Here is a 60,948-nt window from a genome sequence, read left to right as displayed (position 1 = left end):
GCATTCAGGTCACCTCCTTCACTGGCAACACACAGATCCTGCAAGTCAATCTAGATGAGGCAGAGGCTCATTTTTCCTGGCATTTGTAGCTCTCTTCCAGAGGGAAGTGTCTATCCCTCTGCTAAATGCAGCAGCCACTGAAGGGTTCATTCCAAAAATACAGCCCCCTGAGCACTGGCACGGTTACCGACGCTCCCTCAGCAGCTGTGTCAATCTGGAGAAGGTGGAAGGAAGAAAAATACCCATCACTTGTCAAGGAAGACACAGTGGCCCCAGATCTGATCTCACTGCCAACAAATCCTGCAGGATCATTTTAAACCAGACCAAGGAAGTGCCAAACCCAAGTGTGATTTTTGGAAGGTGCCATTCGTGGCAGAACCCCAGAGAGAAGCAGAGGCAATATTAAAAGCATGAGTTTCTAAATAAGTACAGGGTTGGTTCTGTGCATTGTATAACATCCTGCATCCAGATACATATTCTGGACTGTAATTGGTTCCAAAATTTTTCATTTCAGTTTGAAAAAACCCTGTATGTGTCACCAGACTCCAGGGAGTGAAACTGCAGCTTCTTGGTGACGTGGAAATAAAACACAGAGATGATTTCCCACAACTTCAATACAATTTCTTCTTTGCAAAAGCAGGGAGAGGAACAGATACAGATAAACAACTATTTCACTCTCCTCCAACAGCATTAATTGACCCAGAGAGGTTGTGGACTCCCCAACCCTGGAGCTGTTCAAGGCTGGCTTAGAAAGGGCTTGCAGCCTGGAGGAAGGTGTCCCTGCCCATGGCAGGGGGTGGGATGAGATGGTTTGTAAACCTTCCAACCCAACCCATTCCATAATTCTATGATTAACTCCCCTATTAAAGCAAACCACAAAGACTCCCCACTTCTTCCCAAGAGTTACAACTCTCAGTACTTCCCACCAGCCAGCAGAAGCTTCTCTCTTCCCAACTATTTCACTACAACTTCCTCTAGGTATAAACTAATTACATAAACATGTAACTCGTATTCAAAAATGTTTGTGTTTATTCTTCTTTGTTTCTAGAGTTGTCACAGACCTGCAAGACAGCATTGCACGAGGAAAACAAGCTAAGTCTGCTGCAGATTTTAATACCTACTTGTGTATTAACTAGACTGGATGGAAGTAAATAGCAAGATATTCTGATTTTAAAACAAAGCATTTAATTCCAGAAGGAAACAAGAATATGGTTATCTAAAAAAGTGCAGAAACAGCAAAACACATTTATTTTTCCATTTATTGGCACTTATTTGAAAAATAGCATAAATATTCAACAGAAAAGAGACAAGTTGACCCACACTCAGCTATCAAACCCCCCTATATGATGTGTCTTCTAACAAAGACTGGAAGAGACACCAGGCGGTTCATTCTTAAGAAATAAGCAAGATTAAAAAAAGAGTCTTGCTCTCACCACAGAAGAGTGAATGCACAGCAACTCTTTGGCACAAACCTGAAACTGCAAAGCCAAACTTTGCCTCAGCAGAGAGAGCAAACAGAGCCCGGCGCTCCCGTGTGCATCTGCTCAGGGCAAAGGGCAGCTGCACTGGGGAGGGACTGCAACCAGCAGGGTGATTATTGCAATAATTTAAGAGGAATGATACCAGAAGTAAACCATGTCGTATCTTAACTAGAACAGAGTCGGCTATTAAATACATTCTATTTTCTCTCTACAATAAGGACACACAGAAATGGGTCACTGGCCCTCAGGTCGCCAGGTCTTTGCACTCCAAGTCATCCCTTTCTTGTTTTGATGGCTGCTGTCAGTCAAAACTTCATCCATGTGAATCTTTCACAGCAGAGTTCAGGACAGGTTTTCCTCCTACTTGAGGAAGTTTCCATACTTCCCTCACTTTATGACACACTACAAAGATTTAGCGTTTAAAAATAAAACATATTGCTCCATTCTTAACCTCTCTGGAGAGAAGGTTTGAAACCACACAGCACAGATACACAGACATGAACAAAGAGGGACTCAGCTGGGGGAGTTCAGCTGCACAACCCCAAGGAGGGTGTCACTGCACAATCCCAGACAGCTGTCCATGGGGGGCTGCATATTCTTCCTCCTGGCTGGGGAATTTCTGAGTTGAGATCAGGATGCCTCAACACACTGACTCTTCAAGCATCTCAGATTACCAGATTCCAGGCTTCCAATCAGCATCTGAAGTTTTCAACAGCAGAAATGACTTGATGTCATTGTTTGAGGAAGTAACATCAGGAAATAAAACACAGATTAAATATGTTTAATGGCCTCAGGCTGTAAAAAGGCATTCAAGATTCCTCACCGTATCTGTCATATATGAGGACAAATACTGACTTAAAATAATGCATTTCTGAAGTACTAAATACTAAAATACCAGGATTTAATGTATTGTTCCAAATATTGTCACTATTTTTCCCTATTAAAAGACCTTTAACAGAGCATCTACCACTCCTATACATCATCTAAATGGGGAAGAAAAAGAAACAAACGCCAGATACAAAACTGCAGAAGAATGTTCCACACCTAATTTAGATTTAGTCACAACAGCAGTCATGATCATGAATAGAATCCAACATATAAATTTGACAATTCACCAATTTGTTCTATTCTGACATCCACTGGAACACAGAATTGATTAAGAGCCAATCATAATAGAACACAATAATGTTAATAATAATCCATTTCCCCCCTGCAATATTCTCCCTTTCATATGAAGAAGAAAAAAATATAAATATCTAACACTCTGGGAATAGAAACAATTAGTAAGCTGCTTCATTGGTTTTAGGCTGAGGACAAATGTGAGTTATCTGCTCCTCCACAGGCAGGGAGGACACAGGCTGCTGGCAAGCCAAGTCTTCCACAAGCAGGACACATGTATAGTGTTTGTAAGGAGATCACATCCACTGCAAACTGGCAGCCTGCTGGCTGATGTGAGCACCCAATGTGTCTGCAGCCCAAATGCTTCTGTATTGTAGTAAATGTCATACAAATCACTAGAAAGGTGAATTCCTCCTCAAGGAACTGTTCTGGAAGTTTCCTAGAAGTAATGGCATTGCTGGAAGTTCCTATGAGGAACAGAATGGGTTACACAAACACAGTCTGGGCGATATCTCGCCTGTTTCCCGGCGTCCATCAGCGATTCCTGCTTCAGTTCATCGGTAACTTGGCCATGAGATCCACGGGCAAAAACGGAGATCTGGAGTCGGACAGCGACACTGGAGAGGCTGTGCTGGTGCCAACTTCAGCTGGGGAGTCACAGGAGGAGCCTGCACTGCTCCTGTTGTCATCCAGGGCGTGTGAGGACAGACTGAAAACAGCGACACCGGGGCGTGAGAAACGAGGCACCGGCTCAGGGAAGTGCCCAAAGCCAGCCCAAACCATCCCAAAGCCAGTCTAAACACACAGGTGCATCTCTGAAGGAGCAGCAGGGCCTTTCATCTGAAATACAGCTGCAGCTACACACACAGTCACTCCCAGACTCACACAGGACACTCTGCCCATTTCCTCCTTTGCTCACCCAGAAATGGGGCACAGATAAGAAGTTCCAGACTGAACAACCCACTGCCAGCTTTACTCCATCCTCAAAGCCCTGGGCCAGCACAGCAGCCAGAGGCCTTTTTGCCAAGACAGCCAATAATAAATTGTCTATCCTCCATTGTATTATGTATTTCACAGGACACAAATTCATTACTACAGCTGATCTATCATCAGTGATTGCAGCAAAGGGATTTTTTTAAATTACCATTTCCTACACCAAGAGGTAGCAATTGAACCCACACTACTATTCCCACTGTAAACAGGATGTGAAAAAAAGATGTTTTTAAGTACCTTTAAAACATCTATTTTGCTACTGCTACTCAAAGCTTCTACATGACTTCAGTACATCAGCTGAGAGGCAAAAAGACAGAAGTACATTGAACAACCCTTGACAGTTGTGTAGGCACACCCTAAAAACTAAAACACTAGATCAGAATCCTTTGCTATTACCAATCACTACAATTTTTAACAAAGTGCTTTTTATCTCCCCCCAGCTCCTCTGACCCTCCAGGGAGGATCAGACAGACTCATGCTCCTCTGTGACTAAGAACAAGGAAAAAGAAGAAAAACCTAATTCAAAACCAATTCACCCAAAAAAGCATCAGCATTCACATTTGATTGCATTTTGAATCAGACTCCAAAAGCTCTCATCCATGGTGTGTCTTTTCCTAAAAATGCTCAACACCCTACGTTATCAGTCAGGCCTAGGAAGTGCAGAATTGTAGGGAACATTGCTATTTACTGTGATGATTCCAGTGCTGTAACATTATGAGATATCTCTATTTAAAAAAGGCAAAAACAAGCACAAAAAACTTCAAGCATTATCACTGCTAGGAAAAAAAATATTTGTAATGCTTCTGCTGAAAGGGACAATAAACAGCACAGCATTTACCATGCCCCAAGGTCCGCCTGATGTGCAGCCTCAGGGGTCAGCATGTTGCTGGATCCTTGGAATAATCTTTTTGGGTGATCTTCCATCTCTGTCACACCTTTGGAAAGAGATACTGGTGATAAAAATTATGACTAAGTTAAACTAAAATCTACTTTCATTGTACTTCTACAGAGCAAACAGGATGGAGGTTCAAACTCACAATATTTCTTATGTAGAACATAGAATTTAGATGCTGAAATTTTAAAGACTGTTTCCTGGAACCATTTTGTCCAAGCTTCAGTACAGTTTAGTGAATAATTAACTAAGGCTTAGATATCAGATATTTATTCTTCAGTAGTGAAGAATAATCCTTTTGTTTCGGTTTATCCAGCTATCAGTTCATCAGCTCCACCAGAGCAGAGAAGCTGAAAATAAGAAAAAGGAACAAGCTCCAGGATTATCACAAAACTTTTCTATTGACTTTGATTTCCAAACACTCTAGAAGAGGATAGATATATGCTTAAATAGGCTATGACAGAACTCAATGAAAGTGTTTTAAAAGCTGCCTCAGAGCCAGACATGTTCTGTAACAAAGGTGAAGCTTGAAGATATAAAAATAGGTGCAATAAAATTTCCAGAAGTTAAACTTGAACAAAAATGCAGAAAGACAGAGAAACATTTCCTAATAAAGCTGTAAGGTGCCAACCAGGAATTTGCATCAGTGTTGGGTTTTGAAGAGTTATTTTAAATGTACAGTACCTGTGTGCTTCAGTTAACCAGGACTTTCAAAGTTTTCTGTTTCAGTTAAATTTACCAATAGTTGTATTTATTGTTTTGTTAAGCAGGTAACATCAGATTTTTTATCACATCTATATGACCACAGCAATGGGGAGGAATTAGAACAAAACAATTATTAGCTTTATGGAACTAAAAGCTTTATGGAATAGTAAAATCTAATTTAATGATTTGTCTGTTTCATTACACATAATATGTTCTGTTACTTTTCTGTTTCTCTTCTGTTTCTGTTACTTTTTGAAGCATCAGCCAACTGGATAGAATTATGAAGACAGCTATATGAATTATTATATAACTAACAAGTTGGCCTATTGTATCAGCCAAACCTAAATACTGTACCTTTTCTTTTGATAGATCCAAGAACACTTGGTCGAATGCAGTTAATTGGACTCTGGCTTCTCCTGCTAAAAGAAGACAAATGCTGCACTGAGATCACCATTAAAAGAGAAAGGTTGAAAAAAGAATCAAAAGATATTCAGAAAAGAAACTACTAGGTGGAAAGCAGTAAGTAAAATAGCATTAAAATAGTTTATTCAAAACAAGTAATTTATTTTTTTTCTCCTCCTCTGAAGATGGGCCAGGAAGCACAGACTGAGCAGGAAATGTTCAATTACATTATTTCCCAACTGGGCAGTCTAAAAGCTCTCATCCAGGCACTGACTACTTCTCAGCTGACAGGCTTAACTGTGAGACCTAGTAAAATTTAATTGTGTGCCCACATCACTCAAAGGAGTAACAAACCCTAAATCTGTTTGTGTTTTCTTTCCCTCAGAATTCAATTACTAAAGATATGAATGAGAGCAATATAGAGTCTATGCTGGGAAGACAGATGCCACAATGCAGCCATTTCCCAATGTTATGACATGAGGGTTTTGACAAATGTTTTACAACACTGTAAAATCTGAAGTCTACATGACTATATGAAGTTGTGTCTGTGCTCAGAAATCAATTATGGAAACAACAATTTCTGCTATTTCAAATGCTTACTATGAACATGCTACTTCAACTTTCTATCATTGATATGATCTGGTGACTTACCTTGAAAATCTCCTTGTTGGACTTGGGCTGGGACTTGGAGGCAACCCACTGCTGCTCACCAGACTTTGCAAAGATGGTGAGAAACATTGCTGAGAGGAAAAGAGTTTGTGTTATTATGAATACTGTATCACTCCCATGTGGTAACAATTGATGCTTAACTGCAGAGAAATAAACAACCCAGTATCAAATACAGCAACTAGTCACTTGGTATACTGAGATACCACTTTTTGCTACTGAAAAAATAATTTAAATTGGACAGATTCCATTTTTATGCAGATTTATTTCACTGTACTCTGGTTAAACAGACTTATTTGGTTTTTATTAACCACAGCATAACAGCTGAACACTCCACAGAAATTCACATCCACAAGATGAGCAGCTGGTATTTTCTGGTTTGGGGTTTTAGGGGGTTTTGTTTACTCTCTAGTTTCTTGTTTGCAGCTGAGGTAGGAGGTAGAAAGGAGCAGGTGGCTTAATCTTTTGCTACTAATTTGGTTGAATTTATTTAGCTCTACTTAAGATAAAACCATTATTACTACATTTTGCTCACCTTCCCTATTCCTCGAGTAGGTGAAGGAGCTGGAGAAACTGGAACAAAGTCTACTTGCTTTGGTGATAGTGATTTCTCAAAATCATTGTCACTCTGTAAACAGTACACATAATTAATCTTACAGGCAGGTACCTTAACAAGAAAATGACTGGTGTGAAATCCCAAAGTTATCCTCCATCATATCAACATTTTTTAGGCAGCCATATATGAGCTTATGCTTAACAAAAAAAAACAACAAAACAAAACAAAACAAAACAAAGCCTTAAATATTACATGGAGAGTATCAGAACATGGAAGAAAATTTGAATAGGCAGACATCCATGCAATTTCCTTTTGATACAGCAGCCCAAGGAGCCCACATGTACCTTGAACAATTGATAGCTCTATGCCTCGTTAGTGTGAAAAATTGCTGATCAAAAGCAGTGCTATACTAGCAACTTAACTCTATCAAAGGAAATGTTGACATGAGAGAGTCCATAGTGTCCTGATACTGATGATAGAAACACAAATTAAAGCATGAATGCATTACCAGGCTCAAGCTCTCCTCCCATGAGTGGCTCATCTGCATTGCTACTTGCACTTCTCTACAAAGAAGAAAAGAAATGTATTGTGCTGGGCCCACAGACAGCTGCAGTGACTGTTCTGCTCTGCCTTAGTGCTCACCTTTCACGAACAGTTTCCCTGTTCAGCAAATTCATTCCTTCTTCCTAAAAGATTAGCACATGAAGAAGTAAGGTCAAAAAAAAACAACCCACTTTTTTTCCAGCAAATCAGAAAAGCTGTGGTTTCACTTCACTTTGGCATGTGGAAAATTTAATTCAGCTTGGTTAAGCAACAATAACCTCAAGTTCTCATCCATGGAAAGGAGTGAGGAGGAGAGGATGAGACAGAGATGTAGCAAGAGAGACCATCATGTAAGAAGTGCTTTATGTGAGCTGATTGTTTCCCAAGCAGCTTTATTTTCATTACTAACCAAGAGGTAGCTACAAAACTGAATAATGATAGTATGAACCAGAAATTCTGCACATGCCAGAGCATCTTTATGCAGTCTTGAGTAATAAAATTTTACAAAGGGGACACTAGCAGAGATAAACCTCAAAAACATGGCTGGGTTCTTACCTTACTCTATGGATTAGTGACTAACTAGACACTTGTCAGCATCTCATTTGCAATACACTGCATTGCACACAATGAATTCAGGATTCAGTGAGGTTTTTTTCTAAAAAAAACTCCATAAAATATTATTAAAATGGATCAAATATGTAAAATTAAGCTAAACATTAACACTAAGTACAAACATGATTCAATCTTCTCTTAGGCAGACACCATTCCTTAAAATTAACTGAATGATACCCAGTTTGTTCAGTGAATGAACAGGTTCCCTAATTCAAGAGTAAAAGTTCAACTAAACATCTTCACAATCCTCATCATAAGTAGCAGTAATTTCTTCACCTGTGTGATAATTTGCTCAGATTTGAAAGAGAACAGAAGTGAATCTCACAGGTTCTCAATGAGTATACAGGACATGGAATTAATCCCAACTTGTGAATCTAATGCTCAAATTAGAAAATTACTTTGTTTGCTTTAACAAATGGATGACACAAACATGAATGCAGAAGCATTTTCCAGAAGATTGAATTATCAAATTTTACTTCAGATAATAGAGCAGACCCACAACAGTTAATTCCTCTGCTCTCAGCATATTTCTCATTATATCTCCCTGCTCACTGCAGGAGGGTTGGACCAGATGACCTTTAAAGGTCCCCTTCAACCCAAACTAATTTATGATTCTATGATATTTACATATTAATTCTAAGCTTTTTTATATTGATAAAAAGAGCTGTACAACTGACCCGAGTACTTCAGAGTCTATTTAAGCCAGTAAATTATTTACATAATGAAAGGAAGCAGTTATTTTCTTCAGGATTACTGTACAACTACCTTAAATAACCGAGTCAGGAAGCAGAAGTGCCTTCTACCACTCAGGCACCATACCCTAAAAATGCTGTCTGAGGAATTAAATTGTTTTCTTAACATTTGACCCTGTAAAAATCAAGCCTATCCATTGAAAACTAGCCAACTTAAAAAAAAAATAAAAAAAAAATTTAAAAAGTAAGCATCTTCAAGCCAATTTTATAACCATTCTACTGTCAAAAAGTGGAGATATAAAATGAAGGAGACACAAGAGTTTGAGCTTGTTGATTTTCAAGCTGGAGTCTTCAGCCTGTGGTGTGCTGGCTGGGAGCAGAGCTATTTGAGCCTGCTCAGATATTCCCCACACCACCCCCCTTCCCGAGTGTTTGCTCTGCTGCCCTTCCCCCTCCGTTCCTGCTGTGACAGCACAAGTACAGGGATCTGGATAAGAAAATTATACAGATGAAAAATAGCCCAGCCAGAAGAGTACAGACTATTTTCCAGCCAGAGTGCTTCCTTATCCTGCTCGTTTTCTTGCTGCACAAAAGTCTTGTGCCAACACAAGTTAAGGAACACTTTGTCATTGGCCCCGAATATTTATGCTGGCACTGCTGCCAAAAACTTGGTGAAACTTTACCCTAAGGGTTTACATTAAAGGTTTCCTTTCTAAAATGTCTGTTTTAAGAATCCTCTCTCTGCTCAAATCTTCTCCTTGCTGTAAGATGCATTTTGCTTCATGAAACGTGGAACTGGGCAGGCAGTTTGAAAATAAAATCTACAGCCAGTTGAAGGACATTAAACATTGACTGCAAAAAAACCCAGCCACCTATAAAAAAGTCATTTAGAAGAATCTGTGCTTACTTGTTTGATTTGATGAAGACGGCTGCTAGGAATACGGATAGGAGACGAAGGCACAAACTGCAAAACAAAGTCACATAGAATTAAAGTACAGCAGAAGGGAGGGAAAGGTGCCACAGAAATATTAGTAGTGTTGCTTCAAACTAAAAATAACCTAATAAAAAAAAAATCACTTATAACATGCTCAGTGTATATCTAACCTACATTACTTACTTGCAAGAACATGTTAATATGTATTTCCACATTATACTGCTTTGTAGGCTCACAGATGCTAATTGGTATCAGCCTGGCTTCCATTCCATTTCCAGGCAACTAGAACTGACAGCTTTCCCCACAGAATGGAGCTGCTTTTCACTAGCACACTGTCACCCCTAGTATATATGTTGGCATAAATATTTTCCTTTATGTGATTCAGAATATTTATTTTCATTTAAGTGATCCAGAAAGCTCCCCAATAGATCCTTTAAAAATACAATGCATTGTACAAAAAGGTTCCTGGATTGTTGTCTGCCTATAAATGAGTATTTTGACAGGTGAAAAAAATCAGCTATTAGAAGGCTAACAAAGAGTTAAACGCTTTCTTTATGGTTTCTCAAGAGCTTCACCAATTTGGGTGAAATCAGAGAAGACGTCACTAAAAATGGTCTTCTGTTAATGTTGACAGTTTTGCATCAAGATCTCACTGGAATGCTATGATCTAAAGCTGTACATCCAAAATTTATGAGTAATTTAAAGGGATTATTTTCTCACAATATAATTTTTTCATATATTATATTCATATCCCTCACATTGTCAGCCCTCAGTTGATTTATGCCATAGCCATTCAGGGAACAAAAATTCTAAACCAAAGCTTTGAATAGAGGTTTAACTTCTTAGTAAGATGAAAATCCTTCCAAAAAATAAGGTGTCTTTGCAAAATGGATGTGTTCAGCAAGTAAGGCTTGCATTAATATAGGTGTTTTTATACTTCATTCATTATAAGGCTCCATCTGCTTCACAAAACATTACTAGAGCTCTTCATCATGCTGAAGCTGGAGAACTAACAAATATTCAGTTAACTGTTACTGCACCATCTTCTAAGAAGTGCCACAGAGAACACAAGGATTTTGCAGCCTGACAGGGTAAGCTAACACAGACTATTAATGCTTCATACATCCAGAACCCTCCTTCTAAAAAAACAAACACGAAGACATCACACCCTGCTTCTCACAAAGGAATTCAGCCTATCAGGCTCACACAGAGGATGACTAACGCTTGTGCCAGAATTTAGTCATCCCAATATATAATACTAAAGGCTAACAGCTATAACATCTTGGTTTGCTACTTTTAAAGCCCAGTTCAGATCAGCTTTATTATTATACTGGGTTCCCAAAAATCCTGTGCTCCTAATAAAAATTCCTCCAAGCTGCACCAGCCAATGCAGACCTTGAGTTGACCTTGATTCTCACACAGAGAAAAGGATTTGGACAATAGTGCATTCCTGCCTATTCACTCTGTCATTCCACAGGAGAAATGCATTTGTTCCACTCATTATATTCTAATTTTATGACTGTGATCCACATACTTTAAGGTTTGACATTAATAGAATATGTACAAAAACAGTGGCTTGCAGTATAAAACAAAAAATATAAAAAGACAATTAAGTGTTCCTCTGCAGGGTCTGATGCACTAACACAGCTCAAGGATCCTACATCTTGCTTCCAACAAGTCATCATCATTGCTTTGTCAGTGTGTAAAACTCACTTTTGCTCTGTTTGCATCTTTTGATTTAATTCTTGTGAAAAGAAACCTGCCACTTTCAAAGGATACTTGCTAAACTGAATCCATTTATTAAAGTTTTGCTGCTCAAATCCCCAGTGTTTTAAGAGAGCAAAAATATTAATAAAAACATTAGACTATGACAGGGAAGAGAAACACCTTCCCCCTCTGTGTCAGATACTGTGTTCCAGTGCAGGTGAAGTCTCAGCAGTGCCAGGCTGGCAGGAGCCACTGCCCAGGTGAGCAGGGGCTGCCCCAGTGCCTCTGCCCTGCCCTGCAGTGCCCTCTGCCTCCTGCCAGCACAGCCACCTGTGGGGCCACACTGAACCAGGCAGGGAAACTACCCAGCTTTAAAAAAAAAAAAAAATTTAGAAAAAATTTAACATCAACTTCTGCTGAAATAGCACCTAAACATCTAACCACAGACCCAACTGCTCTGCCTAAGCAACAAAACAAAAACCTCAGCCATGCAAAACAAGCAAAAAACACCAAAACATTTACTCACTGGTATCTCCTGGAAGAAAATAAACTGCAGATACTGAGCCTGGTTAACCCTTCCTTGGCAATTATATGTAGTGTCAGAAAACTGCAGATCAATCCCCAGCCCAAATGGCACCACTGCCCTTGAAGTCATCATTATAAACCAGCTGAAGTCTGAGGCTTGGAGAAGCTAGTCCCAAAAACAAATTGTGGAATTCAGCTGAGCAACTGGGACAGCATTGAAGATGGAGTTGATGTTGTATGATCTCCAGTTAACAGAGATTTTAGCAACTCCCATTGTTCCCCTGGCAGGGAACACCACACAGATTAGACAAACATTAAAATCAACTTTTTTTCCACAAAGTTTAACAAAATGCAAAATTTAAGCTGTGCTTGTAATACTTGTAATAAAGAAGTTTCAGTTGCTTACTGAATCTTTTAACCCTCTTATAGCTTACAACACAGTAAAACTTGGATTAGTTTTCTTAAATACAAAGAAGTGGGTTTTGAAATACACTTTAGCACCTTCTTAAATAAAATTGAATTTACAAAAGTGGATGTGATCTAGCTCCTTAGAATATCTCTAACATCATAAAACTAAATGTAATTCTTTGCTATAGGAAGAATACAGGGGAAGGTTGGTTAGGATCCTTGATACTGAAAATTTAATTCTACCACAAAATCATTCATCTGTGGATGATCCTGGTTTAAAGCCAGGAAGGTCTTAAAGGAAGGATGAGAATCTTTAAGATCCTTTCCAGTTCCATTCTCCCTGCAATATTCAACAGAACTATAACCCAGACAACTCAAAGAAGCATTTCAAAGCAGACAAGGCACTGATCTAGCAGTCAGTGGGGAACTTAATTTTTAGTGCAAGTAAAATTTCATGTATTTTGTCAGCACCTGATCAGCTGGGAGTGAAGAAGGACACTTTTTAATAATATTAGTGTGAGGGGAATGGTTAGGAACATCATCCCATGAAGATGGAAACAAGTCCGGGAGGCTTCAACATTTATGAGGGGCAGGCAGAAGAGCAGCTCATCAGTGAATTAGCTCCAGCTTCCCAGCAAGTTCTGGGCAAGGCACCCTGAATTAGCATCTTTTTAGCCTAACAACTGAGGATCTTCAGTAAACACAATGAACTGAGCTTTCGCCTTTGTTTTCTTCTCCTCTTGCCTGACCACAAGCACAAACAGATTTACATTAAGCTGCTGCCCTAAAAATATGAAGAAAGAGACTTGAATAAGAAATCTTGACCATAACACTTTCTTTCAGTTTTTTCATCCCAGCAGGAGAAAGGCTTTTCCACCAATCTTTCTTCAATATAACTATTCTGGTTCTTTTACAGATGCAACCTTTGCCGAAGTATTTGTCTGCACTTTTTTCTTAAGCATCAAAAATAATTTAAGACACTGATAACTGTTAACAGTACAGTTATACAATTAGTTTTCTTAGCAAGCCATCTTTCTTACTCTACCTTGGAACACCAATTTTACAAGCAAAGTTATGATCACAATGAAATACAAGCATTCTCCAAGCCGAATGATCTGTAAGTAACTTTTCATTATAGCTACAGCATATTAATGTCACGGTCTAGAGCCTTGTGGTATTAGTTTCACAGACTGCAATCTAATTTTGTTTATTCCTGTTTGCACACTTGTGCTTGGCACCTGCTGGGGCTGGTGCAGGAGTTTTCTTACCAGGCTGTGCCGATTCATGACGGTGGTGCTGTTCCTGCGGGTGCGCAGGACGCTGCCCTGGAACACCTGGGAGTTATCGCTGCGAAAAGAAACACTTGTCAGATGCAAAAGCCATTTCCTTCCTAGCAAAAAAGCACCTCTTCACATCAGCTCAGTTCCAAATGCTGTGACAGCTCTCCTGTCGAGACAAAGCACTCCAGAGACAGGCAGGTAAGGACTCTTTCAGCTCGTTGGCAGAGAGTACAAATCAACTCGCTCATCCTCCAATTCCCAGCTACTTCAATTAATGATTTCAATTAATCATTTTGTGTCTTCAGAATAATTGAAGAATTGTTTAGACTGTAGGGATTTATTATGTTTGGAATGGCTGCTGCTTGTATATTGCTTCAAATGTCATTCAACAGAACAAATATATAAATGGCTTGTAACTGAAACCAGCTTCGATTCCACAGATAAAATAGAATTAAAAAATACAGCATCTTGATAAATCTTATCACAAACATTTAATACCTTCTGAACATTTTTCCAGGAAAAGTTATATTAAACTTACAGCAAACCCAGTTTTTAAGGCCCCACAGCAGTGTATCCATTGAATTGGTATAGGATTATTTATTTGATACAAAATGAACTTCTTTCTCAAGGCAATTTTAGTTATATTGATTCCTAAAGCAAGTTTTACTGGTCATGTCATCACCAGTGTTATCAACAGTCAATGATCAGCACTTAATAAACGGGACTGCAGAAATAAACTAAATTTTATGGTCACTATCTCAACCCTACAATTCCCACGCCCCAAAATCAGTGAGGAACTGCAGAGGTAAACAAATCCAAATGCAAGACTGTAATTAGATTTGAATTACAAAAATTCACATTGTATCTTTTTTTTCCCAGCTGCTAACTTGGGATGAACATAAGCCCCCCACAAATATAATTTATTTAAAACTAACCTGACCAACAACACTACCTTGCTGTAAGGACTGCTAATCCCACTGCACTTTCATGAAACACTATTGTCAGAATCTTCTAGTTCAAAACACACCAGTTAGACACATAAGTTTTAGACAGCTTTTATGTAGCTGTAAATAAAAAACAAATAAAGCTTATACTGCAAAATAAAAGCCAACAGCAACTGGCAGAAGCACTGTACTTTCTGCCAAGAAAAATGCATAGACTCTCCTTCTCCAAAATGTCAAGTACATAGGACCAGACATCATTTACAATTTTCCAAGAAGTTTCACTCAGCTTACATCCACGAGAGATCAAACAGCTGCCATTTGACAGAAGAGGAGAAACTGAAGGGATCCATGACATGATGTTTAGAGATGAGCTTTGGCTGAGGCCAAGAGCCACAATTCTTTTCAGTGCAGATGTACTGGTTGGCATGCAAACACAAGTCAAACAGCACATCCTGAAATCCAGGGTCTGAGTCAAGAAAACAGGTTGGAACAATCCTGTCTCACTTTACCATAGCCTGAGCCCAACAGTCAGTGCTAGCTAGAGAGAGGGAGAGGAAAAAGACCTACACATAATCCTATCTTTAATCTCCCCTGCAAAAATACCAGAACTGGTCAGACCTCAGACTTACTTTTCACAGAAAACTACAGTTCCCATTAAAAATCAAATTTTATTTGGCACAAAAACAATAGTTAAAAGTTCTATGAAATATAACTTTTGTGATCTAAACTACTTATATAATAAGTATATAATTATTCCCTGGATCTATGGCAACTCATTTTCCAAGTTCCTTACTAAAAAATGAAGAAGTCAAAACAGGAGGCAGAGGAGAAAAAGCAAGCTGTGTAAGAGCAAGAGCTTTTGTTTCAGTTTACCCAACAAAGCCATTCTGGGAAAAACTGAAGTTTCTTGCCAAGAGCTGCAATCTTGCAAAAACAGTATTCTGGTGGAAAATTCCAAACTAACAGGCAAACCACTGCAATCACCTAAGATTAGTTCAATGGCATTTCAGTTTTATTTGTATGAACACCTAACCCATAGTGTGTGCACAGTGTCAAGGCAAGAGCTCAGGCTTATCCTTCCATCTGCCCAAACCATGAACTAAATAATTTGTCTTTTTTTTTTTTTTTTAAGAGTCAAGGGTCTTACAATTTCAAATTTAAAAAAGTTGAGATTGTAAAAACATCTAGTCTCAGTTACACAATTATTTCACCTGCTCAGAAACCTCCCAGGGGAGAGCTGCCATACACACAACCCTTCCATACTGCATCAAAATGTAAAATGGGAGTTGTAGCATTGTGAATATGTAAAATAATCAAAATTACATTCACTTAACATTAAATCACGATGGAATAGGCAAGAAGTGGTATTTTGTCTGAACTGTCAGACACTGTTAACCATTTTGGTAAGAGGTATGAGATTTGTTCATCACTTGATATCCAGTTCCTTACAGAAACAGAAAGGGAAAAAAATCAATCCACCAGGAAGTACTTATCATGTAACATACTATAGTTTATGAAACTTATTGTCAATATGCTCTCCTAAAATGCAGACACACCACTAACAGCAGCACATGGACCACCTTAGAGTTGGATGGAAGCCACACCATGTAGCAGATGGGGCATCTTCCAACTCCTCAAGAGTCCAGAGGAGAAAAGAAACAGCCCTTTGGGTTATAAACTTACCCAAACAAAACTATGCAAGAAACCCTACCTGTTTGAAAGCTTTCACCTGCCCCTTGCCTGCCACTGCCATTTCTGTCCTGCCGGCTGAAGAGAGCCAGACCTGGCAAACACCCAACCCTCCTGCAAACAGACCTGCCACAGGCCGGTGGCAACATCCAAGCGCAACTGTCCGCACAACATTGTATTTCTCCCAGTAATGCATACTACAGAAATTAGCATCACCCAGGAAAATTCCTGGACACCTGACACACTGTTTTACACTAAATGTAAAACTTACGTCAAGGTCCCGTGAAATGACCTTCCTGACCAAATTTGCCTGATTGTTCCGAAAGCGTTTACTGTTGTAATCATACCCAGAGCAGTGATTTATTCTGTTCAGACTTGATCCATTACAGAAATCATCGCGATTGTTATTCGATGTGTAAAAACAGCCACAACTCTGACGTTGCGGACGGTGTTTCTCTGTAACACCCAGCAGAGCTTGGTGAAAACAAAGCGTTTCAGTAAAACCGAAGCCCGTCTTCCCGGGTTCCTCGCACCCCTCCACAGGGGAAGGAACAGGATATGTTCCCTAAATCCCTCCCAGCCTGGGACAGCGCTCAGGACCCCACTTTTCCCCGTGGCGCCGCGGAGCCGCCGCACGGCCGGGCCGGGCCGGGCGCCCCCCGGGCCCCTCACCTGAGCCCGTGGATGAGCGGGGCGCTGTTCGACCGCCTCAGGCCGCCGCCGTCGCCCGGGGCCGCGGCGCTCCCCGGCGGCAGCTCCAGGTCCAGCTCCATCTTCTCCTGAGCCATCGCGGCTGCAGCGGCTCCGGCTCCTCCCGCTCCGCCCATCCGCGGCCTCAGGCCGCCGCTGCCCCGGCCCTGCCGAACCCGCGGGCGGGGGGGCTGCCGCAGCAGCGAAGCCGCATCCCGGGGCTCCGAGGGCGGCCGGTGCCCGCCGCTCCCGCTGATTCCCGCAGCCCCCGCGGCCCCGCGGGCCCCGGGCCGCTCTCCCCGCCCGGCCCCAGCGCAGGCGGGCCCGGCCGCAGGGCGCAGGCGCAGCGCTCCGGCCGGGCCGCCCGGGCACGGCTCTGGCAGACTGGGGTGTGTGGAGTGTGCTCGTTCTACAGAGCTCTGGCAGATTGGGGTGTGAGGAGTGTGCTTGTTCTCCATAGCTCTGGCAGATTGGGGTGTGAGGAGTGTGCTCGTTCTCCACAGCTCTTGCACATTGGGGTGTGCGGAGTGTGCTCGTTCTACACGGCTCTGGCACATTGGGGTGTGTGGAGTGTGCTCGTTCTCCACAGCTCTGGCAGATTGGGGTGTGCGGAGTGTGCTCGTTCTCCACAGCTCTGGCAGATTGGGGTGTGAGGAGTGTGCTCGTTCTCCACAGCTCTTGCACATTGGGGTGTGCGGAGTGTGCTCGTTCTCCACAGCTCTGGCAGATTGGATTGTGTGGAGTGTGCTTGTTCTACAGAGCTCTGGCAGATTGGGGTGTGAGGAGTGTGCTTGTTCTCCACAGTTCTGGTAGATCTGAGCTGTCCAGAACGTGCTCTTTATCCAGAGTTCTGGCAGATTTGTGGTGTCCAGAGTGTGCTCGTTCTCCACAGCTCTGGCAGATTGGGGTGTGAGGAGTGTGCTCGTTCTACAGAGCTCTGGCACATTGAGGTGTGCAGAGTGTGCTTGTTCTACAGAGCTCTGGCACATTGGAGATGTGTGGAGTGTGCTTCTTCTCCACAGCTCTGGCAGATTGGGGTGTATGGAGTGTGCTTCTTCTCCACAGCTCTGGCAGATTGGGGTGTATGGAGTGTTCTCGTTCTGCCGAGCTCTGGCACATTGGAGATGTGTGGAGTGTGCTCATTCTCCACAGCTCTGGCACATTGGAGATGTGTGGAGTGTGCTCGTTCTACACAGCTTTGGCAGATTGGGGTGTGCGGAGTGTGCTCGTTCTCCACAGCTCTGGCAGATTTGAGGTGTCTGGAGTCTGCTCATTCTTCTCCAGATCTCTGGCAGATTGAGGTATGTGGAGTGTGCTTTTTCTCCACAGCTCTCACCAAGGACCACAGCACTGATCGCTACCTAGTGAAAATATTGTTTCTGAATTCACACCGTGCCGTTGTTGCTCACAGAAATACCAGTGGATGGTTCTGTGCAGGCCCAGACAGCTCCAGGAATAAAAAAGAAAACCAAATGTTTTCAAAATACTTCAATAGCTACATGTAGCCCTAGTTTATACCTAGATGAGGTTGTGGTGAAATAGGCTGGTCAATACCACGCTGGCTGGTGGACAGTGCTGAGGCTCCTAACCCTTGGGAAGAAGTGAGAATCTGGTTTGTCTTAACAGGGCATTATCTGTAGTCATAGAATGGTTTGGATTGGAAAGGACATTAAAAACCATTTTGATCCACCCTCCTGCCATGGGCTGGGACATCTTACACTATCCCAGGTTGGTCCAAGCCCTGTCCAGCCTGGCCTGGGACACTTCCAGGGATCCAGGGGCAGCCACAGCTTCTCTAGGCAACCTGTGGCAGGACCTCACCACCCTCACAGGGGAGAACTTCCTCCTAATATCCAATCTAAATCCCCTTGCTTTTGATTTGAAGCCATTCCCCCTTGTCCTGCCAATCCAGGCCCTTGTAAATAATCTCTCTCCATCTTTCTTGCAGACTTTCTTCAGGTACCAGAAGGCCACAATTAGGTCACCCCAAGCTTCTCTTCTCCAGGTTGAACAATCCCAATTGTCTTAGCCCTTCCTCATAAGAGAAGTGCTCCATCTTTTCATCTGTTTATAGTGAGAGTTTCAGGCAGTCTTTAGGAACAGAAATAACCAGAGAAAGAGGGTAGATTATAGAGAGCTAAAGCATTTTTTCATGGGCTCCATGCTTACTGATTTACCTAGGGTTGATGGCATTTTGTGACTGTGACTGTGTTTATTTCACCCACAGGGGTATTTCTCTGACACTATAAAATACCCCCCATCACCACCCACTTCATGCTCACCAGTCCGTGTGTATCACTGTACTCACATACCTCGTTCTCAGTCTCTGTTGCCCTTCTATGAATATCCATCCTTCACCTGTGTCCTTCCAAGGCTCTGTTTAACACGTTCTCTCCTTTTTTAACCCCTCTTGGTGCTGTTTATCTAACTCAACAACTTGTGATTTCCTCATTTCTATCATTCTGCTCCACAGCATGATTCTCCCAGATGCACGTCCCCTTTGCCTTATTACCCTCTTTGTTTGAGGGTCACCCTGACAGTCCCCAATTTTCTTTGGACATATATTCCCAATAAAGTTCTCTTGGCTACAGTAAATCCTGGTCAGACAGTGGGATGATGTGCCTGGCACTGGAAAATTTGAGGGCATGGAGCAGATGTTTCTGAGCTCTCAGCCATATTTTGGATGTTGTTGACTTTTTCCTTAACAGTATCCTGGTACATGGCATTTGAAGCTGTTTGCTGCCCTTAGTGGCAAGGACATAATATAATAACTCCACAATAAAAATAAATAGCAAAATCTACATAGTTTAGGGCTGTAGTCAGATCCTGCATGTGGCTTTTGTATTAAGAGAACCAGTATATTTTTGAGTAGATTTCCACTCAGAGCTAGAAGCTTTGCTAGGAACTTTCACTTGAATTGCCTTTTAGGCAATTCTAGCTGTGGAAAATGAAGGTATGGAAGCTATTCCAAGTTGTGAAATAGCACCAGACAAGGAGAAGGGTGCAGGTTCTGTAAAAGTGTCATATTGCTTTTAGAGAATTGTGGCAGTAAAAGGTGATTATAAAGTATATTCCTTTGGCAGCTGCAGATCTTAATTTTCCAGTGAATCAGACTCGTCATAATTATTAGAAATTAAGCAAAATTATTTAGATATTTATGTTCTCAGTCTTTGCAGGACATGGCAATTCTGTATCACCTCACAGAAGGGTGTCATTAAGGCTGTGATAGTCCATAGTGTAAGGGGCACCAGACTGTGAAAGGGATTTTTCCTCTGCACTAATACAAGATAAGGAATTTTTCTCTGAGTTTTTCAATATAAATACATATAGAAAAATCCCGTAAATATTTAAAATGTGATCTTGTGGGTTTTTAAACTCAACTCCAATGCATCTGTGTGCATGTCAGCACAAAGTTCTTCATTAATAGTATAATTTCAGTGAAAGAAATGTAAACATCAGCAAGAGTTGATGAGACACAGAGTCTCAGAATGTAGAAAAATGGAATGTGCTCAAGTCAGTCTTGATTAACAAAAAATGCAAGGAGGTACCATAATAAAATTAAGGGACAGAAACAAGTATTCTAATCTGTTTTCTAGCAGCAGCTACCTTCAATCATTTTAAAGTAAGAGAATAATTCATCTAAGCATGTTCACAACTAAGGTAGTTGAAAGGTTGAAAAATCCTAACTTTTCTGTCTTAACAGTTTCAACACCTAGCACTCTGGCAAAATAACTGTTTTATCTCGGGAGAGAATTAAGACCTTTTAAAATTTAGTGCTGAGAGAGAACCTGAAGCCCCCTGCTTGTAAGAGACAAGTATCTATGATGCAACTGTTACTGCAGAAAAATACTGTAAAACAAGCACAAACTTTGATGCTTTGATCACTTGGAGTGGGTTTGCCCAGGTCAGCCCGAATACAGGCAACACCTAGGATAAGTTCTCATAACGAATTTTACGGCAGATTTCTGAAAGCTGAGCAGACTCCTATTGCAATCAAAGCCCTGGTGCGTGCTTTAGCAGCTAGGGAAGGCTGGGGAGAAAACTGGGAAAGCCAGCGGGACTTAGGTCCGAGAGGACCTAATCCTGAAGAAAGTTGTAAAACCTTTTCCCCGCTAGGTCGGGAAAAGGCGCCGGGTTTGTGGCCCGGGTGGGACTCGAACCCGGGTCCTCCTCCAGGGCACGCCCCCGCAGCGCGCGCGTCCTAGCGACCGTTGCGGCGTTTCAAACGCACGCACGCTCCTCCCGCAGCCAATCAGCGCGCGCGCCGCCCCCGGGGGCTGTCGGGAGCGCTCGGGCCGCCGAAGCAGTGCCGGGGTGCGGAGCCACTGCGCATGCACCGTGCGAGGCGGGCGGTGCTGCCTGCGCCCCGATCCCCGCGCATGCGCATTGCGCGGCGGCGGCGGGCGCGGAGCGCGGTCGGCACCGAGGGAAGCACCGGGAGCACTCGCACCGCTTTCGCGGGCACCGGCACCGGCAGCAGCCGCTGGAGGAATTGGCCGCCCCCGGGCAGCCCCCGGGATGCGGCGCTGCTGCGGCCGCCCCCCCCGCCGGGCCCGGCGCGCCCCCGGGCTGAGCCCGCGGCGCCGCCCGCGGGGCCTGTAGGGCCGGGGCAGCGGCGGCCTGAGGAGCCGCGGCGGCCGCCGGCGGTGAATGGGCGCCGCGGCGGGGCGGGAGGAGCCGGAGCCGCCGCCGCCGCGATGGCTCAGGAGAAGATGGAGCTGGACCTGGAGCTGCCGCCGGGGAGCGCCGCGGCCCCGGGCGACGGCGGCGGCCTGAGGCGGTCGAACAGCGCCCCGCTCATCCACGGGCTCAGGTGAGGGGCCCGGGGCGCTCGGCTCATCGCGCCCTGGGGTCGCCGCTGCCGCCTCGGCCAGGCCCGGGCTCCCTCAGCGGCCTGTGCATCGTGTCCCTTGTCCCGCGGGGCCGGGGCCACCAGTGCCTCTTGTCCCCTCTCGCCTCACGGAAGGTGCTCCTTTTCAAATAAAATTATGTTTTCAGCACTCTGGAGGGTGCAGCGCGTGTCACAGCACTGTGGTGCTTTAAGTAAAGCGCATCCAAAAAAGCTCTTCGTAAAACTTTGTTTTCTCCCCCTGCAGTGACAACTCCCAGGTGTTTCAGCCTTACGTGTTGCGGACTCGCAGGAACAGCACAACAGTTATGAGCCGTCATGGAATGGTGAGGAATCTTAAGCATGTCATGTTTGCACACAAGAAGGAATAACTGGAGTAGAGAAATGAAGTTAAACTTGACTTGTATTTGCACTAAGTATCCTAGCAAGCTTCCAAGCTGCAGAATAAGCATTTTTCACCTCTAACTGCAACCTGTAATGAAATAATACTGGTGTATTGACTGTGTGTCCCCAAGATGACAAGAGCAGTTGACATTATATGTGACTCCCCATATAAAGTCCAGTTTTAAAGTTAATTTAAGCCTGTGTGTTAAAAGAGTAAAATACAGTCAGAATTAAAAGTCTTTAAAGGGTGCTTTGTTGTGAAAATGGACAAGGGAGTCCCAGTTTTTTGTTGACCTGTCTGACAAAGTGCTCTTTTTTCACAAAGACAGAACACTAGACTTCAGAAAATCACTGAAAGAAGAGGAATTTACTCGTTGCTCTCTGTTATAAGTCTGGTAGTGTACACTACTGCAGTTTAACATTTCAAAGATGTTGCATTTCTTTTTTTCTACCCTCTCCTTGTCAGGTGAGGGATTTATGTGCTCCTTCCACTGAAATTTTTCTGTCTCGTTTGAGGGTAATGAAGATTAAATATTGCTTTTCTCAAAACCTCAAAGTCCTGACATAAGTTTCCTCTATTTCCTCTGTTAGGAAAGCTGGCAGAGATTTTTAATTCAAAGTCTTCTGTTGTGAGATTTCTTAAGAATCCAGAATTTTGGAGCTCATCAGTAGGTGTGATATTAGACATGTGACCATCCTGAGTGGGAACTCTTGGCCATTTATATATGATCTTAGAATTAGATGCATAAAATTGCACAAAGTTGAAAAACTGCAGAAGTTAAGCTTTAGAGAGTGTTGTTCAAGACTGAGTTGAAGCACGGAGATTTCTCCTTTACAATAGCCAGGAGGTTGAGTAAGGTGTCCTACAGAGGTTTGTCATATCCTGGGCAGTGGGGAAATGTGTAATGGTCACAGTTTCATTTGTAGTATCTCTCTTGTCTAAATGGCATCTGTAGCTATTTGTGCACTTGAGATGCTGAGTAGTATCTGCCTGCAAGTCAGATCCGTGCCACTTGCTGAGTGATACAAGGAATCTCTAAGTGGTAAAGCAAGTCTTTTCTCTTGAAGGTCAGTGTTTGCTTTTTTTGCAACATTGTTTGAGTCATCCACATGCAGTTGTGCAGCTCATTTTGAATTCCCTAAGAATGTAGTTGATGGTAAATAGTGTGTATGCAAGCAGTTATATGTGATTTAATCATTGTGGCTGTCACTTTGTTTTCCAGTTCTTGTCATCATCTCCTATTCGTATTCCTAGCAGCCGACTTCATCAGATCAGAAGAGTAAGTGGAGTTTTTATCTGTGTATTCAGTAACTGAATGAAAAGTATATGATTTTGAAGTAGTTGCGCAGGTTTCTTTCATACTGAGTTTTTTAGGTACTAAAAAAACTAAAGAAAACTGAATATTTCTTAAGACTTAATTTCAACAAGGAGGTGGCCTTGCCAGGCTTATTGTTGTGTTTAAGCTACCTTGCATTTTAGAAGTATTTCGTTTGAAAGAAGCAATGAGCTGGACTGGTGGCTGCCCTGTCTTTCTGTAGTGGTTCTGCTGTTCATATTTCAATCCTGATGGCAAATAATGAAATGATGAAATGTTATGGGAAAACTTATGACATTTATCTCTTGCAGGAGGAAGGAGTGGATTTAATGAACAGAGAAGCAGCACATGAAAGGTGAGTGTTCTTAGAAAAGGTGATAAAATAGCCAGAGTTATCCTCTTTGTAGCTACTGATGGGGTTTTTTGTATTCTAGGGAAGTGCAGACAGCAATGCAGATAAGCCAGTCATGGGAGGAAAGCTTGAGCCTGGTAATCTTTTTATAGATGTTTCCTATTTAATTCTACTTTTACACTCAAATGTCGAATTTAAGGGAAAGAGAGGAATTAACTGTGAAAATAATTTAAGAAGAATTTAAGCTCATCTGCTTTAGCTACTTTGTGCATTTGACCCAATGACTTTCCATTAGAAGGTTGTGCCTTGGATTTCAAGGTCCTGTGCCAGTGTTAAATATGAAACCTTGTATTCACAGAGCGACAATGACTTGGACAAGTCTGAGAAATCTTTTTCCCCAAAGAGAATAGACTTCATTCCAGTTTCTCCTGCACCTTCACCTACAAGAGGAATAGGAAAGGTAGGATAAGAGAAATACCAAGCTGAGACAATGTTTCAGAATTCTAGACCAAGCTGAATTCTCAAGATGTGTAACTTCACAAGTTGTTCAACAGTTTAAAAAGCCTCTGAACAACACAACTGAACAAGCACCAAAAAAGCCAAATCCATATTTTGTTGGTTTCTTAGAATCAAATGGTTGCCATCTGGGAGCCTGCAGAGTTTAAGCAGTGAAACACTGGATGTTTTCAGTTACTGCTGTTTGTGCAGTGTTCCAGTGGGTTGGTGTTCTGCTTCTAGGGAAGCTGGAAGAGGTCATGAAAATAGTCATAGACAGGACCTCCAGGTATGGAAGTGGGGGGATTTTGGGGAAGAAGCACCAAAATTGAGCTGCAAATCTGTGTGGTGAGAGATTAATATGTGTCCATCAGTTATGGAAAGGAAGGCACAAATGCACTCTGAAGGAGGATTTGGGTGGATTGAACTCATTCTGAAAAATGGTGGCAGATGCCAGAGAAAGAGGTGGCTGTTAGATAACTACTTTTCTAGTGAGAATTGGAAAACTGAAATGTAGCACAGAGAAACTGGCCTCTGGGTTTAAAGATGATCTGCTTGACCCTGTTTGCACCCTCTTGTATGATTCTACTTTTGTACAAAAAAGGAGTGATCTGTGTGCTCCTACCAGATTGGTGCATGTAACAGCCATGTATGAGTGCTGGGTAGATGTGTTCCTGGGAAAACACTGATGCTGGCAGATGGTCCTGTACCTTTGGAATTCTGACTATAAAGCACTAGCAGATAACTTGACAGAAGGATTTTTGTGTTTAGGTAGAAGCATTTATGAGCTAAGCTCAAATCAGCTGCAGAATCACAGAGCTAAATATCCTGTTTTACTCTGGAATATTGTCAGTTTTCAGGTCAGATGTATTTTGAGTAAACTCAACTTGTTTATTTAACAAGCCCCTTTAAAGAAGTAAGTCCTGAGTACTCTACTGCTGTTTCTAAATGTAACAAAGCACAGAAACAATTCTCTTATTTAGAGAACAGTGTCTATTTCAATTTTGCTTCTCTCATAAGTTTCAGTTTTAGCTTAATCTGAGCAGAATTGAATGGGCTAGTATGTTTTTGTAAATTAAGTTTTAATACTTGTAAGATTGTATTTGATAATCTGTGTAATCTGTTGCTAGCTTTTCTTTAAGAATAAAAAGGGAATAGAAGAGGAGATGTTTGTTTTGTTTTGGAGGGTGGAGTGTAACATCTGAATATTTCAAAGGAAATTCTGAACTGTTTTCATTTGAACTTTCTTCCTGCAGCAATGTTTTTCACCATCATTGCAAATGTTTGTGAGCAGTAATGGATTACCTCCAAGCCCTATTCCCAGCCCAACAAGGCGATTCTGCAAGTAAGTGATGAGTGTCAATTGTGCTAATATTGTAATTTAAGCCAAAGATTAATTAAAGTTGATGTTAAGGCATTAAAAGAGACTTCAGTTTTTGCAGAAGCATTGCCACATAAAAATGAAAGTTTGACCTTTACCAATGGCAGCTTTATGTGTGTACTCTTACAGAGCATGTGTCAACTTTAAACTAGACTTGGTAACTTGAGGGGAAGTTCTTGGGTGTTTCAAATTAACTCTGTCAGCGGATTAGTTTTATAAAATTATGCTACAAAGTTTCAAAAAGGATTGAAATGAGAATGTGATTCACAAAGGGAAGGAGAAAACCTTAGAAAATCTACTACAACTTTGTGTGGCAGGTAATCTGCTCTAATAGGCACCCCTTATTTGTTATCTATGTATTTAGATTCCAGAAGAATTCCAGTTGTGCAGGAATAGTTTTGAAGAGTGCTTCATATGTTGAGGTGTTGATTTGATGCAAACTGGAACCTTTATAGGCCTGACTCTCAGTGTTCTCCTTTCAGCAGGAGGAGTCAAAGTCCAATCAACTGCATCAGGCCCAGTGTTCTTGGCCCAATTAAAAGAAAAGGTATGTGTATTTACCCTACCATTTGTTTTCATATGGATATAGTTTTCTAGCTGGATACATTTTTTGTTATTCTGTAAATATAATGCACTTGTATCCACAGTGAACTGGAATTTGCCAGGTATAACTTAAAAATACAATGTAAAGTAGCTAGGAAGTAACACAGGAATGGGAAACTTAAAAAACAGCTGCTGCTTGACAGAGGCAAACTTTATTATACATCAAATTAAATGTCAGCTTACAAATGCTTATAACATTCCTACAAGTACCACTGAACAGTGCACACCCTTCAGATCATCTTAGGAATGTTGCTTATCATGCAGTATCTTCTAAACTTAGTACTGAATGTTTGTTTTCACTCTGAAAGTTCAGAAGGTGAGTGTTTAGAGAAATAGACTAGATCAGTGCCCTTTCCTCCTGAAGGGGAAAAATGCATTCTTTCCTGGAACTGTTCCATGTTAGAGATTTTCAAGTAGCATCCCCAATGAAATCTCCGTAGTAGAGCTGTAAGAATGAGAAATTCTTAAAGTGTGCCTTTAGCTCTGCTTTTCCTTTCTGCTTTTTATTTTTTTTAATTTAGACATTCTTAACTGCATCAAAAATGTCCTTTTATTGTACAAGACTTACATTTAGGCTTTTTGAAAAGTTACTGGTTGTTGTTTGGCTTTTTTTTTTTTTTTTTTTTTTTTTAGTATTGCTTGTTCTGTCAGATAAAGAACATTGTCTAACTGATACTAATTTGACAAAAGAAACAAGTTTTCTCATAGATATCAATTCTATCTTGGCTTTTATTTTCTGTGAATTTTAGAGGCACTAAAATTGAACAAAAGTTTATTAAGCTGAATGATCAATAAGGAACAAATATCCACACTTACACTTTACACAAATTGTAAAAGCAGAGTAGGTAGAGAGAGTTTCCTCACTGAATCCATGTGCTCCCATGGAGCAACTTCTACAAAGTGGAGATACAAGTTTTCCTTATGTGAACTATCAAAAATTTTTCAAAAACACTGCCTAATTTTGAAGCATCTTATCCATTTAAATGAACTTACTTTTTTTCCCTAAATATGTGGTCCTGTTTTTTTCTGAATTTCAGCAGTAAATTTATAGTAGGAGAAGGAAAGCCATGAACTGAAGAACTTTTCACTGCCATAGGGAGTTAATATTGGTGGACTCTGCAATGTGTTGTAGCAGTGCAGATTTGTCTCTGTGAAATTTAAGGGGCAAAAGTGTTACCTAAGTTGGTGTTTTGTTCATTTTTCTACAAGACCAAATATTTCATAAATGTTTTTTGCCCATTCTGCTTGCTAGAAGCAGTTATTCCTTGCTTTAAGACAGGAATGTATCCCTGTGGGCTGAAGGAAATGAATGTTTTGAAAGTTACCAGTCTTCTATAAGATGTAGCAGTGTGATACAGTCTATATAATTTTGTTGCAGAATGTATAGACTGGTTTGCTATAATGCTTAACCTCTGTGAGGTTTTCAAACCAACACTGCAACTACTGCAAAGTGTTGTAAAAGCCTGAAAAATTATTACCATTTTATGCTTTTTTATTCCCAAAATAAGAATGAAAATACACTGTAGGTGAGAGGGTTTTCTTTTTCTTTCATTTTTTTTTTATTTTCAAGTTCATAATATTTTCAATTGTCTGTTGTAAAGAAGCTGTTAGTGAGCCAGCTCATTCACACAGCAGATTGTACTAAACAGATTACATCAATTCTCCCCATCATATTTAGTCTCTTAATGTCTGTAGATGGTTACAGGTACAAAGAAAGTCTGATCCATGATGAGTAAGTGGAAATGCTTCCACTTGACAGATTTATTCCTTTCAGCTTTCCTGTAAAAATGTACCCATGCATCAGATTTCATTGTACAGGGTAGGGTGAAACTGAACCCAGCTGTCATTCTTATTTTCATAATTACAATTTTAAACTTCATATTTTAATTTAAGTCAGTTACCTCAGCTGTTTACTTAAAACTAAGTCACAGTAATTAGTTTGCTTTAGATTGTTTTGTCTGATTGCAGTACAAGTAACAGGTTTGATGTCTTTGAGATCATTGTAGCCTCTCAGATGCTGCTGAAGTTTTAGCAAAGGATGGACTGGATGGTCTAACAACAGCTATCATCAAATTAATGTCTTAGCCAGGTGCTTGGTTGGCTGAATTAGAGAACTTGTGTTACAAATGCAACCTTGGAATGTTGTAGGTCAACCCTCTCTTTTACAGCAGACAGATATTAAATAGATATTCCAGAGACTCAAGTGAGTTTGATTATTTGTGCTGTTTTCCTTAGGTGAAATGGAAACTGAAAGTCAGCCAAAGAGACTTTTCCAAGGAACAACCAACATGCTTTCTCCAGATGTTACACATCTGACAGATCTCAGTTCATGGTAAAATATTACATGTGCCCTGAAATGCCAAAACAGGGAATGTGCATTTATCACAAGCTTTCTAGTTTTTTTTTTTTTCCCCAGGAAAAAAATTCTTCGTGTGTACCTTGTGGATGTGTATTAATGGGAGCTGTCCTGTGGTAGTATCCTGTGGCAATTGTCCTCCTTTGATCAATTCTTCCTGAACAGACTCTAGCCTAGATTTTGTGTATCAAATCTTTTACACTGAATATAATTATTACAAACCCCTGTTAATTCATGAGCAAAGTTACTTTGCTTCATTATTACAGTATGTTGTAGGTAGTATCTGTGTCACTTCACTGAATGCTTAGAAAATGTGTGTGGGTACTTAATTGTTCTTGTCCTTAAGTTCATGATTTTTAGAGTTAAGTTATCTTTATTACAACCATAAAATAGCAAGTTCTTTTGTGTTGAGTCAGATATTAAGTATTCAAAAATATCAATTGTTTTTACAACTAATTACAATTATTGTAATTTCAGTTTACCTACAGACTTGAAACTGCCTGGATGTTTTTTTTCCATGTTGCTTCCCCCTAAATTGCAAAAGCATTAATGTATGTGCCCTCTGGGATCTTGTATCTAGACTTTGAAATCCGAACACAGGAGTTCTGTGAGAAAAATAGGTCTCAATCTTGCTTTGAGTAGTGCTGTGTTAAAGAGCATACTGACTAATTAATGACATGTTTTCTGCATTGCTGATTAATTTATTTTTTTCCTTTATTATAGGCTTTTAAGGTTTTATACATATTTGTTGTCATCTCCTTTCTACGTGTGATTAAAATCAGCTTCATAGTTTATTCTGCATGTTAAACCCAGTAATTCTGCTTCCCATTCCCATGAGGAGCATGAATACCTCTAACATGCTACAGAAAACAAGGAGTTTTCAGGGCTGCCAGTCTTGCAGTAAAGACTGAGTGGTAGTATAGGTCTCCTACAATTCCTGTCCAAGGGGGAAGCATGTCAGCTTTGTTCAGATCCTCCTGCCTCTGCACTAAAGGACCTTTTTCCCTTCCCCAGCCTGTCCTCGGATATTCTCGACGGGAGTAGCAGCAGTGTTGGCTCTTCCTCTGACTCCCTGACTAAAGGCAGCATCACCACGGAGTCTCCAGTGCCCTGCTCCAACTCCTGCTCCTCCTTCATTCTGATGGATGACTTCTCACCCAAGTGACTTTACCAAGTCTGGAGTCAGTGTCTGGCTGTGCTGTCCCCTTCCTGTACACTCGTACAGAGAAATGAACTCTGATCCTTGAACCATTCATATGAGGTTTATTAAAAGGAAAAATTGTTGTTACTGTAATCCTTGGCTACTTTCCAGTGATTTTTTTAATTTATCCATTTAATGGACATTGTAGACCATATTAATGTCTGGTTTTGCGAATTTATTTTTTAAACAAGATGTCTGCTGATATTATACTAACTTTTGCTTTCAGGAACTTGCATACACTTTTTGATTCCAGGAATAGGTATCTACCTACTAGTGTTGCAATTTTTAGGAATGTACTTCTATCATTATCATGGTCACTATGTCTAGGGAAATAACTTGGTTTGGAAGGATTTGAAAATACTAATTTATTCTCTGGCACTTCTACTATTGAGTAAAATTATTCTTGCTTTTTTTTTTTTTTTTTTTTTTTAAAGTCACTAGCCTCAAATTCCTTTATGGAAGGGAGAAAAAATATTTTATTTTCTTAGTGCTGCTAGTCATTTTTATGAATTCATTTACAGAAGACCACATTGGGTGTGGAAATCTCACTCTATTACATTAAACTAAGAACCCCACAGCAGAATAATTAATGACTGTCACTTTTGCCATCAGTGAAGAAATAATAGTACTCTGCAGACATGATTAAATTAGCTGCATAGTTCTCTTCCCAGAACATTTGTCCTACAGATTGTATGAAATAAGGTCATTATTCAGCAAGATTTGGCCAGGAAAAATTAATCCACACCTCGATTGAAGACATACAGTGCAGATAACTAAGTTAATTAAACTACTGTGTAGGAGAACCATGTATGGCACCGTCGATGTCTCCTGTGGCATTGAGGTCATAAGTATTTTTGTGCCTTAGGGGACATTGTTACAAAATTATGGAATGTAAACCAGAGGGGTGGGTGGGGAAAGTCCTTGTGTACAGCTTGTTTATAGAGTGCTTACCCAAGTCTGTCGGCGGTGCTGCTTCCCTTAATGTTCCTTTCTGAGGTGTGGAGGTGCTGGGGCAGCCCCAGCTCCGAGGGCAGCCAAGGTGAGACAGACCCTTTGCAGCTGCTCCGGGCTGAGTTTGGCCCTTTCTTGGTCATGAGCAGAGCAAACAGCTCAGCAAACGTTCTGTTCCTAAGGAAAGGCTTTGGATTGGAGATGAGCTCTGCAAATTGCTTGGTGAAGGAGTTCCCTTTGAGTTATGAGTAGTCTTGATACAGTACCTTGGTCAGTCTGAGGTAGGAACAGATATTTTACTTTTTAAAGACTATAACGGGGCAAAATAAATCCGTTTGTAATCTACTGTGTTATGCTATTTATTATTTATAACTCTGTAAAAAGTCTGTGGTGATGAATTATAGTATTTTTTTATGATTGAATAAGTTTTTTATGTTCAGTAATTGCTGGCTGGTTTGTATTTAATACGCAACATTGTCTGCCAGAATCATAAGCTTCCATTTTTGAATGTTTGTAACATAAATGCTTTTGTTACCTAAAAGTACAACTTGTGATCTTTCTGAAAGAAAATAGCACTGAATTTAAAGTAAGATTATGTGCTTTAGATGTGAGCACAATCTCTGGCAATACTGTCTGGCTAAAAGGGGAGGGGGAGAACCATAGTTTTTTCTGTTCTGAAGAAGCCGTTGGGTATCCAGAAGACATGTACATACCAGATTATTTTTAAAAGTGTTTCCATTAAATTGTAAGAAGTACCAGAATGGGCCAACAGTGGCACTATTATTTGTATGATCATTTCCACCTGTGGAGCATTAGTTCCCCACTTCAAATAAATGTGCATATTGTAAAATATTGTCCATTGGTGCCATTTTTAAACGAGCTCTACAGTATTGAATGTTAATTTTGTTTGTATATGCACAGTGCTATTTCTTGAATTTTTGATGTCTTAAGTCGCTTAATTTTTTTTTATTCATGCCTGTATCTTCTCTGCCTCTTGGTGCTTAAAGAGGGCTGCTTTTCCATTTGCAAAATATTGATAAAGAGTCTGTGATAAAATCCAACCCCGTTACCTGTGCCCTGGTTCCCTTCTACCATGCTTTTACTGGTACTGTGATTTGGAAACCTGAGCAAGGGGTGGCAGGAGGGGGCAACCTATTGCATGCTTTCTTTAACCTGAGAAGAGCATAGCTATTGCTTAATTTTGGCTGATTTACTGTACAATTGATGTATTCCAGATTTGTTTGTTAGTGGAGAGTCCTATCTGAGTGCTGGCCTCTGTAAACATTCGAATGTAAGCTGCATAAAGCGAGCGCACAAATAGTCACTCTTGTTACAGCAGTTTTTTGTAGTGTTCTGGCTATTCCCCACTCTTGGAAGGTCTTGTGAAAGACATTGCTCTTTTATAAAATATATTCGTAATGCACACACTCGCTGTGTCTGTTGTTTCAGATCGAATGGGTGTCCCTGTGTAACAGGCCCGAGGTAGGTCCGGTTCACTTTCACACAATTTATTTATTTTGAAAGTTTTCCAATATGCTGATTATTGATACTTGCACTAAAATGCATTTGAGTTGCTGCTGCTTACAGGGTTCACTGATATTGTAGCATACTCTGACTAAAAGTTGCATTTCTGGATTTGTTACCTGCCTTGTTTGGGGGAATTAGACCAGTTGGGAAAGAAGGCCGGCTCGTGCTGGTAGTCAGCTCTAATGTACAACTATTGACATTTAACAACAGTTTTTTATGACTTCCCCAGACTTATTTCTGCTGAATTGCCATGATGAGAGTCTGAGAATTCCTGTCTTTTCCCCACTTCCTTCTTTTTATAAGGGATCATTAGTGTATATCTGTTGCTGAGAATCACAGTGCTGAGTTACCTTTAATGTTGTAATTGAGAACTAAGATAAAATACCTGTATGATTCAAGCAGCATTTTAGAGGGACTATTTTTAATATGTTAATTAGCACAGCATTACAGCAATGGTCTTTGTACAGCTCATTGACCAGCACTGCCTTTAGATCATATCCAGAGCACGCTGAATCCTCATTTCATGGGCTTAAAATGCTGGAAGGATTTTACCAATGGTTTAGAAAAATGTGTGTGTCAGCTGTGGAACTCTGTATGTTTTGATAATATCAAGTGTTCTGCATCAGGAAATGGATCACAGTGTGCATGTTTCATTCTCCTTCATTGAATTTCAAATTGGAGGATCATGGGCCCAAAAGCCTGTATTTAAGGGGCTGTTTTTCTGACTGTGTGTGATTAAATACTTTCTCCTACAATGAAAGTAATTAAACTGTCAGTGGGTGAGGATGTAAATCTGAGTCCTGCAGACTTTATTGGAAAACTCATTCTTGAAAGGCTCGAGGAATTCTATGCTGCATAAAAACACTGAAGCAGGATCTTAAAAAAAAAAATATTTTGGAAGTCATGATAAAAATAAAGAACTCATTTTAACAAATCAAAATGCTAAAAACATTTTAAATGCAAGGCTTTAGCCTGGCATGTTTCTCCAGGCAAGTCCATGTTGGGGGATGTTTGCAGAGGTGAACTTGAGCAGGCAGATTTGGAGCTGAGGTTCTAGTGCACAAACACAATAGACTGGCTCAGAGGAATTATTTTTTGCAAATATTCACATTCTTATCTGTAGACCCTGCTAATATATTGTGTGACAACAAAGATGAGAACTTGTTTTTCCTGGAAGGGATTTAATCAGCATATAATTTTCCTGGTTACTTCATAATAAAAAAAGCTTTGCATTAATATGAGTTCAAGAATTTCATGAAGTCATAGGCCTGTTGCATTTACTTTTTTGGAGTAAAGGCCAAGAAATATTTTTGGAGATATACAAACTGCCCCTTGTAGTCCATGGCTATTACATGAATGGCAGCTGTCCATAGTAGATGGAAAGGAACTTTGCCTATCCTTGAGTATTTTAGTCTCTCTTGAGGCTTGTTGAATAATCCTTAGCAAATTCAGTGTAAGATGGGTCACTGGAGGTACCAGAAGACCCAGTCAGAAGGAAGTAGTGACTTGCTCCCCTAATTATAAATTTAGAGTTGTAGCCTTGAGTTAATCTTACCCATCTAATTTTCAAAGGAACAATGCGTTTTTCATTTCATTTCATCATTCATTTCATTTTTTGCTGAGACTTTTCATGGGGGCCTGCCCTGTTCAGACTTAGAGGAAAAGGCTCCTTGTGGGCAAGTCTGGGGCTCTTTTGCTTAATCCACTCCAAAAAGAGGGAGCTGTGCTTGCCCATCAGAATTGGAGTAGCATTGTCTCAGTTCCAGCTGGTTTTGGAGAGGGCAGAGATTTGTTGTTTGGGTTTCCTTAAGGGCTGGTTATCTAATTCCCAGAGGTCCCTATAAGGACCTTTGTCATCAGGCTAAAATCAGAAATAGATCTTTTTTAGGGCAAGGCTGTTTTCTGAAGGAGTAATTGTGCTTCAGAGCTGGTTCAAGGGTGGCATCCAGGGTTTGCTCCCTGCTGCAGGGACAGGGCTGCTGTTCCTATAAATGCAAAGGCACAGAAGCCACTGTAAAGTGTCCCTGCACCTCAAGGCTATTCCTTCATCCCTTTAGAGTAGACTGGGCACTTGCAGGAAGTCTCTTGTTTCAATCCAACCCCTTTCTGCATTCAAGCTGCTTTTTATTACTTGCTCTTAGATCTTAAAGCCTTTTGGTTTGAGTCTTGCCTCTGATTAGCATGCCAGGGCCAGCATTTACTTTTTAAACCTGGAGCAATTTGGTTTGTTGTTCTTGCTTTATAAAGTTTGGAGGTGGGTTCTTGCTATTAACAAAGAATGCATGTTAGCTTGGAAGATCACAAAAGGTTTTGGGGGTTTAAAAGAAATGAGACCTGAAAACACAGAATAAAGAAATGCCTATTTTTAGTGAACCAATTTGGCTGGTTTGATACCAGGTTCTTTCTCTAAACACAGGCAAGAGTCTTTTGAGCATATTTTTAGTAGCAGCAACAAAACCCAATGTGCTTCCACCTCCAAAGTCTTCTTACTGTAAATTAAGAATTTATTACTGAAAGACTCCAAGATTTTTCATCTCTAGCCAGCCAGGCCAGGTCTCTCTCAGTCTCTGCCTAAGTTTGCAGTAACAGTCCCTGTGATTCACCAGGCTGTCAAGCAGTTCCTATCTGTCCAAAAAGCATCATCTCACCCTGTACAAGAGTTCTGACACTCTTGTTCTTCTTTGGCTTATTTCTGAGGGCCATAAAATTTTATTACCTTTTATACAAACACAATTATTATTTACTCTTAATTACTATAGGTTGCTTATCTTACTGAATAGCTGTGGTAAAATTCCTGGTGGACTCCTGCCTGTCTTTCATCTTGGGGTATAACAGAGTATGGTATTTTTGGTTATTTTTCAGATAATGCAATGTTTTCTGGAGGAATTATCCATTATGTTTTGATTCTGCAAGGTGTTTGAGTATAGTTTGTGCAGTATAAGTCCTATTTGACAACATGAGTTAAATGAATCTTGGAGATAATTACATGGGTTTATTTTTTATATTATTTATTTTATTTATTATTTATATTATTTATTATTATAGCTTAACCCCTGCATTAACTGCATTCTGCCACCACTTTTGAACTACCACCAATGTCAAGTAAGTTGGCAGAAGCTCCCAGCTATTGTGTTTGCATAGTTTATAACACAGATTATGAAAACCCTATTGTGCTAGAACTAAAATATTTTCCTTCTCCCAAATAATTTGCAATTTAAATTTGTCATGAGAACTGTAACAGTTTATCAATGCAATGTGTGCTGAACAATTTTTTTAGTATGCAAAAGTTAGGGTTTGTGATAGGCAGGTAGAAAGCAGGTGGCATTAAAAACTGTGGGTTCAAGTAAAATAAAGAATGTAATAGAAGTTAACTAGTCCAGAATCTAAATACAAATGTTGGATCTAGCATCTGACAAAACTCCATAAGCTCCTAAAATTTTGGAAAAATTCAGCTACTGCCATGAACTTAACAGCTTTCTCTCAACCCTAGCTAATGTCAACACTTCCCTATTTATGACCAGAACCTCCAAGAATTTGGAAGAAAAATAAATGTGAAAAGGGGGAGCTAGAATAAAAATGCCTGTGTGCCTATGATGTATGAGTACTGGTTTGAAAAATGTTGCAAAGTACAGTGAGTTGGGACAAATGTGCTTTGAATAAGAGTTGGGGATGTGCTGTGTAGAGTACGTGTAACATCTTGTTCGTGTGCAAAAACAGACTGTGAAAGAAACAGCTTTGTGTGGGAGAAGCAACATCAAAGGCCCTGAAAGAACCAGTGCTGTAATAGGAAACATTTGCCCTTCAGGACTCTTTTTGCTTCTGGTCACTTCTAATTTTTTTCCTCTTTTTTTTCCCCCTCCTGTATTAAAAAACAGCTGAGCAATGAAAGGAGCACGGGTAGGGTGAGCTGGATGGGCAGCACGGAGGGGAATGGAGGGAAGCTGAATTTGTCTGGGATTGCACAGCTCCCCTCCCACCCCCTCCACGTGGAGTTTGCACCAGCCTCAAAGGCTGTGGTTGTGTTTGTTGGACAGCCAGAGCAGGGCTGGAAGCTCAGCTTCGTGTCTTGAGCTGAAAAGTCAGTGCACAGCATTGTCAGCTTCTGTCGAACGTGTCCTGGATGTGGGCAAAACTCATCCTGGGGGCAGAGCGGTGTGAGAGGGGAATTAAAGGTATGGGAGAGGGACAGGGGTGCCCAGGAGCTCTGGGCACTGTGGAGAGCTGTGAGACAAGGGACTGTAGATAAAGCAGCAAAACTGAGCAGGGGGAGGATGTCACCCTGCAGGAAGGACACGGCCTGGCAGCAGGCTGGTGCACACACTCACTGTGGAGAACACAAAACTTTTCCTGCAGAGTGTCAGGGTTATTTATCCCTGCTGCCAACAGAAGGCTCTTGCTGAGGGAGTGTTTTGCCTGAAAACCCTCTAATTTCAAAATTATTATAATTTAAAGGGAGGAAGTTTACATTCTCCATTTCAAAAAGAAGCTCCTGCCCTTCTTAGCAGACACCTGTCCTTTAAACCAAGAGAGGGAGAAAGGTTGTGGCACAGCTGAATGCAGGCAGTAGCCACATCCTACAGCCTGAGCCTCTCTGGGGGGCTTCTTGGGGAAGGAACTTTTTCAGCTTTGCTTTACATCAGCAGCAAAGAACAAGGAGCATGAAGGACTCAGCGAGCACAGAGCAGAGCACAGAGCATCCCTGGTGTGCCGGCAGCTCTGGACCAGCCAGAGAGGCTGGTGGGACCTGGATGGCCACGGGATGGCGTCTGCAAAGCACAGAACAGTGTTTGCTGAGCAGCCGTGATGCTGCTGAAGTGCTCTGAGCTGCACTGACCCTGCTGCTTCTGTTGCTAGAAGCTTCTAATATTTTCTTCCTTTTCGCTTACAGGGTAGCCTCTTCCTTTCACAGTCAACACTGACTTCCCAGAGTCAGGGTTTGGACTTCATGCTTATAACCCTAAAGCTGATTAAAAAAAAGTTCTCTGTGGCTGTAAGGATAGTGCTAGAGGGGACTTGGATCAAATTTACTGACAACCTGAAATGAATGAATAGCCCTGCTCACAGCGAGAGAGCTTTGAGGAGTTCATTGCACACTGGCTCTTTTCCCAGCTCTGTGGAGCCTCTCAGGAGCCTGCTGAAAGTGGCACATTTTGGTTTAGGGCATTGCAGGGTACAAGCTGGGGTTTCTCCCAAGGGCTGATGCTGCAGTGTTCCCATCAAATGCATGCAGGAAGCATCTTCTGTTATTTCTCTGAGTGGGCACACACAGACCTGGATCCTGGAGAATGCACAGCAGCCCCAGCTCTGCAAGCTGCAGCACACAGGAATGTCTGCCTGCATGGAGAGTGTCCATGGAGCCCTGCCCTGCAGCCCTGTCCAGGTGAGTGCTCAGTCCTGGCCAGAACAGGTGTCTGCTGCTGCTTTGGACAGAGATTTGGTTATTTACTGAAAACCAAGGTGTAACAGTGCAGCACAGCTCTGGGCTGTGTGTCAGAGCTGCCTGCAGGGTCTCAGGGCTGGGATGGTCCAGCTGCTGCCCTCCAGCTCTGTGACCTTACCCAGTCTGGGAAGCAGCTGGGGGAGGGTGGAGGAGCCTCATGATCTTCCCAAAGGGCTTTGGGATCCCCCTCAGCAATGCTGAGCATTACCAGCTCTGCTGCTGCTGGGAATTCTGGTTTGGCCCCTGGATCAGTGGCTGGCCTTGCTGTGCCTGTGCTGCACGTAGCTCTGGCTGGAGCTGGGAGCAGTTTCTCTGCTCTTTCATAGTTTGCCTTCTCCTTTGCACGTCTCCAGCAGGAAGTGCAGATTCAGCAGGCATTGTATGCCTCAGCAGCCTGCCAGCTGCCTTGCTCAAGCTAATTCACAATTCAAGTCACTCCTGATAAGTTTGCAAACAATGTGCAGTGATTTCTGAGCTAGATAGCAGCTGAGCTGAACTCCTCCACTTCCAGCCTGTCAGTTGGACAAAGCTCTGCACTTACCTTGAGAAGCTCATGGGTCAAACGTGGCCTCAATATTTTGTGCTTCTGTGATGTTTCATAAATCCTTATTTGTTTAGCAGTAGCTTTGAGCATCATCATTATTATTGAAACCCTCGAGTGTGTGGAGACACAGAGAGGGTGTATGGTTAGTGTTGGTCAAATATGAGTTGGAAATTGAACCCAGGACTTCTGATTGCAGTTTAGTTCTTTGATCACTGGATAATTGTGTTACCCCCTTTATAACACACTGGAATAGCCTGGGAATTTCACTGGGAATAACTCCAGTGAAAACAAGAGCAACATTTTTTTCTTCAGCTATCTTCATGTGGCAGCCCCTGGAAGTGTGTGCTCTGAGGAACTGGCCCAGAGGAAGCGACTCTGCACTCGTGGCTCATCAGCCCTGGCAGGAAACAGCAGGTCAGAGTTAGAAGGAACTTACTTAAAAGCTAATGAGTGAGTGGTGCAGCAAGCACTGCAGAAAGCAGGGCTTGGCAGTCAGCAGGGGAGCTTGGGGTTCTCTGTCTCTGTCCTTATCCCACTTCCTCTCCTCTTGTTCACTTCTGTTTAACCAGAGAGGTGCCAAGGTGATGATCTGGCAGGTGAGAATTTCTAGGTGAGACTGTACCCTCTCCTGAGCACAGCTCCCTCTGGAAAATGGGGCTGGTGCAAAAGACACACTGTTTAATCTTCCTCAGTATGTTTTTATGAAATTAAATTAAATCCTCATGACTCTATATCTCAGCTTGGCAGATACTGTTTTTTTTCAGACATGTGTAAGGTCAGTAGTCACAAATGTAGCAGCTTAGAACTGCAGGGTTTGAACCAATCTGTGCAAAAATTGGTACAATACAGTGGCAGGAACAGGAATACATATTGCTCTGCCAGATGACAGCAGAGGTTTTTCCCTAGGTAGGTTTTGGGAAGCCCTCCTTGGTGCACTTCCCAAAGGGCACAAGGTCACATCACAAGCAGCCTTATATTTTGGAGTATATTTGTCTCTGTGCCATGAGTTGGGTCGGGTTTTTTTTACTCCTCCTTTAGTATTGGAATTGAAAATTCAAGTTGGAGAAATGTGAAAGCAATTGGGCCTAATCCATTCCTGTTGTTACTCCTTTTGTTTTCACTGGAGTTACTCCAAGGGTGAATTCAGCATATGATGAACAACTTGTTCTCCAAAGCTGGAACTTAGGGGAGAAGGTTTTAGGGATGATCACGCAACTCTGGGGCTCCTTCTCAAACAGCTGAAGCTCCCACAAGAGGGATGATATTTGGTGAGTTCAGATTATTGAATTTAGTACAGTGCTCTAGTAATAAGCCCTCTAGTCATAATAAGACATTATTATCCCTTAGAAGAATTACTTGAATAAAACCCAACTGCTTGCTTAGATTAGATGGAAAAATCCTGTTGATCTCATTTACCAGACAGCTGCACAGATACCAACCTTGAGCAAACAAAAATGGTTCTGAGCCTGGTAAACCTTGTCCTGCTCTCTGTCCTCCCACCTTCTCTGGGACCAGCCCCTCCAGGGTTGCTGCCTGTGAAATGTTCACTGCTCTTCAGGCACTGACCATCTCAGGGAAGTCTCCAAAGAGGTTACAACCCTAATTCTGTCTTGGCTAGATGGAAAAAGGAGGGTGCTACAAGCTATGGAGAAGCTGAATGTTACTAGCTGAGGACTAGGTGCTGTATATTTGAGTTGAGTTGTTTGTTTGTTTGTTTTCCAGGATCAAGATATTGCTGTGAAGAACTAAGATGAAACTCTTTACAAATTTGCAAGATGAACCAGTCCTCACTGCTGGTTAATTCCTCCTATGTTCCTGTGAGCTGTTGGAGGGGTCATGGCAGAGGCAAGATCCCCATGGTAAAATTAAGCTTTTCCTTCTTGGAGAAATAACCATTACTGCCTCTCTGGCTCACTCAGTTTCATTTACTTTCTAAACAACTTAGATCACAAAGGGCTCCAGGAGGGGTGCAGTGCTTCCAAAGGAAAGGCCTGGATGACTTTCTCCAGTTTAAGAGAGTCTTGTGAAAGTTGTGCTTCCTGCCTTGCCCAGAGAAGAGGATTTATAACAGATGCTTCTGCAGCCTGCATTGTGTGATTGGGAAGGTGGAAGATGCACCAGTCCTGCTGTGCTTGGGAGGCCAGGGCAGCTTTCTGCAGTCCTGGCTGACAAACAGAAAACCCCAGAGCCCAGCTGGCACAGAGATTCCCTCCAGCACGAGCTCTGGTGTGCTGGGCACATCTCAGCAGCTTTGCTCAGGCACTTCCAGTGCCACAGCCATGACCCTGCTATTGCTGAGGGTGAGCACTTCTCTGCTAGCCTCTGGTTTTCACCTTCCTCCTCCTCTGCTTTCCTTCTGGCTTGGGGCAGAGGATCCCAGCTGCTCTCCCTGCTGCTGCTCCTTCCAGACTGTCTCTATTTTCAGTGATCCAAGCTGCAGTTTGTACCCACACAGCCCTGACCACCAGGAATGGCACAGAATGTGCTAAGAATAGCAACAGCACTACAGGAAGGGGCATTTATAGTGCTTATTGCACTTCATTAGGACTAGAGGAAGTGCTTCCTTCATGGCTCAGCTAATGCACAGGGTGAAATACTTTCTTCAGCAGTTAAGGAAGAGCCCCTCACTTTTAAAACCAAAATAAAATAACTTCCAATCTTACTTGTCTTGACCTGTTTCTCTCCACAGCAGAAAATGCATCACTAATAAGCTTGTTGGGATAATGGTCAATGAGATGCTGTTTCACTTAAATCTGAGGATATTTTAGGGAGAAGGCAGAAAATTTGATATATTCTACACAGTTACTGACCCCAAGGTCAGTGGAACAAACACCAGGTAGCCAAGAAAAACAGAAAGAACAGTTAAAATCTCACAAACCACAACACAGAGGGATTATTGTACCAGACTTTGGTTAAAGTTCACGTGGCAAAGAGGATCTTTGTCTGCTAGGAACTGCAGCTCCTACTGTTTGTCCACCACGCTGCTCCAAGGTGTAATCACTTCCCCAAGTTTACTTGGGCATCAAGGGGGCTGTGATTTGGACCAAGACTTCAACACTAGACCAAGCTCAACCCTAAACCAAGCATGTTTTGGCTCAGCTGAAGCACAGGGCAGGAGGGGGTGGTTTTCCCTTCCATTCCCAAACACAATATCAGTGTCTGGACTCACACAACAGGGATTTGACACAGTTCAAAGGTGGGATGTGCTCCTTGTGTGCAAACCTCACCTTCCCTGGGAGTCCAGCACCAGGTAAGACTATGGGCTTTTGCCTCCAGCCCTGCTGAGATTTTATTTTATCTTCTATTTGGGCCTTTACTTCATTTCCCTTCAAGCACTTGGCCCCAGGAATTGGTGCATCTCATTTTTCACTTTGAAACTCTCTGTTCCTACTGGCCACTGAGTCACCTGGAAATTGCAGATCCTAAGAGTTTGGAAGCCACAAGATATAAAAAAAAATAAAGCCTAAAAAAACTGTATTGTCTTAATTCCCAGAGGAGGTGGATTGTAACTCGTGTCCTTGAATATTCTGCTTAGGTGCTCAGCTCATTTCTCTTGTAAATTAAAATTTTATTTATTTTGCCATATGAAATCTTTGCCCAAGAACTTCCTTCTATCCCCAGGTTAGTAGTAACACCTGTGGAGAAAGATTGTTTCTTAAAAATCCATCAAGTCTGGGTAAAGGACACAGACAAGCAGCCTGGTGTGGGGAGCTGGCAGAGATGTTTTGGGTGAATTATTACATGACCTCACACTGTACTCATTTGATTCAGGCATGAACTTTCCTGAAGCAGGGAATTTTGGGTTCTGCATTCAGCTGTGAGAGCTGAATATCACTTTTTAGAGGGGCACCCACACTTCTCAAAAAAAACCCCAGTTCAATCTTGGCCATCAAGGCTCTGGATATTTTCCTTGATGCTGCTCCAGAGCTCCATAAATGCTCCATGTCCCAGAGAAGCTGGGACTTGTCTGGATCTGTTGCTCAGACCTGCAGAGGCCACTGAGGTATCAAGGGCACATCAGGGCCAGTGCTGTGGATTTTATCTTTTTTTGTTCCTTTAATTTTGGTGTAGTGCACAGCCATACTCCAGGACTTCCAAGGGCTGCTTCTCTAATCTCCCCAGCAGGATTCCTGCTGCTGGAAACCATGAGGGCTTGGACCAGCTATCAGCTTTATCAGGACAGCTTCTTTCCAGCCAAGGCAGTACGAGCTTTGCTAGGCAGGAACCTTGGGTTGAAGCTGCTCCTCTCATATTTCACAGATGGCTTCAATGAATGATTTACTAGGAGAGTAAAAGATTAGCCAGATTCCTCCAAGTGCATCTCAAGTTGTATAAAGCACTTGGTTTTGCTGGAGCATGGGCAATTCCTGTTTCCTTAGGCTCGTTAGAATGTTTTACAGTCACTAATTACCCTGCACTCCCTTTGTGGGAATCAGGTGTGTCCTGGGGAGGATCCACGAGCCCTGGGACAGCCAGGGCAGGGAGCCAGCAGCCCTGGGATGTGGTGTCTCCAGCTGGATTTTACTGGAGAGGTTCCTGTCCTTCTGGGAGAGAGATGGTAAAGGGAATACCTCAAATATGCAATGAGGTGTTCCCATAAAATTATCAAAAGCTTTGCTGAATCTTCCTGTGGAGAAAACCAGCACTGCAGAGTTCAAGTGAGCAGTGGTTTGGGAAGGGCAAAACCTCTAGCTTTAGTATTTTAACTAGTCCCCAAGGCTTGGATGAGCTCTTCTGGGGGAAAGGAGATCACCCCACGTTTGCCTGTTAAAGAGTTTCTCACATTTTTCTCCTTTACACTTGGCAACCAGAACTCTGTGTCTGTCTCTCTATGGCAATTTCTACAGAATCTGTCTGTTTTAAAAGACTGCAGTACTTTTAAACATCCAAATTGGAAAAGCAAGGTTTAAAGTGGACCAATTTTTTTCCCTTAGAGTGTGACTTGTTAAAGATCTTTGTTAAATTATTTAAAGGGGGTCTCACAAGATGAGCAGATCTTTGCATTTGCATTATTTCCATTGTGCTTTTTCCCCCTGCCCACTAAATCAAAACACAATTGTGAGTTCACTAGAGGGTTTGCAGGGAGGGATGGCTCATTGCTATCGATAGATGAAGTGAACATTGCCATAAAGCCTAAAGCAGAATTGGCATGTGCTGATCTCCTGTGAACAGTCTTTGATTTACAGCTGTCAGAGATGAGAGCCCTGGGGCTTGCTGGGGGAATAAACCCCTAGCAGAAATGCTTAAAATACTTGGAGTTTAGCCAAGAGGCTAAGAAAAGAGGGGTTTGTATCTTCCTTTTTCTCTGCTATGTGAGACACAGGGATGAGAAGAAACAGCCTGGACAGCTTCCTACCCTAGACATCAAAAGTTGTTGAAGATCCACAGCCTGCCCCAGAAGTACAAGTTTAATAATATTTGCTACTTTTCTGATTTTTGCACCACTATTTGGACAGAGAAACTGGGGCTGAACCCTGGCAGTTCCTCTTGGTGGCATAAAGGAGTCCCCTTGATAAAAACTCCCCCACTGCAGCTCTTCAGGGCTAAAATTTTACTTCAAGTTATAGCAGAGTGAAGGAAGAGTTATAAAAAGTACAGGAGCACAAAATTCTGTCTTCTTCTCAGTGAAGGTAGAAATAAAACATTTGTGCACATTTCCAGTGCAGGACATTAGTTGTGTCATATAAATGAGTTGTGCATCAGCATTTGTTGCACAATTTTTCAAGCCTATCAGTCAGCAGAGCAGAGCTTTATTTTGAGATGGCTGTGTCCTCCCCACGATCCAACTGGCCTGTAGGAGCAGAATATTAACACCAAACATCACTTTAAAAGCAAATGGCATCCTTTGATGTTTAAATATAAAAAAGGACAGCCTGTGTTTATGAGGGCAACACCAAATCTCAGGGGATTACTCACCATGGCAATTTTTTGAGGATATTAAGTCACTCACACAGATTTTATCCATAGGCTGCCAGGCCAGCAGGATCCCTGGGGTTGTCTGAATGTGATCTCCCACCAGTGACCATGGAAGGTCTTGGAGCCCTGCAAGTCCTCATCAAAGCCTGAGACTCCACTTCTCATTGCCAAGCAGATGGGGCCACTGATCATGGTTTGAAAAGATGTCAAAAGATGGAGAAATTAACAGGAAGAATTCAAAGTAGTGAGAAAAGATTGTGAAATAGAGAATTTCCTTAATTTTTTAATATCTCTCTTATTATTTTCAGATTTAAGATCATTGTGCCAGATCAAATGGACACCTGGGACCTTGATGTCATACTTAGAAAAGGTGCTGGGCTGTGATTCCAGGATTCCAGGATTCCAGGATTCCAGGATTCCAGGATTCCAGCCTTTTGCTGTGCCTCCCACCACGTGTCAGCAATGGTGAGACAGCTCTGCAATATTCTGCTAGAAAACTTTCCTCTTGCAATTCTACCTTGCTTTTCATTCTATTCCTCCTGTTATTCCCTTCCTCCTGTCACTGCCAATGCAGCAGGGGATCTGCTCCTACAGAAGGAGTTGCTCTCCATGTGCCTGCCCTTGTTCACACACAGATTTAAGATATCCCTTTATGAAGGCAAACAGGACCTGGAAAAAGCAATAAACAAAAAATGGAAATAAAAATGGATTTGTGAGATTACTTAAAATGCACTTTTCTTACTATTTTGTAAGACTCTGCCTAACAGCAGCATGAGGGCAATTTCTTGGGAGCAGAGACAGGCAGGGATAAGAAAGGAAACAGCTGTGATCCCTTTTTGGAGCATTTGCTCTTATTCATCCCTTAGATGTATCCCAATGTAAATAACCTTTCAGATCACTTTACAAAGTGATTGCTAAGTGGGACTGAGGAGCAGGTATGCTGTAAAGTAATAATTTCTGTCTTTTCTCTTCATTATTTCCTGCTTGGTCATAGAGAGGAAATGTGGCTAGTTGTTAATTTTAAAGCACTTGTAGTGGTGAAGGCATAATTGACATGAAAGTTCACAGGACTCTGACAACTGCCAATGTATTGAGGCTTGCAGATAAAAAAAATGAAAGCTGCCTGTAAAGGATTCCCATTTGTCATGGAAACTCCACAATACCCCAGCTGCTTGCCTGGGATCTGTACCTCATATGTGAGGAACCAGAACAGACATGTGCTCTATTGTACAAAAAGTACAACCCCACAGAGACAGGTAAATCATTCTTTATAAGGGAAAAACATCATCTAGAATTAGTTTTTTGTAAAAGATGATTTTCAGGGTTTGCTTGCTATCCACCATAATCAAAAATGTGGCTTAAAGTACATAAATTACAGACTTTTGTATTCCAATGCCCTAGTACCTCCTCTGGAGATGGATTTGGTGGTGCTGCAGGTGTGGCTGGAGAGCTGGTGGGGTCTGGTTTGGCAAGGAGCTCTCCTGTTCTTGAGCACAAAAGTGAAACAGGTGGCAAAATTTTCCTGGGAGATGCTGGGTCTGGAGTCTTTCCTCCCCTCAAGCTACTCTGTGCTTTACCTTGCTCCCCATATCAAATAATTTGGTGAGGTTTCATTTAGAATGAAAAAAACCAACAAAAAACCAGTCCAGGGCTGAAGTTTACCAAACAGCTGGAAATTAAGAAAGGCTAAGCTGTGATGCAAGGGTAACACAAATTTAATGCAAGGGGTGAACTTCTGGAAAATCTCCCTCTGGTTGTTTTGGGGTGTGTTTAGTTTTCCTGGGATATCTTTGCAAGGGTTTCAGACACATCCTTGGGCTTCAGTGTGACCAGGTTGCTTGGGAGGCTGCCACAAAAGGTACCTCAAAAAAAAAACCAGGGGTACTTCTGTGAAGTTCATGGAGGAGAAATAATCTCCCTCAAGCTCCCCATGAGCCTCCTTTTTGGTACATTTTTAGCAATGGCTCCTTTTAGCTCAGTCTGTGTCAGGAAATTCTGTACTGGGCTTCCCACCGTGCCACGCTGCGCCAGCAGCGCCACAAGGGCACCTCTGGTGGAAGAGTTGATCTAATATTCATTTCCTTAACTTTGGCAGACCCAAAGATTTCCTCCCATCCTTTCTCCTTCTCTCCACTTTTTGGTGCTTGCTTCAAATAACCAAAGCAAGGAAGACAGCAAACCTTGTAGAACAGGGGTGACAAAATCATGGAAATAGAACGGCGAGATTAACCCGATATTGCAGGCTGGGTGTGCACAGACATAGGAAAGTGAAAGAACACTGAAGGAAACTTTCAAAACTTTGTTTCTTTGCCAGAGCTCAATCTCCAGGCACTAATTTAGCTGTGCTAGTAATGCATTTAAATGTGTTCCTCTGTTGAGCAGGACATTCCCAGTGGAGCAGCTCTGGAGCAGCTGTTGGCTACAGGCGCTCTGCAGGCTGAGCTCCCCGGGTCAGGAGCACTCATCCTGCACCAGCACAGCCCCTGCACTGCTCCACACTTCCCTCAGCTCTCTCCAGGCAAGGTGAGCTCCAGGTTTCAGCTGCTGACAGGGGCTGAGGGCAGCTGGGTGTTTGCTGCTCTGCCAGAGGGAGGTGATGTGTCTGGAGGCTCAGCACTGTCCCTTGTCACAGCTGTGCTGAAAGCAGCACTGATTTCACTCTGAGGAGCAGTCCTGGCTGCTGCACACCCACTGCAAGTCACACAGCCTGCTGCTCCCATGCATTCAAACACAGACACTTCATTTTCTTTTAGCTGGTCTTTCTTTTCCAGTGCCTTCAGGCTCACAGAGCACCCATGGCTGCTGAGACACCAGGGCTGAAGGAGAACAACCTTGACTTTGTTGTTGCTAAAGAGAGAGATTATATTTAATGTAGAAGTTATTGTCTTGGGCAGCCTTCATCTCACCAGTGCACAATTCCAGAATGCTTTAAATTAAGTCTGGAGGCTAAAAGTGTGTTAGTCATTGCCCATACATCTTGGGAGAAGCAGGCTCTCTAAAGTTATTGTTAGCATTAGGCATCTGGTTTATGTTTATAATGATTTATTCAGCAATGGGAGACAGGTAAGGAACTATTGTGAAAGACAAACTAGAAAAGATTAAGTTTTTCAAAGCTCTGAAGCCATTGTTAAATCAAAGTTGTCTGACTTCAAAAGGAATATATAACTTGATTAGATTCTTTAAACAATGTACAATGCTCACAAAGTTGGCAGCTATTATTAGAGGCAGAGTTGGTAGCACAGCCTGCTCTGGAGGTTCATGTCCCTTCTAAGTACAAGATCCTGTTCTTATGTCATGACTCTGGCTTTTGGGTTTTTTTTAGAAAAAAAAATCAGCCAAGTACTTCAACTGCCTGCAAGAGCCAGGGAAGAATATGTTATTTTTTCAGTGTTAGAATAATTCAGGAAATCCTTTCTTTGGAAAGATCTAATGCTTCCATACTTTGAAAGGGGGACTTGAAATCCAAAGTGGGAAGATAGGCTTTGTGCTAAAGAGGGCGTGTTGCCATTGCCATAAGGGTCTGGCCACAGGTTTCTCAGTTTTATGGGACTCTGAAGAAGTCTACTTTGTGTGTGTGCAGCAGGGCTTTGCAAGGGCTTAGCTGAGATTAGAGAAGAGTCTCTGCTCGTGTCTCCTCGTGCCATGGGTGGAATTGGTCCTTCCCAGCACCAGCTCCTGTGCAGCAGGACTTGGGGAGGGACAGGGGGAAGAAGAAGGAGCCAGTGGGACAGGGCAGGTTGGGAAGGATAGGCTGAGAAGTTATGGTTCCTTGCCTGCTTGATCCCCTCTCCCAGCCTGGTGGGTATTCCCTTCCTCTCCTGCCAGAAAGGAAAATTATAACAATAATGATAATAATACTAACAAGCCATAATCCTCATTCCCTCCAGGCAGGGAATGCTCCACTGGCTGCAGCTGCCCCAGGTTGTGGAGCTCCCACCTCAAGGGCAGGAGGGCAGCCCAAGCCCTCCTGGGATGTTGGTGAAATCTGGAGATCCTCAACACCTTGATGAACACACAGTTGTTCACCTCACTCACTTTTTGGATAAAAGATGCTGCTCTGCCTTGCAGCTGATGCACTCAGCAGTTTCAGTCTGCACAGTGGCAATCCCAAGCTGCTGGACAGGGGTTTCTCTATTTCCTGTGGCACAGAATGGGTGAATCCTTGTCATCACTCTGTTCTCTGCATTCCTGCTGAGGAGCCACAGTGAAGGGACACATGGGGCTGGGAGCCAGAGCAGCCTGGACACTCCCAGTGCCTATCTTGCCTGCAGGATGAAAAACAGGTCTGTGCAACTATAACTGCATCAGGCATTGGATTTACTAAACTTGTATTTTCCATTCTCCAAAACACCCCTTGACCCAAGGGATGACCTCCCCTTGGGTTTGCCACTCTGCTGAGGAAAAATGCAATAAAATGTTGTGGATTTGGAGAGAAAACACTGCTCATGGAGAACTTACCAGGGCTCTGCTGTAAACTCAGCATACCTGTGCCACCAGGTTCAGCCAGGGCTGGGCAGAGTCACCTGTCAGACCTGCAGCCATCCCACAATGGAAATAACCCATGTTTTGCATGGTTGCCCTTCACCTGAGGTGAACCCTACACTCATCCCATTGCTCTTTGCCCTGGCCAAGGACATCACAGGTGTCCCTGGGCTGGGGGAGGGCCCAGCACACCCTGGATGTCTCTGAGTGACATCCCACTGTGGGACACGCACGGTGTGAGGACCAAACCAATACTTGTGGTGAGTTCATGGAGCTGCTGGAAGAAAGGAACATCCCACTCCTGCCCAAGTCAGAAAAATGTCCCAGCACTGGATCCACCCAGCTCAGCTAGAGCAGGGCTGCTTGGCCAGACGACAGGCCTGGCTCTCTCTCCAAAGTGGATGAGTGCCAAAGGGGATTTTTAATTTCCAGATGCTTTTTAAATAAAAATAAAGCCTCTGCTGTAAACTGGCTTTGAATGGACTCCTCCCCTTCAGCCAAATTGCTGACTGATATGGGTGAGCTGACTGGGCAATAAAAGCTTTCACTGCAATCTGGTGCATGGTGAGCCCTGGCCAGCCCTGTGCCGAGGTCTGCAGATGGACAGGGCTCCCTGCAGAGCTGGGGGTCCCTGGGAGCCAGCCTTCCCCACTGAGCCAGCCTTCCCCTCTGAGCCAGCCTTCCCCTCTGAGCCAGCCTTCCCCTCTGAGCCAGCCTTCCCCACTGAGCCAGCCCTTCCCCTCTGAGCCAGCCTTCCCCACTGAGCCAGCCTTCCCCACTGAGCCAGCCTTCCCCACTGAGCCAGCCCTTCCCATGAAACCAACACTCCCCATGGAACCAGCCATCCCCATGCAGAGCCAGCCTTCCCCACTGAGCCAGCCCTCCCCACCACCAGGCAGGCAGGCACACTCCCAGAGCCCTCTGGCTCCAGATAAAAATCTTGATGCACTCTTGATTTCTGTTTTGTTCTTTTGAGGAAAGGGGAAAATGCTTTGCGAGAAGAAAGAAAGTTGGCAATAGTGGAATGGGAATGAAAAGATTTTGGGGAAGTGTTGTCCTGAGCACTCAAAAAACACGTGGATGTGGCACTTGGGGATGTGGTTTAGCAGGGAGCACAGTGGTGCTGGGTTAGTGGTTGGACTGGATGGTCCAAGAGGGTTTTCCATCCTAAACCACTCTGTGGTTCCATCCTGGGGGCAGGAGTGGTGGCAGGTGACACTGCAGGACCCTGCACACCTGGCTGGGGTCAGCACACAGATGTTTCCAAACCAGCCCTGGGTGAATCCCTCCACAAACAACCCAAACCTGGCAGCTTCCAATCAGCATAACAAGACTGGTGAATGAATTTCCAGTGTCCCTGGGCAGCCCCCCAGCTCTGCTCCAGGGCCTTGGGAGCTGGGGCAACCCCTCCACAGCCCCCAGAACCCAATTTTACCTGCCCACTAGAGATTTGGGCATCCCCAGCCTGCATGGCCATGGCTGTTCCATGTGATCTGATTTCTGCAGGGTAGCTGGGGGTGCTTTGTGAACCCAGCCTGACACATGTGCTGTGGCTATTGAAATGTAAAGGAGATGGCTCCCACACCTGTGCCAATGCAGCCAGGAAGGGCCATGGCAGGGACAGGGACAGGGACAGGGACAGGGACAGGGACACCTGGGCTCTGCAGCCCATCACCTGCCCACTGCCCTCCTGCTGCCCACCATCCAGGGTTTCAGAGACACCTTTTCACTCCTGGGTGAGGCAGGGGTTGAAGGCAGCACAGGTGGGGTGCTGTCCCCTCCTGTGTGAGGGTGACCTGGGTGTGCAGCTCCTCTGCCAGGCACTGTGTGACCCACACGGGGAGGGGGATGTGCCTAATCCTCATTCCTGTTTCAAATGTCACTCCATTCCCCATGGCACCTCACAAAAGGCTGAATGGACAGCAAGCATAAAGGCAAAATAATCCTGATGCTGGGAATGCCTTTGAACAGCCCTGGCCTGCCTCCACAGGCATTGGCTGGCATGGGAGATGCCACATGGTTCTGTTGTGTCTGAAGTTTTGAGGGTGGGAGACAGGATCCTGACTACAATATTTGCATCTGGATTAGAATTTCAAATGCCAGAATGTACATCTGTGTTGCTCCATGTTACTCATTTCTTCCTGACTTGATGTGCCTGGTCATTGAGTAAGAGCCACAACAAATTTGCTTTTTTACCCTGCTCTTGTTTGGCTTATTAATTACATCTCCTGTGACACTGCACCCTGGCCTCAGCAGACTCATTTGTGATTCTCCTGTGACATGCACGCTGCAGCAGCAGATAGTAGCACATAATCATTTAACATATGAATGCTGTCAGAGAGTTTAATCAAACCCAAAATTGCCGCCTTTGTGCCTGGGCTAACTCGTTGTGACTGCACAAAGTGAGCCCAGCTCCCCGGCACAAAGAGCAACTGCAGCCTGGCTCTTTGTCTACTCTCTTTGTATAATTTCCTGAACCCTGCCCTGTTCCACCTGCTCACTAATGTTAAGCTTATTTATGGGTAATTTACATGCAGCCCGTTCCACAAATGCACGGATTTTTTCGGGGAGCTGTGGGAACCACGCGTGCTCCCCTCCAGTCTGCAAGTCCCAAATTCCAAATGCTTCATCAGCGTTTTCTGAGCCTTCCCTGGAACACCAATACACCCCGGTCCTCGCACCGGGAATTCAAACGCTCTTTTGGGGGATGGAGGATAAGCCGCAATCTTTATTTGTATTTTTTTCTGTTTTTTTTTTACCCAAAGCGGTGTGAGGATGGCTGGGCGGGCTCCCGGAGGAAGCGCGGGGCTCCTGGGAAGCATTGTTCCCCTGGCTGTTTGTTCCGAGCCGGGAAGGAGCAGAATAAAGGGCAGCAGCTCCCGGCAAACAGGGCTGAGTGTCCTGGCTGAGCCTTCCCGGCCAGCAGCACACAGCACCTGCCCCTGAGCCACACCTGAGTGCGTGGAGGTGTTCCCGGCTCCCTAAGGCTCCTCTGCAAGAACAGGCAGAGCTTTGCTGCTGCAGGTCTCAGGTACCATCCCAGTGCAGCATTCAGAGTAGAGCTGTGTGTCTCCCAAACTGTCTCCCCAGATCCATCACTCCTTGAAATGTGAATGTGACCTCAGGGCCAGCCAGGCTGATGCTGAAAGCTCTGCCCCTCCTCTTCCCCTGAGCTTACTCTTTAAGGCACCCATCACCCTCCTCCTGGTCCCCTGGGCATCTCTGTGACCAACTCTGGAACTTCAACACCATCCTGCACCAACTCTGCCAATGCTGCTTCTCCTGGGATGCTCACTCCAGGCAGGCACAGCCAAGAGAAAAAAAAAAAACCAGCCTATCTGCTGAGCAAAAGGTCCAGGATGAGGAAAAATAAACACAGGAAAAGCCACAGCATTCAAGAACTGGACATATCACTGGGTATTTAAATGATGACAAATCCCTAAGAGCTGTGTTTGCAGAAATGCTTCAGAAATGGCATAAATTTTACACAAAATAAAATAACAGCAAGACAGTAGTGTCACAGGTAGAGTTGTGTGTGGCACTGGAAACAGCTGATGTGGTGATCTCAGACAGAGCTGCCAGGCTCTCAAAGAGCACACTGATACCCACTGAGAGATGGGGAAAATGAGGCATGAGTGGGTGTCTCAGCTTTTCCCACCAAACTGGCTGCAGGACAAAACTGCCCCTGGATGCTGGCCTGGCACCCCATTGTGCCCCCTCCCAGCCCAACCTCATCCCCATCCCAGCTCACCCCCAGCCCACTTGACCTTATGCTGACCTTCTCTCATCTCCTCCCATCCTATTCTAATGCCTCCTTGTCCTGGTAGGACTGCACAGCTCACCATGCTGGGGATCCTCAGGGATGTCCTGCTCCCACTCCAGGTGCTGCACCAGTGCCATGGGAAGGACCCACAGCAGCTTTTGTGTGCTGGGGAGTTCTGCAGGGAAAGCTTGGAGTTCACCCTCTGCCACCCAGCTCCTGTTATGTGTGCATCAAAACATTCTGGTTTCCAATGCAAAAAGTACCTTTTTTTTTTTGTTTGTTTGGGTTTTTTGTTTTGTTTTGTTTTGTTTTGGTTTGTTTTGGTTTGGTTTGGTTTGGTTTTTTTTTTTTTGTATGTGTGTGTGTAGGGCATGAATAGGAGTATGGGAGAGCTGGGATTGACTCTTATTCCCAGGAGTCACTGGCCTGACAAATGACTTCTTAAATATTGCAAAGACTATTAAAACTATTGCTGATAAAAAGCTGGGAAAACAGACTAGACTGGACTATTTTTAGAAGCAGTGGCATCTGGACAGCATGAGAAATGCCTTGTACAAATTTAGTACAGCTGATGTTTGAATAAGAAGTTTGCTGGCGAAGCTGAAATTCCCCAGCACAGGCACCGTGACCAGCACGAACCAGCAGCTCCAATGCCAGCCAGGAACACCCATGGCCAGGTGTCATCCAGGGCCACCTACAGCAGGGTCACAGCCAGTATTTGGGGGCCTCTGGACAAGGATTTGCTGTGGCAGATGTGTCACACCATGGTGCCACCACAGCAGCATCTGTGCCAGTGGCCAGCTGGGCAGGTGGAGTTGGAGTGGGAGGCTGGGCAAAGTTTGTGGTCAAAAAACCAACAAACACTGTCAGCATTTAAAATAGCCAAACTATGTAAAAACTAAGTGCTGGTGACTCCTGACCCCAGACAATTTTGCCTGCCTGTATTCCTGCAGCAGCTGGACTGAGAGAGGGAGAAGCCCTGCAAGTGCAGTGGTGCTCCCCAGTAAGGGAACATACTCATCTTACATCCAGAGAGCCATTTAAATTGCTGATAGAAAACAGACATTGCCTGGCATGCATTTTCTCTCCACCCATGCAAGGAATTAATCTGTCTTGTGTTGTTACTGATACATCCCTCTTGGTTTTATCTAATAATGATTTGGGTTTGGAGTCAGGGTCCAACTGATTCCAGGTGTGACTGAGGGGATGTTGGCCTGGACCAGTGAGGTTTGAAGGATGAGTGGCACAGGTTCTCCCTGCAGACTTGTCCTGCACAGGATAAGGGGGTAGGCAGCTCCAGGAGCTGCAGCTCCCCAGGGTGCAGGACAATGGGATGGCCAGTGCAGTGCATGGGGCCAGACACTGTGGGTGCTGCACAAGGCCCAGGACCCTTTGCTGCCCACCCTAAACCCAGACACCATCCTGGAGTGGGGCTTTTGTGCAATCTGGCAGCAAAGTCCTTCAGTACACCTATGTAGTCAGTGCTGGTGCCAGGGGTGTGGGGAATGGCAGATTCCGTGATCTGGTCATGGATGCTGGATGTGTCCTCATCCCCACCAGCTGCACCACCTCCCTCCCTGCATCCCTGCCTGCCCTACCTCCTTCCTCATCCCTGTAGGACACTGCTCCTACCCTGCAGACTGGACCCCCTGCCCTCCCCTCCTCTTTGAACACAGCAGCCCCTGCACCACTACTCCCAGTATGGCTGGGCATGCAGAGACTGGTTCCAGTCCTGGCAGGGAGAATCAGGTCTGGCCCCAGATCCCAGCAAGGGCACAGGGTGCCCCAGAGCTGGGGGTGAGAGGGAGCCCAGCCCTTCAGTCACAGCAAAGGCAGCAGAGACACTCCTGATGGCTGTGTCGAGACAGAAGTAGTGAAAAACTGCCCAAGTTAAACCTTGGCCATCTGTCTCTGTTTTGCTAACCTGCTTCTCTGGTTGGAACTGGCAGCTGGGCTGGCTATGGACTTTTCCAAAGGCTATTGGAGGGAGTGTGAATCTTGCCATGGCCTTGGGCTCCCAGACTGATTTCTTCAGTGGAAAAAGCTCTGGGTGGGTTCTAGACACAGCACTTGGGCACAGATGGGGCAGTGGTGCCTGGCTGGGAGCCCCTCAGAGCCAGCACACCCAGCTTTGCAGCCCACCAGCAGCAGAGGAGGCAGGCACAGGGAGAGGGAACCAGGAACTGGGGAGGGGTCTGGGCACAAAACCTCCTTTGTGTGGCCAGACACAGAGGCCACAGCACCCCTGAGAGACCTGGCAAGTCCCTGTCCCCTTGCCCAGTGACAAGCAAAGCTGTCACTCCCCTCCCCACACTGTGGTTGCTCATTGTTTGTACTTGGACATCCACTGGGTCCTGGGGAAAGCACTGAGAGCCCAGACTCACAGAGTTTCGTGTGTTTCAACATCAGTGATTATTCATCCAGTAATCTCAGATTGGAGTGTGGTTTTTATTATTTGCTACTCTTCAGTGTCCTGTTTAAAATGCTTCCAGTCCAGGCACAGGAAGAGCTGCCCTGTGCCCAAGCAGACACACGCACACACAGCAGAGCTCACTGGCACAAAGCACTTCCCAAACATCTTGGTGAGAACACAGCATGTGGAAACAACCCAGATCAGCCCAGCAACCCTCATCTTTCCCCAAAGGAGACTCTGTTTGCTATGGTGATGACCTCTGTCTCCATAACCAATCATTAAAACAGAGTATTTATTCCCTATCTTCTTCTGGAGGAGACAGTCATGTCCCAGAGTCAGCAGTCCAATAATTCCTGCCCCTGCACATTGTGGCCCCACGAGCAGGAGAGACATTGTCCCGAGGAGATGTCTCCAGCTGATAGGGAAAGCTCCTGAGGAGGGCAAGGGATACTGGGCTGGCTGGGAGGCAAAAACAAAGCTGGTTTGATTTCGGGGATGCTCTCCTGAGCAAGAGGTCAAAGTACTTCCCAGAACTTCCCTGCCTGCAGGTGGGGGAGGAGCCTGAAAAGAGCAGATGCAGATCGATGGTGTGTTGGTTTTAGATCTTGTTTTTTCCTATATGCCCTTTGCAATGCCTCAGCTGCCACAAGGCAGGTGTGACACCAGCTGACAGCGTGGAGAGATGCAGCTGAGAGCAGCCAAACCTGCATGACACTCTCAGCCCTCCAGCATCCCTGGGCACATCCTGCTCTGCACACCCAGCTGGCTCTGCACACAGGTTCACAGCCCAGGAGCTTAACAGAGCTGAGCAGGGGAAGGAGGGCAGCAGATACCTGTCCTGAGCTGAGCTATCTGCCTGATAGAGGCCTGAAGAGCCCTTTGCAGCTAAGGCTGTTGGATCTGCCATCTGCCCTGATTTTTGGGCTGCCCAGCATGCAGGGAAGAGCTGTGCACCCTCCCTCCTCAGGCCACTTACAATAGTGCCTGAGAGAACATTTGGGCTCTGAGCAGAGGGAACAGCAACCCAGTTGAACTGCTGCACTAAAAATAGCCCCATGTCTGAGTGTAAGCAGTGTGGTTGGCTGGGGTTTCACATCCCTGAGGAAGCCTGAGCCCAGCAGGGACCCTTCACTCCCTTCATTGTCCACCTTCCCCCTCTCCCTCCAGAGACACCCTGGGGACTGACTAGCAAATAAATGACTTTCCACAGGACAACAATGGCTTCTGTGATCAATCTCCATGAGATGTGGTTTGGTAGTTTTGCAAGAATCAAGCCAGCTCCCAGCATGGCCCAGAATAAATGAGAGGCTGAAACAGGGCTGTGGGGATGGAGAGGTGAAAATCCAGGGCCAAGGAAACAGCCCAGGCCACTTCAGGAACACAGCAGAGATGGGACTGCCTGGGAGGGAGCTGGGGATGGGTGACCCTGGGGAGTTGCAGTGCTGCCCTGCTTTGTGGATGCTGCAGAGGGAAGAAAATAAAGACAAGTTTGGGAAAGAGCTGATGAGAGAAGCGTATCTCAGGGCATTTAATTTTAGCAGAGTCAGGCTACCAAGAATGTGAGTGCTTGTTCAATTGATTTGGCTGGTTTGGTTTTCATGAAGTGCCTCCTAGAGCCACAAAAGCCAAACCCAAATTTGCTGCCAGTCATATTACAGCACTCAGGATTGCAACTGCAGTCTGTACCACACCTCATCCATGTGGCTTCTCCAAACAGAACTCCCTGGTTTTCACTGTCCAAAGAGAAATGACAGATCAAGGTGGATGCTGGCAACCACAACCACGACAGCCTCTGCCTCTGTACCCACCAGCCCATACCTGAGACCCTCCTGCCCCTCCTGCCTGGTGTTGGACCAGCCCCGTCCATCTGCCCCTCCTGACACCCCAACCAGCATTCCTGCAAAGCCCTCATTGCTGAGGTTTATGCAATGGAACATGAAGGAGGTGGATTAATATTTCAGTGGCAATTCAGGTGTTTTTCACCTTTCCAGTGTCTGTCTTGGACATCTCACCCAGTGCAAAGCCAGGGTTTCTGCACTCCACCAAATGCTGGGCACCTACCCAACACTGCGCTTGCAGTTTCAGTATCTGTTGGGTCAGAGACTACTGGGATCCTAGGAATGGTGCCTTACTGTCACAAAATATTATTGCTGATGGAAAAAGAAGTTTGTTGCTCACTCAAGAAAAATAAATCCTTGACCCTTTACAAGACCTGTGCAGTAGTGGCGCCGTTGACTCCTTGTGAAAGTGTGTGGGTGGGAAAATAATCTGTGCTGACTTTTCTGCTGGCTCTGTGAGCTGTGTCAGACATACACCCTCTCAGTAGATGCCTGATAATGCTCAGCTACTCCTCTGCTCACAGCCTGCAAGCCCCTACAGAAACACTGACTATGAGCCTGGAATTAGAGTCTCCCACTCATTATTTGAGAAGGACGTGCCTTTCACAGCCAAGTGGCCTCTATTTGCTTGGGGGGAAACATGTGCTTATCTCTTATTTACGTGATTTATTTCTTGAGATTAATGCATCAAATTGGCTTGCTCCCAAGCTCTCAGTACAGTCTAGGTTTTTGTGGGATTGTCCTGAACCACACAAAGTTTCGCTGCCTGTTTTCTGAAACTGAGAGGAGGATTTTTATCTCGATCATAAAGCAGAAATTGGGGGTTTTTCAAGTGTAAGGCAGTCAGCATTGTTTTGATCTGCAGGCAAATGATAGCCTTCTCTGAGTTCAAGGAGGGCTATTAAATCAGCCCTGTGGAGATAGAGCAAACAAAACCAGACAGAGTGAAGGAGGGAGGGGGAATGTTCCTATTCACATAGGCACGAAAGCAGGGGAGGCAAGTTAATGATCAGCTCATCTGGGGTGTTTACTTTTGCATGCCAGTGGGGTAAACAGAGCCATGTCATCCCTCCAGCCTGCTCTTGTTTATAAATATACAATAACATTTACAGCCGAGCTGGCTGGACTGCCCTGTGTCCTGGCTGGAGAACCCCAAGGGGTCTCAGCTCCCACTCCTGCATGGGACAAGCCCTCCTTTTAGGGCTCTGCTGCAAATCCACCTTCCAGCTCTGTGTTTGCATCTCTTTTTGCTGGGCAGGCACAAGCTCACCTAGCAGTGCATCCCTTGGAGATGCCCTTCTGGAGATCCTCCAGCAACATCCTTCTCACCCTTTTCCTGTGGATCCCTGGAGCTGCCCCTTTGGACTGCTGGGTTCAGAGCAGCAGCAGGTCCCAGAGCCCCTGTTGGTGATTTACATACATAAATATATATTGATTTTTATGTATATATAGATAGATAGATAGAGAGAGAGAGAGAGAGAGAGAGATAGATAGATATAGATATAGGTATAGATAGAGGCATAGATATAGATATATAGATATATAGATATATAGATATATAGATATATAGATATATAGATATATAGATATATAGATAGAGATATATATGTATATATATATATTGAGCACATACAGAGACCAACAGGCTCATCTTCCTCTTAGCCAACCCACCATGATGGCAATCAGAGTGAGGATTTGAAATCGTTTGTGTTATTGACTGCGTTCCATAGTTATCCTTCAAATAAATCACATATCACCTAAAACAAAAAGTTCTTTCAAATGCTATAAAGCTCCTGTGGATGCTACTATTCAGTGAGCCCCAGCAGAAGAAGCAGAGCAGAAAATATTGGGTGATTAATTCACTGCAGCTGACAACTTAGTTTAAATTTTTTGTCCTGGGTTCATTGATCACCACAGAAAAAACTAATGATCTCCCATTTTTTTTAAGTTCCTGCCCTGGCTCTCAGTGCTGACCTGTCAGCAGTAAAGGTACAGTGTGCTGAGAATTTGGAATGTGCCTCCATGAGGAGATGTCACGCAGGGTTTGTCTGCATGCAGATTTGCACTGGCTAAAAGACACTGATGCAACTTCCTGTACAGACAGGACTGGTGGCTTAAAGGAAAATTCTCTCTGGCTTACTTAAAACCCTCTTCCAAACAACTAAAATTGGATATATTCTGGCTTAAGACTAAGACATAGTGGTAGTCACATAGGTTTTTCCCAACTTAAGTGTTGCATCTGTAGTTTAATCAGTGCAAGTTCCTGTGTGTCCTTATATTCACATCACATGCAAAAGTCTGACTGAATTACATTACATTTCTATGAATAATGACTGATACTTGCTATTATTTTGTTAAGTAATTCTGTTGGCATATTTCTACCAGAAATTGCATAGAAGGCAAGACATTCTGCTTCTGTAAATTGTCACTGTAGTTATCAGGGACTATTTATCCTCGTTTTTATTACTAAAACCATAATCCCATAATGATGGAAAAGAAAACTAAATAAACTGTGGAATAAATTCGAAATAAATTGGTTTACATGGGAATTCATGTTTACAGAAAGTTTTTGTTCACAGCATGCACAGGCCTGACAAATGCATCTTCCAATTTGCATCTGTCCCCCCAAGGGGACTTGCAGAGCCCTTAATCAAATTAAAAATAGCCAAATGAGCATCAGTGGGTTGTACGTTTCTGAGGGAGAAGCAGTTCTGGGTTGCTGGATGTCCCTGACCTATTGAAAGCAAGTAATGCCCGAGCTGGCATGGATGTTTGCATGGATGTTGGCATGGGTGCTGTCTCTTGTCATTGCACTGCTGGCATTTCAGGCTAATATCAAGATCAACACAGGATAAAAACTGGAAAAATGTAATCACCAATTATTACGCAATGAATGCGAAAATGCCAAACTTTGCACAGAACCTTATTCACAACAAATTATTCAACCAGCTGTAATCAAGGTCATTTCAATCTGAAAGCATTTTCTATTGAAATCCACGACAATATTCAGGCCCACCATTCAGTGCTCATTGCCCAACAGCGAGAAAGCCACAATTGCTCTTGTGTGTCTGGATGCCCCAGGGTGGTGGGGCTGGGCACCCACCAGAGCCCTGTCACCCGAGGAAGCCAGCACAGCCTCTTTTTCGGGAATGTCAGACCCAAGCCTGACTCACACATTCCCAAACCTGCCATGACCTTCCGCTGGGGGTTGCTTGGTCCCTTTCCCCCGTGCTGGCTTCAGGAGGATGTGCTCTTTGCTCTGCAGCTTGAGCCCTTGGGTCCTGAGGTCACTGTGGCTTCATGGACCTGGTGCATGGTGGCACCTGTGCCCACAGCACAGGGACCAGCCCCTGGGGATTGGAGCTGGCCATCAGTGCCAGGACAAGCCAGAACTGTCTCTGCTCTGCCAGAGCTTGGCTGGTTTCTGGGAAGTTTGGCTGCCTACACTGGAGAGAGTGGCTGAGTTTCCAGAAGGACAGCCTGCAGCAAGTACAGGGAAGCTTCTGACAAAGGGTCATGAGTGGAGAGGGGGATGCTCTGAAATGCTTTGCTCGGCACATGGAGAACTGTGCAAGATGGTTTTGTAGTTAAAGCTCAGGCCAAGGCCCCCAGAGACTTGAGCTCAGAGCCTCCACGCAGAGCTCTGCATCCTTGTGCTCGCATTTCCCATCCACACAATGGGACAATGACCCTCCCTCGGCGCCTGCATGCCAGCAGGACAGTCCCCACGGCAGCTGCGACACCGACACGCTGCTCTGCTGTGAAAGACGCACAAAGATGTAAAAAATTCTGGCTATGCTTCCCTAATAAAATGCTGAAGCTTTGCTAGACAAGACCTAGGGGTTGTCCCTGCGGCAGCACCAGAAGTAACTGTGCAAACTGCCTGGTGCTATTTAATTCCTATTCTGGAGTTACTAACACCTCTGTTATTCCCATCTGACCCCTGCAGACATCCTGCCACACAATTGTGTTAAACTGTGGCGAGAAAGATAACTGGGCCTAAAATTAAATCAGCCAGCCCAGGCGAGGAGTGAATTCCTCCCGGGTGGAATTCACCTCTTAGCAAAACCAGCCCTTGGTACCTCACCCCCAGCAGTGATGTGCTGTGAATTATTGGTCATTTTAGTTTGTGATCTCCTGGGCTGGGTAGAGCCTAATCCAGTGCAGGGACCTGCCCTGCTGCCACTGCCCTTCACAGGGTGCTGAAGGACGTCCCAGATGGGTCATTGCACTGCTCATACAGCTGGAGATTGGAGATTGATGCAATGAGGACAAGCAGGCTGTGACACTAAATGTGTG

General features: G+C 43.8%; 2 protein-coding genes and 1 non-coding gene across 4 annotated transcripts; 2 read left to right on the top strand and 1 right to left on the bottom strand.

The window, feature by feature from the left end:
• Window positions 1–1,241: 1,241 nt before the first annotated feature.
• On the bottom strand, window positions 1,242–17,157 carry LOC130252960 (P2R1A-PPP2R2A-interacting phosphatase regulator 1). Of its 2 annotated transcripts, none has more exons than XM_056491084.1 (10): window positions 16,821–17,157; window positions 13,504–13,582; window positions 9,569–9,625; window positions 7,457–7,500; window positions 7,323–7,377; window positions 6,794–6,886; window positions 6,244–6,332; window positions 5,545–5,609; window positions 4,432–4,528; window positions 1,242–3,309 (listed from the first exon to the last, which is right to left on the bottom strand). In XM_056491084.1, the coding sequence occupies exons 1-10, from the start codon at window positions 16,973–16,975 to the stop codon at window positions 3,150–3,152; spliced, it is 894 nt and encodes a 297-aa protein (XP_056347059.1). In that variant the 5' UTR covers window positions 16,976–17,157; the 3' UTR covers window positions 1,242–3,149. The 2 variants fall into 2 exon arrangements, with proteins under 2 accessions (XP_056347059.1, XP_056347060.1); XM_056491085.1 differs by having other exon boundaries at window positions 5,545–5,606.
• A 4,077-nt stretch (window positions 17,158–21,234) lies between these two features.
• LOC130253153 (P2R1A-PPP2R2A-interacting phosphatase regulator 1-like) lies at window positions 21,235–32,153 on the top strand. Its single transcript, XM_056491477.1, has 10 exons — window positions 21,235–21,651; window positions 21,935–22,013; window positions 23,295–23,351; window positions 23,699–23,742; window positions 23,822–23,876; window positions 24,098–24,199; window positions 25,491–25,579; window positions 26,098–26,162; window positions 28,454–28,550; window positions 29,589–32,153. Exons 1-10 carry the CDS (start codon window positions 21,536–21,538, stop codon window positions 29,737–29,739), a joined length of 855 nt encoding a protein of 284 aa, XP_056347452.1. The 5' UTR covers window positions 21,235–21,535; the 3' UTR covers window positions 29,740–32,153.
• On the top strand, window positions 29,371–29,510 carry LOC130253345 (small nucleolar RNA U109). Its single transcript, XR_008840545.1, has one exon. It is a non-coding gene; the product is annotated as a small nucleolar RNA U109 (small nucleolar RNA).
• Window positions 32,154–60,948: the final 28,795 nt, after the last annotated feature.

This window comes from Oenanthe melanoleuca, chromosome 4A (assembly GCF_029582105.1).
Source record: "Oenanthe melanoleuca isolate GR-GAL-2019-014 chromosome 4A, OMel1.0, whole genome shotgun sequence".
NCBI classification, from domain to species: Eukaryota; Metazoa; Chordata; class Aves; order Passeriformes; family Muscicapidae; genus Oenanthe; species Oenanthe melanoleuca.
The sequence above is the reverse complement of the archived record's forward strand: the minus strand, read 5'-3'. Positions and strand labels throughout refer to the sequence as shown.

Excerpts from the sequence above, each read along its gene's own strand:
- LOC130252960 (XM_056491084.1), bottom strand. The coding sequence starts at position 16,975 with ATGGGCGGAGCGGGAGGAGCCGGAGCCGCTGCAGCCGCGATGGCTCAG. Across the intron at positions 7,378-7,456 it reads AGGGAAACTGTTCGTGAAAG|AGAAGTGCAAGTAGCAATGC; the intron begins GTGAGCACTAAG and ends TCTTCTTTGTAG. Across the intron at positions 6,333-6,793 it reads CTACTCGAGGAATAGGGAAG|CAATGTTTCTCACCATCTTT; the intron begins GTGAGCAAAATG and ends TTTTCCTCTCAG.
- LOC130253153 (XM_056491477.1), top strand. The coding sequence starts at position 21,536 with ATGGCTCAGGAGAAGATGGAGCTGGACCTGGAGCTGCCGCCGGGGAGC. Across the intron at positions 23,352-23,698 it reads GACTTCATCAGATCAGAAGA|GAGGAAGGAGTGGATTTAAT; the intron begins GTAAGTGGAGTT and ends TATCTCTTGCAG. Across the intron at positions 23,877-24,097 it reads GGGAGGAAAGCTTGAGCCTG|AGCGACAATGACTTGGACAA; the intron begins GTAATCTTTTTA and ends TTGTATTCACAG.